At 39.3% G+C, this 72,089-nt stretch overlaps 1 protein-coding gene across 3 annotated transcripts; it reads right to left on the reverse strand.

The window, feature by feature from the left end:
* Positions 1-1,570: 1,570 nt before the first annotated feature.
* On the reverse strand, positions 1,571-25,980 carry PTGFR (prostaglandin F receptor). Of its 3 annotated transcripts, XM_069862855.1 has the most exons (4): positions 25,495-25,980; positions 21,490-22,337; positions 3,520-3,774; positions 1,571-1,986 (listed from the first exon to the last, which is right to left on the reverse strand). In XM_069862855.1, the coding sequence occupies exons 2-4, from the start codon at positions 22,276-22,278 to the stop codon at positions 1,975-1,977; spliced, it is 1,056 nt and encodes a 351-aa protein (XP_069718956.1). In that variant the 5' UTR covers positions 22,279-22,337; positions 25,495-25,980; the 3' UTR covers positions 1,571-1,974. The 3 variants fall into 3 exon arrangements, with proteins under 3 accessions (XP_069718956.1, XP_069718954.1, XP_069718955.1); XM_069862853.1 differs by having other exon boundaries at positions 1,571-3,774; XM_069862854.1 differs by lacking the exon at positions 25,495-25,980 and adding an exon at positions 22,749-22,888 and having other exon boundaries at positions 1,571-3,774.
* Positions 25,981-72,089: the final 46,109 nt, after the last annotated feature.

The following is a 72,089-nucleotide window of genomic DNA, read 5'->3' on the forward strand; positions in this document are numbered from 1 at the left end:
GTATTAAAATAATCTCACATTCAGCAGGGAAACATTGTCTGTTCAAGAAGTAAATACTTTCCTCAATACGATGCAGCAAGACTGAATTGAAAGTCATTGTTTGCCAAAATCAAAGAACAGTTTTGCCATTTTCGATGTTGGCAGATCATAGAAGTTTAAAGGGAGAAGCGTCAGGGTTCTTTTAGGAAGCAATATAAGTCATGATAGGTGTTGTACATTCCCTGGGGATTCAAGCAGTTTTGCAAGAACCCAGCTGTTGAGAATTAAACCTCACACCAATCTATGCAGATCAGGCATGTGCTGCGTAACCAGTAAAATCCTGGAGGAGCATATTGGCAGGGGAGGCACATCTACAAGGTCCAAACACTTTGCCCTAAAGGATCACCACAGCTACAGAACTGGTATGTATTCCCATTCCTGAAATAATTCCCAATGCATCAGACTAAAGTAATACTTACACACAAATATCTTATATATAGAATAATAATAATACACAAACACACAACGTGGACACTTTACCTCAAGAATCAGATCAAAAGGATCTTGAACTTTGATCTCCGTCTTTGTATCTAGGTAATAAACTAGGGAAATTTGCCTAATTCCAACATAAGCAACTTGTTACTGATGCTTTCTTTGCTTCAGCAGGTTGATTCAGCCCAGGCTAGGACCTTGGTTCCTTTATATAGCCTACCATTGCTTAAGATCCCAATTAGATTAAAATATTCTCCCACCCTGAGGATTTCCTCAGTCATTAGTCAGAAATTAGATTCACTTTCTTCCCACCACAGCACTTACTGTCCCTGCCTGCTCTGGAGACACTAATTACTGCCTAGGAGTAAACAGGCAGCTCGTGACTGCTCACATCTTTAGCCAACCTCTAACGAGATCATCAGCACATGGCTAAGCAGACTGCCCTTTCCCTCCTGCATGGGCAATACTCAGATCCTAATGTGAAGCTGTCCTTTGGGGTTTTTTTCTGTTTTTAATCTCATATTCCATCAAACATCTGATCATACAACACGGCACGTTGCTGACTCTCCTATGAGATTAAACGCAATGATCATCAAATCACTTTCCATGGTAACAGGTCCCTGGGTGGCTGTATCCTGAGCTGCCCCTGCAGGCTACCACATCACCGGACAAGACAAAGTATTAGCAAAACTCACATTTTTTCAGGATTCGTAGCATATATGAAACTAATGAGAGTCTGTGTAACACGTTGGCAGATATTTGGATAAATACATTTTAATTCCCAACACCAAACTCCTTCAGCTTCACATTTACATGCATTTTCTAGGCATGGATCATCAGAACTCAATCTTGTCTGCATTAAACACCGACTGCACGGGGCTGCTCAAATGATAATTCCGTGCATGAACACTGGTGGCTCCTGCTGAATTCTTGCAGTCCTCCTCCACCACTGACATTCACACCTGTGTGGTAGTCATGTGAATGGCATGTGAATATCAGTGGCTGGCTTGAATCCAGACTCAGATTTTTTTTTTCAAAATGATTATTTTTAGCAACTTCAGACCTCTTTTTTACGCAAAAAATATCAGAACTCTTAAGATACAGCTTGATAACTTTAATGAGGCTCTGCAATTTACACTCAGTATGTATTAGTACACAAAATAGAAGAAATCACATATACATATAAACTTTTGTCTGTTTTACAAGTCAACCAATATGAACTACACAAGTTTCATCTATTCACATAACAAAATGGAACACTGATGAGCTTCATTCACCGACCAAATATCTCAACAATTTATAGACCAACATTGTTGCAAAACAACGGCTAAAACAACTATCTTCCATAAAGAACAAATAATTTATGTCAACAGATACACTGGCATCACATTCTACGAAATGAAGAAGCCAAACAGCACTGACTGAACGCTTCCAGATTTCAGCAGAACCCACGTGAAGCAACACTGCGGAGCTTATACCAGCATCAAATCTGTCCACGGTTTATCAGCTCTGTGACTGAGGAAATAAATCACATAAAGAAATTCTTTAGGGCAAACAAAGCCATTTCATTTCATTACAGGGTTATTTAACCCATTTACTTTTCAACCTTTTTAAAACAAAAAGGAAATAGCATTTTTTTAAAAAAAATGAAATATTTAAACCTTTTTTTTTTATTTTCTGACTTTATTGTCACATACAATATAAATGTGTAGTTTTTGAATAGTTTTGGTCCCTCAGACTGTCATTGTTGTGCCTCAGTTTCTAACTACTTTGTCCAAATATACCAACAATTCACTAATGTAGTTATTTAAAGTAGGTAAAAATAACATTTGACATTTCTATCTCAGAACAATCCCTCTGCTACAAAGTCTCTGATCCTCTCATCTTTGTTTCTGAACAAAGTACAGTCACAAAAACCAAAGCTTTTTTAAGCAGCATTAAAGGTAAAGGGCCTCCCGTGTAAAGTCCTGGAAACTTTCTAGCACCTTCAATTATACTGAATGGCCTCATCTCTTCAGACACAGATCCTGCAAAAACTGAGCATGCAGTTTGCTTTCTCAACCACACTCCCAGGGCAGCTCCCTGCAGAGGGGCTCATTCAGTCACACACATTTTTCATGTGAGACACATGAGACCTTTTACGAGTGAAGCAGATGTACCTCAGTATAAGCATTAGGGGAACCCTTCAAGAAACTTCCTTTAGAGTTTTTTCTGGGGAGGGGAAAGCCCTACAGTTTTTACAGAGTAACCACAGCTTTATGTCTGTTTATTTCAACAAAATTTGTTGAAAGTATTGAAAACTCATTGACTGATCTAAAATTGTAACTGTATGCAAGCTGAGCTGATCCGCTTCTGTGTTCCAACAGGAAACCTCACGTTTTATCAGGGATTTGAAAGGAACACTAGCGAAGTCTGAAGCTCTCCCAAAAAGCAACGGCACAGAGATTAATTAAAAGGTCAAGTCAACGAACCAAGCAAACTACATAATTTAGTAAGCTGGGCACAAGCAAATGTCTTTTATACATCCAATTGGGAAACTCAATGCCTAGAAGCAAAGTATTCCCTTATGGAAAGGATGGTGGTCTTTCCCCTGGGAAGAGGCAACTCTGCAAAGGATTTGGGGTTATTGCTGGTAGATACAATCTACCCCTTTTAAAACACAGCTTGGAGATCACTTTCACACTTGCATGTGTTCCTGCTAAGGAAAAGGATTAAGGTAGGAGTATTATAAGGACCCCTATTCTCTTTAGTACCTGGAAGGGAGAAATATAGAATGATTCATCATTCTACTACCAGTTTTGGAAGGCATGTACCCTAAAATGAATTAAAACATTTAAGTGCATCTTTTGGAATGGCAACATCAAACTGGTAAGCAACAAGAGCAAACCACTCACAATTAAAAACAAATCCCAAACCACTGAGCCCAGGAATTCATTTTAAGGTATTGCCCGTGCATGAGTGTCACCTCCATCATCTCTTCATACACCATGTTTAATTTTATTACCCCGTAGTGCTGAGTGGCTGTAGTTTTACTTGTTTAGAACTTACTGGTGACTCAGATATTGCTGCAACCTTCAAAGAATTCTTGATGGAGCTGAGTTCCCACATGTGTAAGTTTATGACATGCACACCACAACAGCCCCTTGTGATCTTGTACAGGTTTTTAAGTACAGCTTTCCGGAGAAGAATGTACACCCAGGGATCTAAAATCTGATTCCACGTCGCCATTCGGAGAGCAAAAAGTATTGTTTCACAGGTCTCCTTCGAATGACTCTTGTTTATCCCGATTCTGGCCATTGTCACCTGAAAATGGAACATTTTAAAATTATACATCAGAAAAATACAACAAGACAGCATGCGCATGAGTTAAAGTGTTTCAACATTTTGTCCAATCTTCACAGCATCGATGCATCCCAGTTGCAAAGTAAATACTTCCAGTCATAGAATCATAGAATAACCAGGTTGGAAAAGATCCACCGGATCATCGAGTCCAACCATTCCTATCAAACACTAAACCATGTCCCTCAGCACCTCGTCCACCCGTGCCTTAAACACCTCCAGGGAAGGTGACTCAACCACCTCCCTGGGCAGCCTGTTCCAGTTCCCAATGACCCTTTCTGTGAAGAATTTTTTCCTAATGTCCAGCCTAAACCTCCATTTATCATTCTGGAAAAATCTCTGATGTTTTACACAGGAGGTACATGTGTCTCTGCTGAATTACTTCTGTTGAAACTTGAGCACGGGTTGGTAACCACCCCAAGAAAACCCTCCAAAAACAGGGTTTAATTTGAGTAAGGAATAAAAACTTATCCAGAATTTGAGATGATAAAGCATGCCAAGACTGTTCCAGGGACAAATTTTTTCAAGGACAGAAGCCACTGCTATATCAGAACATTTTTACAAAGGGTATTTACTTTTTCACATTTTCCAAATAAAAGGCTGCATAAGAAATATAACACCTTGATTTCATCAAGAAGATTTATGTATTTTAAGCTGCAACAGAACACAAATTTATTGACACCAGAGGGTTTAGACATTCTTAGGCAAATTTAAGCCATGGTAACAAAGGCCACCAATATCCCCTCCTCTTGCCAAGGAGACGTAGAGGGTTTCATTCAGCTGCAGAGATGCTGCACATGGACAGACTTCCACAAACAACTCTGGATCCAACAGTTTCACACGAGTGGAGGCATTAGTCTGGCAGTCTAACTCTGAATGAGACTCAGAGAATACCCAAGAGCTGCACCAGCCCACTAAGTTGTGGCTGGCTTCGCCACTTTGCAGACCTGCAGCCGAGGCTTTGAAACACCAGCCCCGGTGAAACACACGCCGCTAGGGCTCCTGCCCTGCAGAGCCCTCCTTTACGCCCATTCTGCCACTGAGCTTTTGTAACCTGAGTTCCTGTGTGAGGAAACCCTGACTCTGCAAAGCCAGGAATCTGCCAGAGGATGGTAAATTATCTCATTCTATTATTAATGTTGAAAGCACATGAAGACTTTTTTGGTAGAAAGATGAAACACTGTAAAGCTTTCAGTCCCAAAGCCTTTAAAGTGCTACAGCTATTTAACTAGGAAACAGGATATTTTACAATTGATGCTGTGAGTACACTGATTTACTGGGTGATGAGAGGTAAGGTCAGTCCATCCAAGTGCAGAGAGTCCTCTTTTCACAAAGATACATTGAAAAAAAAAAAACAAAAACCCACACTAAAAAATAATAATGAATGAAGAGAGAAAACTACCGTTCCAGATTCCAGCAAACTTATTCTACTCCTTTTTAAATGCTTCTCTGTATTCCTAGGCCCTACCTATAGCTTGCAGGTTACCACATGTGAGTATAAACTTGAGTGGAACAGACTGGACGCACAAAAGGAGACTGTACTTGCTTGGTTAAGCATTTGATCAAGTATTTCTGTATGGACATCTATGGGAGCTGCAAAGAGAGCCCATAGGAACATTCCTAAGGAGGCTGGTAAGATGGGCAGAAGCACAGCTGGGAACCGGCGTTAGGAGGAGGAGAAATGTCTGAGCACTGAGCCAACACAAACACAAGTCAGTTCCCTGAATCTGCTTTTCACCCCACAACTGCTGGGTGCATTCCTCTCTGACATCAGCAGCCCACCCAAACTTGGACAACTCCTTTGGCTTCTGCCTGGGATATTTTCTCAAGACAGTCCTATATTTTTTTATTAGAGGTCCAAGACCACAAGCCAAAGTCCAAGACTCACTCATGCGAGTAGCACTGGTCAGCAAATGAGAGCACAACAGAGCTCACAGACTAATGTCCTTCTCTGATATGGCCTATGCTTGACTTAATACAGACATACAGCTTCCTGATATGCTTCTTGATGTAACTCAGAATTTTGTTTATTGTTCTTCTCTTGCATTCTGCGAAGTTAATAAATGCCAAATCAAATTTCATGCCCAGAAGAGGGAGCAGCATATGTTGCCATCCAGGAAAAGTAACTCCATCCGGACATTGTAAAATGCTATTATTTGCACACATGTTATCTAGCAAAATGGTGAGATTCCTTTCCATTTCATAGTAATCACCTCTAAGTGAATCCATTTGTTTGCTGTTCAGCTTGCTGGCTCAACATAAAGTACCTCTGGTTTGATTATGGATTTACATAAAGTAAATCAAGACAACAATGAAATTTGATACATAATTTTATGAAGACCGATTTATACACGACTCTAAATCCCAGCTGAATCGGAGTAGAATGGAGTGAGGTCAATATAAATTATTATTTCTATCACATTTTCATTTTAGTTTTCTTATGTAAATCTAAAATCTTAGAAGTCATTTTGAAATCATAAATAAAGGCCTAACACAGCTGCATTATATTGAAACAAAACATGCATACAGTCTGAATTTGCTCTTTAGGTGTGACAAATTCATGTCACTGAACTGGCACATCACCAGCTCAGGAATGGCAACCACAGCTTGCTGCAGTGCTAAGCTGATTTCTGAGACCAGGACCTCCTATGCAGGCACCAAGAAGACCCTTCTTTTCTTATTATTTGACTACTACAGTTCAATAATTACAGAATCACAGAATCACAGAATAACCAGGTTGGAAGAGACCCACCGGATCATCGAGTCCAACCGTTCAAAGTCAAAGAAACCTATTACTTCAAAGTCAAGAAACCTATTCAAAGACTGATATTGTTTCCTCCTTCCCTGTAGGTCCATCAGGTTAGGATGATGAAGGAATTCTGTCCTCTGTGGCCAGTGGTTCACAAGTGGGGAAGCAAGAAGAGGTAACCTTATTGCATCATATCTAGTTGCCTTTGATCTCTACAACTGAATTTAACATTAGTGCAGATTCAGCAGTACGACTCAAAAAATTAATCCCCAGCTGGGAAATAAGAAACGTAATTCATGACATTTCATAATATATTTAGAAATGTAAAATCCAAGTAGCATTTTGCTGAGTTATACAGTGTTTATATGGACACAGCTGTCGTGTGTCTCCCTGGTTTGCAAAAAAATGGAAGTGTCATATGATGTAATCAATACAATTCAAACTGTCTTTAGGAAAATAACTGTAAAAGCATAACTGTAAAAGCGACTATAAAAGAAGGATGACTGCTTGTAAGACATAAAGTTACTCTGATTGACATCAGTCCTTGTTGGCTTAAGAAAAGATCTGAGAATTCCCTGTCCCTTAACAATAAATGCAGAGAAATCAAAACTTGACACAAAACATTAGACTTCTCCATCCTTTTTGTCCAATTTCAGACTTGACCAAAGCCAACGTTCATTTTGCAAGATCCAGGAAGTTTGATAGGAAAGTTTTAAAAACGTTTTGGAATTACTGACTCCTACAATTTTGCATCTTGCAGATATCGTCAGAGAATCGTCTTTTCCCTTAGGGATAAGGCTCAGTGCACCAAACTGAAAAAAAACAAATTACTCCAAAGCTTCATGCCACTCTCCAAATATAAACAGCGTGTCTTTGATTTCCCTTCCAGTTGGATCTCAATTATATGAGAACAATGAATACGCTAAATGGCAGTGCTGCCTAGTCACATTCCTGTTAGTACTCAAGGACAGCCAGTCAAAACAAGCAGACTTTACAGCTAATTAGGAAATAAGGCAAACTGCAATATGACTTTGATGCATTTCAGCACATAGGCTCTAAACCCAAGTTCTATTCTTGACTTCAGGAAACTGGATAAAAATCAGTCACCAGGAGATTGACATGCAAAGCAGAACCGTCAGGCTAGTTTTGTTACGTGCAAACAAATAACAGAAATTCTCTTCCTCTGTAGCTTAGCCTTCAGGCTCCATTTCCCTGTGGGAACATTGTAGACCCTCCCAAGCCTCTTCCTTTTCCTTTGGATTTCATTACAGGCAGTTCTGAGAATTTCCATTAATGGAGGAAAGTCCATGTTTTTTTTCACAGTTTGCAGATCACTTACATGGTTGGACTTGATGATCCGGTGGGTCTTTTCCAACCTGGTGATTCTATGATTCTATGACTCTATATTTTGTCACTGATGCCTATGTCGAACCCAGAGGTTGGGTTCGACAGTACCAACCCAGAGGTTGGTACTTTGTCCTAAGAAACACAGGACTCAAGGCAGTATTCTACTGACTATGTCCCACTCCATGGAAACAAAAAAAGACATCATTAGTTTGAATTTCCATAAGTTTTTTTGTGCTTATGTGCTACAAAGAAGTTGCAGCCTGCTTTAGGCAAGAACTGATTAGAAGATAATGCTTTGCAGTGTTCTATAAACACAGATTTTAAGAAAAAAATATGCAAAATAGGAGATAAGAGAAATCAAACTGTATCTATCTTAGCATTTTATGCACCATTCAGTATCTTCTAAGAACAGTTGTTAGAAAAGAAATACTGACAGCAAATTGCCTATATTGTTCCTATATAGATATTGCAGTACATAAACCAGGCATATTTTTCAAACAAAGCTGAGTATGCCTCATTTTATTTTTTATTTGACTCAATATAAATCAGTGCAAAAGTGAGGACTTCCAAGAAAAATATGTAGCAAACCACTTTTCCCATCAGAATTTTAGTACACATACTGGACTACTCATGCTACATAATGCTTCTTATATTATAGATCTGCAACATGTTTTCCCCCTCACATTTTCTTTTCCCTTTTCAAAGGAAAAAACATGAACCACCTCTTCAATTTCTACGTACCAGGTGATCACTTGGTCTAGCAAGTAAATTATAACCAAGCATAGTGATTTTACAAAAAACATGTATTTAAAAAGGAACTGGAGAAGACAAAATGTACTAGCAAGTCTTCCTCCACATCAAGGTCCAGAGGGTACTTTTAAGGGGATACGTAATACTTCCACGTTTAGTTTCGTGGGATCAGCTCTCAACAAGTAGCAGCACTGTGAAAAAAAAAAATACTGCCTTAAAAATTAACAGCAGATCCACTGACACGCTATTCAGTTGGGGAAAAATCTGTGTCTGCCTCAAGTTCTCATCCAAAACAGGTAATCAAGTATGGTAACTACTACCTGCCATGAAATGCATCCTTAAACATGCAAGTTTACCTATTACCCTGTCAAAGGCAGCAAGTTTGAGAAAGATCTTCCTTTATCAAGGTCACAGTTCTCTCCAGAAACACAGAACTCAAACGAGAAACAGACAGAAAACATTCAGATGACCAAAGGTAGCTGAGGTTGCAAAAGAAGTCTGTAGAAGTTTATTTACCCTGCATGTGCTATTCACACCCCTTAAAAAAGAGCTGCATAAACCTGCTGGAGGCATGGTAAAGCTACCAGCACTCTAAGCTCACAAGTGTTCCCAAAACACTACTGCTGTGATAAAAGCCAAAAAAGTATAGAGAAAACAGGAGAACACAACGGTTTCCACAAAGCAAATGAAAGTCTATTCTAATATTTCTTTCTCAGATACGGCTGATTCTGTAACCAGGCAATTTCTTCCTGGCCAAAGAAGCGTGGCCAGCAGGTCGAGGGAGGGGATTCTGACCCTCTATTCCTCACTTGTGAGGCCCCATCTGGAGTCCTGTGTCTGGTTCTGGAATCCTCAATGTAAGAAGGAGATGGAACTGTTGGAAGGGTCCAGAGGAGGCCATGAAGTTGATCAGAGGGCTGGAGCACCTCCCATACGAGCACAGGCTGAGAGAGTTGGGATTGTTCAGCCTGGAGAAGAGAAGGCTCCGAGGAGACCTTATAGTGACCTTCCAGTACCTCAAGGAGGCTACAGGAAAGGTGGGGAGGGACAGTTCACAAAGGCTTGTAGCGATAGAACTAGGAGCAACGGGAATAAACTGAAGAGGGGCAGATTTAGACTAGACATAAGGAAGAATTTCTTCACTATGAGAGTGGTGATGCCCTGGAACGGGTTGTCCAGTGAAGCTGTGGCTGCCCCATCCCTGGAGGTGTTCAAGGCCAGGCTGGATGGGGCCTTGCGCAGCCTGATCCAGTGGGAGGTGTCCCTGCCCATGGCAGGGGTGGAACTGGATGATCGTTAAGATCCCTTCTAACCCAAACTATTCTATGACTCTGAGTGTAACGATTCTGCTTAATGAACTTGATACCACTCAGGATATAGAATCCTAGAATCACCAGGTTGGAAGAGACCCACCGGATCATCAAGTCCAACCATTCCCATCAATCACTAAACCACGTCCCTCAGCACCTCGTCCACCCGTCCCTTAAACCCCTCCAGGGAAGGTGACTCAACCACCTCCGTACTGTTCTCATGTTGGCAAGATCAAAGCCTTGAAACGGTCCAAGCACCCCCCTGAATTGACAGGGCACGTTCCATATCAGCTCAGCTCTGACCTCGCTGTATGGTGCCTCCTTGCTGAGGATGTTGAGTTCTTCTGAGCTTTCTGCTCTCCTCACACAGGCTCAGGGCTGCAGAGGACCTGCCATCGATTGCACTCCATTACTGCGCCATCAGAGGCAAATGTGACATTTTCACCATCTGTGGTTTTACAGCTTTATGCAAAATATTTACGGATGGCAATACGCTTTCTGAATGAACATTTGCAAAGATCTTTTGAAATGAGATTTTTATATATGCAAGAATTTGTCAAAATTACTGGAAAAATAAATGTGTAGTGCCACAACGTTATACTCACTATTTATATTTTATTAACTGCCTACAGCATTACCGCACTTTTTATAATATAATTATGAAGTAAGCTCCAGAACAATTTTTCGTGTGTATAAACTTGAAAACACTAACTGAACGTGAAACTTTTATTTTCTGCCACTTTTCCCCGTAGACACTAGCTATTTGCAGTAAAATAAATTCAGGAGTGGGGCTTGAATTAAACCGCTGTTTCTCCAAAAGAATCCAGATATTTCTGTCTCAAAAAGATATTTCTATCTTTCTCCTTCTTTCCTTTCTTGCATCTCAAAATTAGAAATACTTTGGTTCCACTAGCTGGCAATGCAATTACTCTCACAGTTTAACTGATTAACTCATTGAAAAGTAAAGGAGAATGGATATGGATAGAGAAGATTTTAGCACTGAAAACAGTAGATGACTCACTTTACAATGAAAAGACACAGTGTTCGTACCAAAGTCAAACAAACAACCTGTTTCCTGAGCTACGTGTTCTAAAGTTATAAGAAAGCCTGCTTCCGTAGAGCAAGGAATGTACTGCTGCCTAACAAGGCCTATAACAAAAATCTCTCGTACAAGAAAATTAATTTTACAGATAAAATTAAAACTTTCTTTACCCAACAATGCTGAGAGAAACCTTACAGGACAACTGCTAAACCTCTTGAGTCCAGAAAGTAATAGAAGTATTTCTAATACTGCGTAAAGACCATCCTGAAAAACACGAATCAATCAAATAAATAAGGACTATACATATTCAAGGTCCATTTATTCTTCCATTAGAGTCAGTTGCGTAAAGCTTCAAACCCTGGAAATGGTCTATTACTTCTCTTTTATTGCTTTGTTTTTTCCGATTGTCACATTCATTTGGAAAACAACCACATTTTTATTGGTTAAATAAATACCCTCATTGATTTAGGAGCAATAGAACTTCTCTCACTACTACTCTATAAATATCCAAAATGAATCACAAATAATACATGATACTGGGGAGGAAGAGAATACAGGGCAAAAAAAAAAAGAGACAAGGCGGAGGAAAAAAAGAGCTGCAAAGGTCCACAGTTACAGAATGAATTCAGCATTTCATTACTCCTATGCACCGTGTCAAATCAATAGCTTAGAAGTGAAGTGACTTTCAAACGTCACCTGTATGTCTGTGGAGAGGCACAATACAGATTCAGCAACCAGAGGCAAGTCTTCCACTCAAGTCTTTGAGAGCAAGAAAATTTCCTTCTATAAGGAGTCTGCCAGTTCTCACCTAGCCATTTTTTTAATTCTCTCAGATTTGCTACTTTTGTCTAAGACTCCAGGAATTAAGCTGAATTCCCTAAGGGTTCCTTGGACAGGTCCTGATTTCAGAGCAATGGCACATACCTGAAGGACCTCAGGGCAAGTACAATCAAATGCAGAGATATCCATCCATATTAGAAGTGTTAAAAGAAGGCAGAAGAATTTCACAGTGCGTCAGTCGTGATATATAGTGGCCTTTTCACCTCTCCTAGAACCCAGGAATGCAGATGGCTTTGATGTGTGACCAAGCCTGCGAGACTTCAAGTAATAACAGGTCTAAAAAAGTAAAGAACCTACTCTATTGTCTACCAATGGAGTCAGTCCTTCAGTTTAATTATCTGAGAAATTATGATGCTTATTACATGGGTGTAGGGGGAAAATAAGAAGGGTGAGGGATGATACATTAAATTGTATTTACATTTTATGTATATTTATGTTTCCCTTGTATGCAATCTACACAGTGGAGGAAAATGAAATCTTTTTAAAGATGGACTAGAGTAAAGACTTGGTGCTCTGATTTGCAGTATTTGCAAATCTGGCTGGAGGCAAAGGAAGATGCAATATCTTCCTTTCGTGCTATTTTTTTTAAAAATCACCTTTATTAAAGTGACTTATTCTATATAACCTTGTGGAGAAGTACACTAAGATGCTATGAACGGAAATATCAATGACTTAGCAATATACTTACCAAGTTAGAATATATAATTTGCAATTATTTTTTTCTTTAATGTTGGCAAATAAATTAAAAGGGACTGCTGTGCAGCTGGATCACGTTTTAAGTGGAGGAGGGAAGAGATAAATAAAATCTCCATTTAAGAGTGATTTATTTCTCACTACTTCTGCAAATGTGTGTTCCTGGTAAAAAGTGGATTCAATTTTATTTCCAACTCACTAATGAACTGTAGATTCCAGAACAAATTGCTACTATTTGCATGAATCCTCACTTCCTTCCTGCTTCACCTTCTGTTTTAACACCTTTCCATGCAGTGCAGCTGATGGGAACATAGCTGGCCACATCCCTGATAGCAGAGGAGTCTTCCTCCCCACGTCCTAACGCTGGTTGTAGCATGGATGGTGAAGTTGCTCATGGGCAGACTCACTACACCCTTTACACCCTCCCTCACTCCCATAACACTGGCGTAGCCGTGCAGCCCATGCACAGCCAGTTCACACAGGGTTCAAGCCACTTGAAGATGCTGGGAGCACACAGGTCTGGGACAGCAAGGAGGGGACCAGCTGGAGACCAGTCATTAACTTCCATTTCTCCAGTGACAAAGTAACCTAAGTTTGGTATTGAGTCTTTAAAACCTCAGCTCGGGATGTCCCTGACACAAAGGCTCAGCTTTCTTCTGCAAACCCTGCAGAAACACAGCTCCAATGCCATTCAAACCCACCCTTTGGCACACATCTCTGAACGAGGTCTTCACACAGCTCATTAAAAAGAGGAGCTAAAAGAAAGCTTCTGAGCTGTTCTCCACTCCCTGCTCTATCTGGGATGGATAAGAGCAACCCTTCAGCAAGAGACAGTACATCACCTACAACACAGCGCAGGTTCATTCAGCCACTCAGCTATTTCACCTCATCCAATATAAGAATGAAACCAAAAGAATGAGTCACAAGTACTACAACTTTACTGTAACTAACTCCAAGTGTAAACTCTTTCTGCAATATTCCTGCCACCAGACCATTACTATTCCTAAAAGCACATACCAAGAACTCAGAATAAGATTGTGCTCCTGTTCTGCAGGTGCCTTCCTTCCTCAGGGAGCTTGTGATCCAAATTGCAATCCAGCAATTTCTGAAAATTTTCATTTAAAATTTAAGTCTTAAAAACACATGAAATAAAAACTATTGCTCTGGTTTAAATCTGAACAGTGTATTTCCCAGAAGAGGATCTAAATAACACAGTCTCCAAGTACATTGACATGAACTGGTTCTATACTACTGAGACAACTAATTTCTGCTAGAAAAACTTAAGACCATGAATTAACACCATAATAAATAACTCGGAGACTATACAAATGTATATCACACCATGTTGTTTGTCAGGTTAAACTTGGTAAGGAAGAAGGACTTTCTGGAGTTGTTTCATGTGAATGCATTTGTCCCAGAGACTTTTCAGCACCAAATTTACCATTTAAAGTCTTTAGATAGTCAGCAAAGAGCACTTTCCTAAAATAAACATACAAAAATGGTTATGCTGTGTGTGACATTTTCCAAAAATGGTTATGCAGTGTATGATATTTTCAAGGAAGAAAGGCCTGAATAAGTGTAATGTCTAGGAAATAGGAAGAATTCTCTTACAACAAACAAAATTGGAATATATGTCAAATTGGCTTAGTTTTTAATATCAAGCACAGAATCCAAAAGCTTCAGCAACTGAATAAATACTGGGAGGTTATGAATGGCAAATTTATTTGGTTGAAGTTTCAGAATATGATTTTTTGAGATGGCAATTTCAAAATTAAAAAAAAAAAAAACCAAAATTTTATGTCAAAGTTGCTGACATCTATTTGGAACAAAATATTGTGTTTCAATATATGTATCTTTATGGCTTAATCCTGTATATATAATGTAAAATTAAAACTCAAGCAGCAAGCGATTTTGAAGGAAAAACAGGACCACATTGTTTTAAAAATGCAAAGTTCTCACATGGCTGTAAACCTGCCTTCTCTACTTTTTCTCTCCAAAGCAAACCAATCTCATTGCATTCTGGTGGCACTATATTTTTGGAAACAGGCTTTACGTAAGTTTTTCCAAACAGCAGAAGTAAACATAGATAACAAAAACTATAATTATGCTTCCCCAAAAGCCTTTGATAAAGGACAATCTGTTAGTCTCAGCTCCTCTTGCTTCCCTGGCTCACATCATTACTGCAGAACAAGATGCTGACGCATCCATTCCTTCTCCAAAACTTCTTTCACGTTGAGAGAGTATCTCAGCTGCTCAACTCCCTCCCTGACTTCTGTGACAGGGAGCTAAACACTTGAATTACAAATACAGCCACAATTAATATAGTGTTTCTAAGCACTCGATGATAAACTTTGCCCTGGCCCACACTTTAAGACATTTTTTTAAATGATTCATGTTTCTCAGAAGGGCTAAGACCCATAAGATCTCTGCAAACTGCAAAAGATGAAAATAGGAACAAACCAGTTCTGAATGCTGAAACAGTACTTTTGAAATTCAGTATCGTTTTGGGGGATTATACTCCAAAATGATACTCATTTCATTTCTCATCTAACCCTGTGGAAATATGCCAGCTGTGCCCCTTAAGAATCCAAAAGAAAAGAAAAATCTCTACAACTGATACTAAAAAAAGGCATGAATGTCTTATTCAAGGGCTTCTAGTATCATACAAACACATCTGAACAGATGGATTAAATTCTAAATGCATCGTATTAAGCTTTGTTATCCTCTCTCTGCAAACACCTACTATTTCTTTCCATGGATTATTTTCATGGTGACATATAAAAGTATGTCTGAATTGTCCAAGTTGCTACTTAAACCTTATTCCACAGGAAATTAAAAGACACTTGTGTCTTGAGACTAACAAAAATGTTAATCAAAATGGGTATTCCCTTTCGCCTTAACCTCTAAAACCAGTGATTTATTCCAAAATATCTTTTGGGCCATAATATTAGCAATGACGCTAACACTGCAGTGATTTAACTGAATCTGGAATACCAGAAGCTCATTCAGAGGAACTCAAGCAAGACTAGTAATTGAATTTGCACAGTGTTAAAGGATGGATTATGAAACCTGTCAAGCAATTAATGATACGAGGGAAAGCAAAGAGCCTTTTTTGAGTGTAGCTTGAAAGACAAATAAACTCGTATGAGAATTTTTTTTTTTCCTTTCCAGAGGAACTCAGGGAGCGGTTCATTCAAACAGCCGCTCCTGATCTGACTTCTTCTGACACAGCAAGGTCTGGAAGAGAAATAACAATCTCTAGTCAACAATAACCATTACTGTATTGATGCTTCAGACCAGGAATAAAGAGGTCTATCTAGCAGACCTTCTGCTGGCAAAAAGACTGTTTTCCTTTCCCCGTGAAGCTGGTTCATTAATTACAACTGTTGTGGCAGAAGTGGGGTCCTGAGATGGGCTTGCACGTGGCCCAAGAGATGCAATGACAATGTCCAGCAGACACCCCTGTGGAGGTCTACAGCAGGCCACGTCTCTCTGCCCATCAGCCTTTCACATGCAGGGTGTTAAGCGTGACCCAGACCCGACTCGAACCACATCTGCTTTACTCTAACAACACATCCCACATTTGTATGGTGTCAACAGACAACCCTTCTAGCAAAACATGACAAGAATTCAAAAAAGCCAGCACAAACATAGTAATTATCATTGATTATCTTCTTCAAAATCTTGAAAAAGACAGACAAAGCGTCCTTTTCCTTTGTGAACATAACTTTTACAACAGCATTAAAGCTGGAAGGTCAGCTAAACGTATTTAAGAGTATCTCCTTCAGTCTTCAGAAAAGGATGACTGGAAATTGAAAGCCTCACTTATTCTTTTTTCAAAAGAAAAGATCACTCTCCTTGTTGACAGTGCCTACGCAGGCACGAGTTGACGGAGGCTGCAGCTTTGACTGCCCACGTGTTTTGCCAGTCTAAGAGAACAAGCTTCCACAGAGCAGCCACCCACGAGATCCAAGGTGGCTCCACCATACACTGGGACAAGGGCGTGTTGTATATGCCAGCATAAGAGAGTACAGCATAAATTTAACCTGCCATTAAAGGTTATTAAAGAATACAGAAAGCAGGAATGGTGGGAAACGCTTCAAGGGTAACACAGGTATGAACTTCTAGCAAAGTGTCACTGTGCGTGTATATACGTGACTACACATCCAGAAACGCTAAAATGAGATGCACAGAGGACTTCCTTGCACAACAAAGTAGCTGATACTGAATGCAACTACGTGGCCTAGAATTTAGTTAGTGCAAAACCTGCGACCCACTGACCTCATTCAGCACATACCAACCCTCAGCCTGTCTCAGCACTCGTAATACTTGGTGGAACAACCAGGGGGAGGTGGGCTGGGATAAGGGCACTCCACCAAGAGCATCCCCATTACAGCAGCTCCAGCAGCGTATTCACTGAAGGACCACTCAGGCCAGCTCCAGCAGCTTCAAGTTTGGAGGGATTCGACAAACTTTAAGCTAAACGCAGCCCTAGGTGCACAAAACCCAAGCATCGAGCCTCCTCACATGAGAAAATCTGAGGATAAAAAGTCAGAGTAAGTTCAGAGAGATGCAATTAGCATAACAAATTGGAAAAGGAAGAGGTGGCACGTTAAGAGACTACTACAAAATAATGTAGGTAGTAAAAAAAGCAACTGAATGAGAGTTGATTTAATCATATGAAATAAGTAGTTGAGATATTTAAAAAAAAATAAAACAGAAGGAGTGGCTATTTTCTGCAGTACAGGGGAGGCAAAACCAGAATGAAAGTAATCAGATAACTGCATGGAAAAAGATCTTAACAAAACTAATTTGAATGTAGAAAAATTTTCCTCTAGCTAAGACTGTTACACACATTAAAAAGATTAGACAATTTTCCACATCATAATTTGTTCCCATAGATTAATTCAGTCCAAAATAACCTCCTCCTGTCCATAACTACAAGAAGTTCACTTTGCTACTCCAAAACCAGAATTTAAAATATGTTTATCCCTTAAGCCCCACCAAATCTGATGTCCTGAAGTCAGAATTTGCTCATACAAACACAGCTCCAAAACCAAACTGTTTCATGACAGGCCAGACATCAAGTCACGGCCAAAACCCAACTTTATATAACAATCTACTTCATGAGCAATGCTTGTCACAAAACGCTCCAGCCCAACTATTTGCTTTGGAAATCTAACCGATAGGCACCAAATTTATGCACCAAAATTCACGTGTCAATAGCAAAGGCTGAAAAAAGTACTTTCTGCACAGGAGAAGAGGGCGTTACTGACTTTGGAATGTATGTTTCTAGAATTACCCATCACGAAGGAAAATCATTTGGCCTGTAAGAACCAATGTGCCTCTACCAATCACTGACTACACAGATTATCAGCAAGCTCATGAATTTCACTTGTTGCTTTTTTTATGAATTCCCTCCTGTTCTCAACTCCTTGGGAGGTAAATGTTCCCCCATAGGGGAAGAAGCAGGGAGTTCCCCTCATTCCAGCACTCCATTACGGAAAGATTCCCACACTGTGGCATAACACTTGAAAATGCTGCTTGTTTTTGAGGAATAAATGAGATAGAGCTTCAGGAAAGAAATCAGAAGGAAGAAGAGAAATCAGAAGGAAGTCCCTGTCCAACAGCCCCAGGCAGAGCTCAACATGAGCCAACAGAGATGTTGATTCATTAGAATATTATATATTATTTTATATAATATTAAATGCTATGTATATATACATATACACAGATATTTAAAGGCACCAAAACAAACTCACTACCGCTGAGCTGGTGCAGAAGTCAAGTTCAGTTCCATACCAGGCACTATAAGGTATGATCCAGGGTCTGGCGTCTCCTGTGTCATCTAAAGGTGATTTTACCACAGGACAGTGACTGAATATATAGCTCCATTTAGGAAAAAAATAAAATAAAATCTAATAGTGAAGTAAACCTGCAGCTGGATTATAGTATTGGATAGACTTGATTTTGGGAGCCATGCGCATACGACAATTGACGCAACACCAGACTAGATTGAAAACAGAAGAAAAATAAACAAAGCAAATCCCCCAGCTGATGGAATATCACACCAAAGAAATCCAGACTCTCGCATCTGCAAACCACATGTGGCGTAAACTGCATCGCCTTCCTCCGCTTTCTCATCCAAAGGTTTGTTTAGTTTCTAATCGTTTCGGTTTCTGTCGAGGCAATTGGCGCTCACATAGCATTTTGCTTTGTATACTCCTTGGGACAGAGAGCATCGGTAAAATTCACAGTTCAAAGACTGACACTGACTTCTAGATTTTGCTTTGAAAAGCAATTAAAAAAGCAAATTAATGCAAAACAGGCATGCGTTTACCTACTTTGCCAAATAATTTCACCTATGAACACCTGCTCATATTTATTTCAGGAAATACTTATTTTGGCGTATGCTGATTAAATTATAGAATCTAAACAATTCATTTCATGAATGAATAGCCCTGAGAGTTTTCAGATAAACCAGACAAGTAGAGTTGTACCAGCAATTCTGCGACCTGATAAACCCTGGATGTCTTCATTGTAGCACTTTAGCAGAACGTTCCTGGCAAAGCTTTATTCCACTGAACTTGTAAGCTCCACCACTGTCCAATAAAGCTTTCAAAATTAACGCTGCACTTATAATTCTGTTTGGATTCAGTGAACAGAACGCTCTCAAAACAAACCATCGGTAATTCAGACAATTCGCTTTGATGACTTCTCCTACAAGCCTAACAGCTAAGAAAGGTAACAACTACCAAGGACCCCGTCTCCTTGCACTTGCCAGACTATGAACTCTGGCTAAAACACTAACTGCTCACTCCCTTGAAATCTTGTTTCAAGAACTAAATCCTACTTTATTAACTTTTTTTTTTTTTAGTTTCTTGTTTCCAACATAACTTTGTCCCTATAGCAGAACTGTTTTCCATACCGCCAGGCTAATTTCAGTGATAGTTTTGCTCATCTCATTTCAAAAGAGACCCAGAAACAAAGCGCCTCGAGCCTGGAATGCGCACAGAGCACTGGCAGATTTTTCCCAATGAACCAGAATTGCTTTTCTATCACCTCCCTCTGCAACACGTTCCTTAACACTACCCAGACCAAAGTTAAGCCAGAAGTCATTCGCTGCTCTGCATCACCATCAATGCCAAACACTGAAAAGGCTCTAAAACAAAATTTGCTGCTGGAATAATAATTCATTGTCAACTATAACTTAGATGGAGTTAAATACTTTAACAAAAGTAGTGCTGTGAGTTCATTAAAGATTGTCGAGATTTAAAAAATATGGTTTTATAATTAATAAAAATTGAAAGGCATAAGAAAAATACCAACACTGAAAAATCAACCACCATATTTGCAATTTAGGGCTCCTTCATATGCTGAATAAATGAAGTATCTCTTTTGCATCAGAGAAATCTATAGCTCTTTTGACATCCAAGGGCTTTTTAAAAATAAAATTAATTCCAGCCTTAAAGGACAGTTATTTTATCTGAAAATAAATGTCAACAGAGAATAATACACTGGGTTGTTTTTTTTCCATGAAAAGTAAAGCCATCATTTCAGTTGCTTTTCTTGAAAACCATTCCATGACTTGCCCCAGAAAAACTTCAGGTGTCTGGAAGCACCTGGAAGGAAATTCACTACCAAAACTTGTTCTGATGACTTTGTGCTCTATATACTATAGCCCTGACACTGACAAAAGGCAACATGAATTTGCACTAAGCTGCAGGGCAAGGCTAGAAAAAATCTCCGTGTTGAACAGAAGTGAGAGGGTTTTTTGCATTTCAGTGATGCAAAAATTTATATCCAGACTCTCTCCTTGATGGCTGCAATACTGGGTTAATTAAATGCTACCTGCCAGATACAACCAACTGCTGCAGCTTGGCTAATATCGGTACCTAACTTAGAACCAGCTCTGGTAATTCCACACCATACTGTAGGGAAGGAGTAAATTAGATATACCTGGTTCAGATCTCAGACTTAAGTTCCTATCCTTGTGAACTCAAACCAAAATTTCTCCTCATTCATATCAGTGTGAAACTATGGGACCTTGTTTCTAGGAAATAAATTATGATTTCATATGATTTGTGACTTAACTTCTCTCGCCCTAGTACAAACAGAAATGTTCTTCAGTCAGGTTTACACAGTAAAAAGTTAATATTAGCTTTATAATGCCAGCATATAGCAGGAGGTACCAAATTCTTTCCAAATCATAATCCCAATTCCTTTGACTTTACTCACTGACAGAGCACACATGAACGTGAGCAACACTTACCGCTTCGGAAGAGTCACTGCAGTTACCAGCAAGCAGCCCCAAGTTTCAGCCGGGCCAGCACTGACTGCACAGATCAGCTTTACTAGCCATCTGTTCACATTACACACCCGGTCTTGCTAGGTCTAAACTGAATTTTCATTTTAACCCACTGCCAACCACTGTCTTTTAACACGACTCTAAAACAAAGCCCTTAATACCCTGCCAAAGGAGTGGAGGATTTTTACGTTCTTAACTGTTATCTTCTGTAACACAGTTTGCAAGTAGCAGTAAACTGAAATAATAACAACGAACAGGCTACCATAAATAAAAAATCATATAAACCACAGTACAGACTAAACAGACTTGCCACTCCAAGACTGCACTGGATTTTTGGACAAGCTCAACACTGGCTCTGATTTATTCTACTCGCTATTCTGCTACCGTCTACTTCACAGCATGGGAAATAGTGTCCTCACAGCTCCTACATATTTAGCTTACTCAATGTATTTTGCTTACGATCAGAAGAGGAGAATAATTACCATTTTTCTTATAGATGCATAGGTACACACATTATGGTTAATTAATACATTGGAGAGTGAATGGAGCTGTTATCGCTGCTTTAGAACCTGGAGATAAAAAAGTATAACTTTTATACAGTGATGTGCATTAAAAATTGTCAAACACGTTAGGGTCTTACCAGGAATGGACTCCAGCAAATGCAAGAAACACACATTATAGCCAAGAGCTGAATGATCATTTCAAAATGATGAGATCTGCCTTGTCTTTGTTGACTTTTAAGTTTGACTCTTAAGAGAGTAATTCCCGTGACAGCATTGCACAAGAACGAAATAGCAAGGGCCAGTAACCCAAGGCAAGAAAAAAGTAAGAGATAAAATCTGTCTTCCCAGTCCTCAACATGTTCTGTTTTATAGAAGCACCAGGTCCTCGATGCTTGAATTTGATAGGCTCTAAACCTAAGAATAGGCAGCAAAGCTATAAGAACAGCAAACAGACATACCATAGTCAACATCATTTTCACATGTTTAGAAGTCATTTTTGTAGAGTGAAATATTGGCTTAGTGACTCCAATGCACCGTTCAACAGCCATCACGCTGCCCAGGAAGAGCGGGCACAAACCAAAGAAAACCATGCAGATGCCAAAAACACTGCAGAGAATGTTGGATTGGTTAAATCGAATCCAGTCTTTATCCGACGCATACACAAACACTGCGATGGTTCCGTTGATGAGGTGGCCAAAGAGATCTGTGACAACCAAGCCGCTGGCAAGAAGCAAAAAGGAGGCTTTGGATTTCTGTCTGAACCTCTGATACGCCTTCATGAGAATTGCTATTGCGAGGCTGTTGGACAAAATTCCCACTGTCATGAAGATTATTGAAAAGAAAACTGAAATCTTCTTCTCCGTGTGGCAGGTTGTGTTTCTCAAGATTCCCAATCCAGCCAGCCCTGGCGATTTTGAACTGTTCATGGTTAGGAAAGGAGAGGCAGCCCTCAAAACATTTCAGCAGTCTTGCAATCCAAAGGCATCTGCAATATTAAATAGAAAAATACACACACTGTAAGAGGTATCCCACTGTTCAAATGGCTTGTGAAGCAGAAATTCCATAATATGTCTGTGGTACAAATCTAATTTTCCATTTTTTTGAGTGATATGATATTTTAAGCATATAAAGCAATTATCTGAATTCATTGTACAATGCAGATATAGTATCCAGTGCCTTTAGAGTCTCTGCACTTATAAGAGACACAAAATAACGTAGAAAACGTATAATGCTCATGTATATCTAATCAGAGAGACCATACAAAACACTCCGGTGATTAAACTACATATATAAACAATTTTTTTGCAACACACTCCCTAGAATGCAAGTATTTCCCAGCCCAACCACAGTCAAAAGTTGTAACACTCAAACTGGAATGTTTTGAGATGATACTCACACTCCATTTTTCTTCTCACTGCTCAGCATTTACTTTCAAAACAATATCCTAACTTCTTCCAAGTAATTCTCCTCTCACAATGTTTCAAAGCACCGAAGTCTCTCCAGCTCCGCTGTTCCCTCTCTGAAGTACAACTCGTGCTTCAGAAGCGAATTCAAGTTGTTCAGAAGTGAATTCAAGTTACTTTTACACTTTATCTCCTATCTCTGCTCTCAGGCAAAAACTTCCCATGCAGAATAAAGAGCTTTAATAACGCCGAATGCAAAGAGGAAGCGAAATCTCTCCAAAGTGGGGGGGGTGGGGGGTGGGGGTGGAAAGGGTAAGCTGAGGTATTCCTGGCATTTAGGAATGCGACGCGGGTGGGCAGACGGAGAACTCGGAAAGGCACCGCATCCCCTGAAAGGCACCGCATCCCCTCGCATCCTATCCTATCCCATCGCATCCTATCCTATCCCATCGCATCCCATCCTATCCCATCACATCCTATCCTATCCCATCGCATCCCATCCTACCACACCGCATCCCACGGCACTGCACTTTTGCTTCCTATCCCATCCCACTGCATCCCATCCCATCCCACCGCATCCCACCGCTTCCCATCCCACTGCATCCCATCCCATCCCATCCCATTGCTTCCCATCCCACTGCATCCCACCGCTCCCCATGCCACTGCATCCCATCCCATCCCATCCCACCACTTCCCATCCCATCCCATCCCATCCTACCGCTTCCCATCCCACTGCATCCCATCCCATCCCACCCCACCTCATCCCATCCTACTGCATCCCATCACTTCCCATCTCACTGCATCCCATCCCATCTTATCCCACCACTTCCCATCCCATCCCATCCCATCCCATCCCATCCCATCCCATCCCATCCCATCCCATCCCATCCCACTGCATCCCATCGCTTCCCATCCCACTGCATCCCATCTCACCGCATCCCACCCCGCCGCACCGCACTTTTCCTCCCTCTCCGGCCCCGTCCCACCTCCCCGCGGCACCGGGAGCACCCACCTCGGCGGCTCGGGGCGGAGGGAGCGCGCCCCGCTCCCCCCGGCGCCCCCGCTTTAAGCTGTCGCCTTCGCCGCCGCCGCCGCCGCCGCCGTGGGCGGAGCGACCCCCGGCCCGGGCTGCAGCCGCCCCGCCGGCCACCGCTCGCCCCGCGCCGCCTTCTCCCTCCCCTCCGCCGCCGGGGCCGCCCCCCCGCCCTCCTCCCTCCGCCTCCGCTCCCTCCCCTACGCCTGCAGCCCGCGAGCCTGCCCGGCCGCCCCGGGACGCGCTCCCACCGGCGGGTCCGGAGCCGTCGTGCCTTGTCCCGGCTGGAGGAGCCTCCCTGGGGCAAGTCCTGCAGCCCCCGAGGCAATTTCTGTACCCTCAGGGCAGCTCGCGCAGCCCCAAGGACAAATCTTGCGGCCCCCAGGGCAATTCCTTCACTCCTGGGGCAATTCCTGCAGCCCCGAGGACAAATCCTGCACCCCCAGGGGAAAGTCCTGCAGCCCTCAAGGCAATTCTTGCAACCAACGGGTTAATTTCTGTGCCCTCACGGCAATTCACGCAGCCCCAGGGACAAATCCTGTGCACCCCAGGGCAATTACTTCACTCCTGGGGCAAATCCTGCAGCCCCAGGGAAAAATCCTGCAGCCCTCAAGGCAATTCTTGCAACCACCGGGGCAATTTCTGTGACCCCAGGACAATTTGCACAGCCCTAAGGACAAATCTTGCGGCCCCCAGGGCAATTCCTTCACTCCTGGGGTAATTCCTGCAGCCTCGAGGACAAATCTTGCACCCCCAGGGGAAAATCCTGCAGCCTCGAGGCAATTCTTGCAACCCCTCAAGGCATTTTCTGTGCCCTAAGGGCAATTCACACAGCCCCAGGGACAAATCCTGCACCCCCAGGGGAAAATCCTGCAGCCCCAGAGGTAATTCCTTCACTCCTGGGGCAATTCCTGCAGCCCCCGGGGCAATTCCTGTGCCCTCAGGGCAACTCACACAGCCCCAGGGACAAATCCTGCACCCCCAGGGGAAAATCCTGCAGCCCTCGAGGCAATTCTTGCAACCACTGGGGCAATTTCTGTCACCCCAGGACAATTCGTGCAGCCCCCAGGGCAATTCCTGCAGCCCCCGGGGCAAATATTTCACTCCTGGGGCAATTCCTGCAGCCCCGAGGACAAATCTTGCACCCCCAGGGGAAAATCCTGCAGCCTCGAGGCAATTCTTGCAACCCCTCAAGGCATTTTCTGTGCCCTAAGGGCAATTCACACAGCCCCAGGGACAAATCCTGCAGCCCCAGAGGTAATTCTTGCCACCTCTGGGGCAAGTTTTGCAGCCCCCAAGGACAATTCTTGCACCCTCAGGACACTTTCTGCAGCCCCCAGAGTAGTTCCTGCAGCCCCAAGGACAGTTTCTGCAGCCCCCAGGGCACCTGGCTCTGTCCCAAGAAGGTGGAAATACTGAGGTCAGTCCTTCCCCACCATAGGAGTCGGGAGAGGTGTGGGGAGCGTGGACTGAATTATCTTAAAGTTGTTTTCCAGCCTAAATAAGTCTGTGATCCCAGCTCCAGGAGACGAGGCCGTTCCAGACAGGCAGGATGAGATGTATCCGTGAGGCAACCAAGTGCTCACATCTGTTTTCAGCCACAGACTCATCCCTTCGCTTCCCATGTGCTTCTTCCCAACCTCTCCCTCCACCAGCTACCATGGGATATGCTTATGTACGTCACTAGAGATGCCCCTCACACCTACCAGATCAGGTAGAGCTAACGGTGCTCCTTGGATAATTGCTCCACTGCAGAAATATGGTGAGAATACAACCAGGCAAGGAGTTAACCACACTACGAGTAAGTCTGGAGATCCAACAGTTCTTCTTTTCCCATCACGTATTCAGGTTGTAACAACTTGAAGTCATAGATAACTTTTAAGTTCTCTCATCCATCAATATCCAGGGCTACTAAACAGGCCTGAAAGGGAAATTTTATTAAAAACTTTTACTACAGAAATAAGTCAAATTATAAAATCAAGGTCAAAATATAAAGCCAAGCTGTAAAACATTACAGAAGTTAGTAAGTAATAATGGAGAACTTGTATTTTTTTCCTCTGAGACACAGCCTTGAGTCGTACTGCTCCGGCTCCACAAGGCAAGTAATTAAAAATTAAAATTCTCAAGCATGCTACAGTTTTTGCTTACCTTTATGTCTTGAATACTATGGATACACTTGGCCTCTTCTGAATCCACCAGTGAGGTAATACAGGCTGCAAACGTCCAGCCTTTCAAACAGGATCTCAAATCACGCACATAAACAATTAAAAGCACCACCCGTTGGCCTTCTTCCTCAAAACGCTTGTCAGATTTTGGCATTTTATATAACGAGCAAAAATAGTCAGTTTGGTCTGATTAGGACCTATGAATTCCCAGAAAATCCTTTCTTTAATACAATAATAAAATATTAAAATATCACAAAATACATTATTGTCCATTAAAGTTCAGAGGAAAAGAGTTTAGTTTATTTTATGTTTCTCTGCCCAGAAATAAATGGAGATCTCAAACTACAAATACCTTGCACCGTGCCCTTCTTTCCTAGCCAGATTTCTTCACCCGTCTCTCCTGGAAAGGGAACCAAGGCTGTTTGAAAAGAAGCAGTGAAGTTGATACATCAAGACCTTGCAGTCTGGGAGGCAGAAGTTAAAACGCCGTTATCAGGTAGATCAAGCCAAAGAGAAGAACAGAAAATCCTCAAGGCAGATGTTTCAGTTTGCTTGTAAAAAAATGTGGTTAGAATAAGGAAGGAAAACGCAGGCTTGTAGAGTGCATCCCAAGAAAATCACCAAAAAAGGGAGAGTGACATATCAGTTGCTGCAGAGATCGGGATAGGAGAACAAGAAATACTAATAGGAAAGGAAATATATAACCTTTCATCACTCTTTTTAGACAACAAGCATAGAAGGCTGCCCCTGCACCTGCGCAAAGCGCCACATCGCTGTTTTGTACATGTTAAACGTCAACATAAGCAGAGCTGATATGCCAGCAACTCAGCCCTGCACACATTTGTGTGCTCCTGATACGAGAACAATTGAAATAATGGTGTCTGTGGGGTGAGGTGGTTTTGCAGGCTTATGGCTAAGTAGGCTGGTGCCTTCAGAAGGTGCTGGAGGAGTGAAAACGGGCAATGGCAGCAGCAGAACTGAGCTTTTCACACCGAGTGATGATCAGCTTTCTTCATTTCATGTGAGCCAGAGAGCAGGAAGAGAGAGGAAGGATTCGCGACACCTTCATCGGAACGGTGGCTCTTCCTCTCATCGACAGTTTGCCAATCAACTGATACGGAGCTGAGCTTGACAGAATCCCTTGTATGACCAGAACCAAAAGCTGTAGGTGCAAGCATCAAGTGGGAGTGTTGCTTAGGGGTTCTGTGCTGCTCTGGCTGTTCAAAGGCTGCAAAAGATTGAAGACCCCCAAGTATTGCCGTTGGCTTTGCTCACTGACTTAAGCACTCCTCAATGTGTTTTGGAGCCTGTGTTTGTTGTAAAACCCTGGACTCCTGAATAACCCCAGAATAAAGAAGGTAAATACTCCTTTTGCCCCAAGTTTCAACGTGAATGAAGGAATCGGCATCCCCCGCTCATGTTCAACCGGTTTAAATTCAGAAGTGTTGGCATAGCATACATGCAGAGATAAAGAGACAGCCTGTGTCTCCATGTGCTGTGATAACTGTGACCTACACTTTGTTTATCAAACTCCGAACAGTGGGAGAAAAATGTAAAAAAACTCCTTGGGGGGGATGTTGCTGGTTGGCAAAGGAAAAATCAAATCAGTAATCAAATCCTCCTGTCACAAATCCAGAAACACACACAAGTGTTGCACTAATTTTCCACTGAAGACCAACTCCAGACAACCTTGCTGTAAATAAACAGGTGGACATTTCAGTAGCAGCATCAAACATGGTAGAATGCAAATAACAATATTTATTCCTCTTTTTTCATCTTCTCTTAAATTTCTTGTGCAGCCTTTAGTGACGGTTACTATGTACTTTTATTACAGTTTTCACAGTTCCTGCTGCAAAACATTAGGAACCTTTTTTTTATTTCTATGTACGTGACAGCAGTAAATGTCATCTTCCCAGCGAATCACAGTTAGTGAAATATCAGTGATATAGAAGCCTTTATATTCAGGAGACAAAAGTAGTAAATCAAAATAACTATAGATGGAAATGAATAAAATAGGATCAGATTTGCGGCACCTCAGACAAATAAAACTGCCAATGAAAAGCCTTCGGTTAAATGCCACATTGTTCAGCCTGTAATTGTTTAAGACAAAAAAGACTTCTCAAGTCACAGACATTGACAGTGAGTCCTACAGCACCCATTGCCATGAAGGGTTAGTATTACTGGTTTCCACTTCTCTTAAATTAGCAGTCCTTCAGGATTTTCCTCTCCTCTGGATTGAGCGTTATCCCTGCCCCACCCTCATGGACCGACTTCTCTCAAAGATCCAACTGTACAAGATGGGTGAGGTTTTCAAATGAAAATTCAGGTGAAGGTAGGAAAGGAGGTTTAGAGAAGATGGAATTCACATCAGGCGATATCATACTTTCTTTGATGCATACACACCATTTTAAATATTGTGTTGCTGAGGAAAAAAAAAATTAAATTAGTGCAAATGATGAGTTTCAAGAGGCCAATAAACAACACTGAGAGGTGAGCTGGGCAGAGGCTTGTGCTGTTCTGAAGTTAGCAACAGCCAGACAGCAGAAACATGGAGATGAAAAATTAGTTTTGAAAGTCTGACTCACTCCTTATGAACAACAGCCTTACTAATTCTTGTAGTTTTAGTGGCATTATTTAGTATTCTCATTAGTAGAAAAGGAGGAATAAATTACATGTCTGTTTGGAGGTTGTTAACTTGGTTTTACAGCAGATTTTCAAAGAGATTGTGATTCTAAATTGCATGTAAGTGAAGGATAGTTTGTAATATCATTTCAAAAAACCCAGACTGATCAAGGCTGATTTTGCTTTAGAAATTGATTACACCTCATGTCGGGAAAATGTAGACAGAAAATGAGGTCAGTAATACAGAAGATGATGGTGCATGTAGTCAAATGACAGTAAGTGCACCATAAAGGATGTCACCTGTTCCCTGCATTTGAAGGCTCGTATAAATTTAACAAATAAAGCTTTATTAAAAGCATTACATGACTGTTGTGTCCCTTTTCAGAATCAGGCATAGTTTTTGATTTAGGTCCTTGCTTGAAAGTGTTAAGACAAAACTGTAAGTTTCTGACTAAGCTAGAAAATAAGTGTTTTATAAGAACAAGTGCATGGTCATATTGGTGTGGAATTAAACTGTGTAGGTGCCAGAAATAAGTAATGGAAGTTACAATATACCTTCTCAAAGATCTGGTCCCAGGATCCTGGATTTGCTTGATTCTTGAGGAGAGTGGATAAACTACATACTGCCAGTATCCTGACATATCCAAAATACTCATCTTAAAATATGTTAAAAAAAAATTCCAGTTAAAAAAAAAAAAATAAGTCTGATTCAGCAGAATGTGCTGAACAGCTCATCCATGGCTTTGTCATTCAGATAACTGCTACTCTGACCTTCATGCCTCACCATGAAGTACTTCATAAAGCAGTCACAGATTCTGGCACAAGTACTGCCTGAAGTGAGACACTGGCCGGTGCAGTTAAAGGAGGAAATTCCTAGGTAGTTAAATATAAATTAACGCTGTTTTGTAACAAGCCCCAAATCACTTCAGGAGGTTAAAAAACACCAACACAACAGTCGGCATTCACTATCAGAGTGGAATAAAAACAAGAAAGGTCATCAGGAATCATAACAACAAACATGCATCATTCTGCTGAGATTTCCACCTGCTGATATCTAAAACAGGGATTGTTTGCTCTTACTGGAAGTACAGCTGTGGATAATGGTGTTTTATTTTCTAAACAATCCTATCAGCAAGGAAGTTCAACTCTTTGCTTCTTGATAATGAGACATACCTCCTGGCAAATGAGGTGAGAGCTGTTGTAGACAGAACAAAGGGGAAATATTCATAGTTTCCCTGATTAAGCTGGGAGGGCAGGGTGGATGTGTGGCGCAGAGGTGTGCTATAATTAGTGATGTTTCTGTTTGTACTGTAGCTCTTTCCACTAGGAAGAGCAAAGACAGATTTTCTGATGTAGGTCTTGATCCTGTCACAAGAAGAGTCCAAGAACTCCCTTCAGAGGCATCCCTTTAGCCAACGAATTTGGCTGTCGTGTGGCTGATGGGCCAATTGGTACCAAATAAACCGATTGTTTCTGAGATACCAGCACACCTGCAAAGCAATTCCTAGATGAGCAGACCACAACCATCAGCTAAATTTCTGAAACAGATGAATTTGTCCCAGTCATTGTGGTCAAAGTGTGTTAGCAGAGGAGCAGAGAGTTAAAGCATCCACCATCCAGCTATCAAGCACACAGACAGAAGTTCAAGGGGAAAAAAATGACTAAACCCCAAAGTTTCCAGTCTAAGCCAGAGTATTAGCAATATGTCAGGATATGCAATACAACAGCAACCAAAAAAAATATATTCTTTTCTGTCTTACTCACATTTGTTCTGAGCAATGTTTACATAAACATTAAGATGCTGCTTACTGATCAAATGAGTCACTAACACATCATACCAATCAATGCTAAATATTAGAAGGGACTACTGAAACCTTTCATTACATCAGTTAATTGATCTGTATTTGTTCCTGCCTAGAGATACACTTTCAGGTTAATCACATACTGTCACTCTAGAATGATTTGATTACTACAAACATTGCCTAACTTGATTATAACAGAAAGAAATGCAAGACAATAATTCCCTTTGTTTCTTCTTCCTTTGCAAATCTTGCGTATCTGGTACTTTCTTAATACCTTTTTTCCTCTATTATATCACTACAAGGCATGCACGGGAGATGGCTAAGATCCTCCTGTGAGTAGTTTGCTTTTTTCTTATATATAGTTTTACGAATTACTTTGTACAAATATTCTCCTTATAAATGAGGAAGGAGGAACAGAATAGCATCAAGGTGATTATATAGCAAGCGTGTCACCAAAACACCTTTTAACTACATTTTAAATATCAACTACAAGATAATCTGAGGATGTTCTTCCTCTAAATCCACAAACTTGCAAGTATTCCCTTCAGGAATTTCTAGGAAGCTTCCTGTTGTAACTCTGTACCCATTTGGCTGGCTTGAATCAATAGTAGCTTTGACAGACACAAATATATTTTTTAAAGTTCAATGTGACTTTCCAAAATCAAGGGTTGTCTCCTTTATGGTTATATAAAGTATATATTTTTTGTTCTACCATAGACCCCCAGAGGAGACACATAACACCACTAGTACATGAATCTTGCCTGTTCGGGCTGGGATAATTTTGAGTGAGTGGGCACAATCAAGGCTGGAAGTACTGTTCTACCCATAACAATAACAGTATAATTTTCTTTTGTTCATTTTAAATATGCGGGACAAAATGTTCTCTCTTGTGACTCACTTCTTTGATATTCTGACACATAAGAACAGACTACAGAGTGATGCAAAATGCTGAGCCATATTAACTCCTCTTCTCCTCTTGCATTGACCAGAATGGAGACACTGCAAAACCAAGTCAGAAGAAATCTTTCATCAGGTATTCTTTTCAATCATTCTGCTCAGGTCAAATTAGATAAAGAAATCATTTCCTTCAAATTGTCCTAACCTATTATATTTATGCCACGTGACATAATGGCCAAAATAAGTCTGTCATGGGAAGAAATCTCATTAAGGGTGTGCCTGCTGGATGCCTTCAAGTTAGGTGGTATTCTTTATTTGGTTTCTTGGCTTGTATGTGTTTAGGATTTAATGTATAAAGTTTTGGATAGATTAAACACTTCTAAGGGATATTTTTAAACTAAAGAGTCATATTGTTCTCTTGGTTGCAAGCAGAATTTCCACGGTGACTGCAAAGAAATAATTAGACACATAGTTCACCAAGTTCATTATGAGTTCTAATAATCATGCTATGTTACCTCACCACTTAGTTTCAGGTCTCGCCAACAGGTTGAGAACTATTTCCTCACATGTTCAGTTTCACAAACAAAAAAAATCGTATTTTCTCAACATTTCAATAAATCATTGCGGAATTAAAACACAAAAAGGAACAAACGCACTAGCTATGATCACTAGTTCTAAAGAGCCTTTCTTCATTTCTCTTTTTAATCATGTGATTTCGAATGTCTTTCTTTGTGTTGTGTGGTCTGTGCGTTGCTTTTAACTGAGTCTCAAAAGAAGGGTGAAAATCTCTTCTGTGGAACAACTTTTCATGTAAGGAATATGGTAAAAGGCAATATTATTGATAAACATAATTCATCAAATCACTAATCCAGAAGGCTTCTAATTCATAAAGAAGAGAGGCTAATCATATTTAAAATAAGATTTTTTTATTTTACTTATTTTTCCTCAGTAGGGGTAATTCTAACCCATTTTTGTAGCCTGTTAATTTTGACAGAAGTGTGGAAGGAGAACCAAACAATCTACTGCTGGGCAGATTCAGTGGCCTGCAGCCATTTCACAGAGGTTTTAGGAGCCTCAGCCCCACAGAAGTCATGGCCAAAGATCGTAAAAGGCCTGTGCAACTTCTGAAGAGCTACAAACAAGCCCCACACCTATTTGCGTGTGAGTATTTTACATATTGCAGCCTCTGCAAGAATCCATCTAAAGTTTAATACTGACCGCTGCTGGAGAAAAGCTGAAGGGTTTAGGGGAGGAGGTAGGGGAGGGATGCAAGTAACACAAGAAAGCTTGTTAGTATCAAAATGATCTTACTTCACAGCCAGGACATAGTCAGGATGGTGTGAATAGTCACGGGGCTGACTCTGCTCCTGAAGGGTTTACAATCTGCACAAATAAAGAGAGGCTGAAGCAATCTTCTCCCCAGAAATATAAAAGCAATCCTTGCACTTGACCCACTGTTGGGAGTCATCTTCCAGCATGCCCTGACAAGCATTTCTTTCAGGCAATGGATTAAATATGATGCTTTCAGTTTCAGACGCATCTATTTCAATTCATAAAATAATAAAAAGACATTTGAAACTGATAACTCACCAAAGACATGAAAATGTGATCTGTCGTTTCTTGCGAGGAGATAGCAATAGGAAAATCAAAGCTGTGACTAAGTGAAATTCTTCCTTTCTGCTTAATAACCTGTAATTAATGCTGCAGTTTGAAAAACATGCATGCTTTTCCAGTCTCCGGTTCTGCTACAAAATCACAACCAGTTGCTTGGCTTAGTTGCTTGATTATCAAAAGTATCAGGAAACAGAACACAGTTGCATTTAAGAACAAAAAAAAAAAAGTATGCTTTTAACGTAGAAACCTTTTCTATCTGCAGATGTGAAAGGGCACAAACTAATGGATTTCTGTGAGTCAATAATTTCATCACTTAGCACAGTAGTTTTCTAATCATACAGTTTGTAGTCTATGAAGATTTTCCAACTGCTGTCCTGGTATCCTGTGTCTTGAATTTATGCTGTAGAAATATGTTATCATTTCTTCCACATGAAACCTGAGCTTTTGACAGAAATTCCATTTAATCCGTCAAATGTGGGAGAGAATTAAAGAATATTTGTAATTGTGAAACCATGAATTAATAGGTTTTTATTTCTGAGACATAATGGAAAGCTGCCACTTGCAAATCTAACATTGCCAATTAAATATGCTTTTCTTTTGAAATTGTTTGGGTGTATTATAATGGGTTAAAATAAATAAGTATAAAACTAGCATTTATGAAAATGATCATACACTTCTAAAGTCTCTTTCCAGATAGAGAAAATAAAACTCTGGTCATAACTGGAGAATTCCTATAAAAGTCAGTTAAAATCATGGAAGAGATTAATTTGGAGTCAATCAGTATTGTAACCTTTACATTTTTATACAGTTAGCTAAATTATTTCATCCTCTTTCTTCCAAAATTCAAATTTAACAAATACTTGGAATGGCAGTAGAGTTATTTATATTTTAAGAATGGGAAAAAATGGTACTATCAAAGTAATTATTACCCATCTGTTTTAAAGTGCAAAACACTGAGCTTTCTGGCAGCGCAGGCTTGGCACTAGTGTAGTTTCTGCAAGCTTTAGTCAAGAGACTTTGACAACTTTCCTTTCCTTGAGAAACCAGAAAGATCTTAACAACCCAAAACTATGACTTCTTAACTGATGTAAGTTCTCACCAAAACCATTTTCATTACACTCTACAGTAGTATTTTTCTGGATTTTTATCAAAGATGTTAACATAATGCTTTTGATTATAAAATAAACAGGATGTTGTGATTTAATATTAGCCATGTAGTGGCATAGTCAGAACCCTTTCTGCTCTGTTGTAGCAATGAAGAATGCATTTCACTACAAATGACAAACGTGCTTCTGGTTCTCAATGAAGTTTCCCCATAGAAGGATATATACTAGCAACTAAGCAGGTTCATTTTTCATTTTCTGTGGTTTTGTTCCCCTGATTCTCCTCTTACCATTTTCCATATTTTGAAGTAAAAATATTTATTTTTAAGTATATCATAAAATACAAATCCAAAGTCTGTTAAAAAGCAATAGGAAGATTTCAATAAACATCAAGGAACTTTGGGTCACAAACAGCATAAATGCCAGCTCACTGGCAGAAAAAGCAGCTCTAGAATAGCCAACTATTGCATTTCATTAATGCAGTTCCCTCCTTGAGTTATACGACCATAGACAGAGACCAATAGAGATGCAGAAATACGTGATTGCTGCAGATAAATGATAAAAGGTTATCCCTACACCTCATCATCTGAAAGTCAGGAGAAATAAATTTTGTTTACTATATACCAAGGTAAACTAAATGAAATTAGAATAAAGCAATAGCTTAGGCAAGCAAGTTTAATTTTAGAATAAGCTTCATGTTTTCACAACACTTTTTTTCCTGGAATTGCTATTATCTTAAAGCAAAGTGTGATCTTTAAACTTCAGACTCAACAATAAACCACAGCCAGAAGCAAGAACCCTGCCTCAAGGTTTCCAACTAAATGAAAGTGGTTGGATTTCCTGGAAGAAGATAATTTTTGATGGAGAAATAAATCCATCTCAATTAAAAGAAAAAGCACTCATTTATGACATGAAGAGCTCTGTCTGTGGAGATATTTAATTAAGAATGATCTAATTTTAGTAATTCTGATAGCGTTGGCTTACCTCAAGTAATATCTGTGCTAAACAAAGGTGGTAAACAAGTTTACATCCTTAATTAGAAGATAATTCATTTTCAGTGTGATAGGCAGCCATGTAACCATTCAGCTCTTACTAAATTAATACAATTTGTAGAGATATAGCCTTAAGCCAACTAGACAATTTCCCTCTTGAAGTCTCAATAAACCAGTTGCACTGATAAACAGTAGAATTTGAGAAACAGTAGGCTAATGAAAGATAATGATATTTCCTGTAATTTCATTAGTGAAGTTTCACTGGAGAGAGGAACAAGAAGGTGTTCGGAAAGGAACTAGATGATCAAAGCCTGAGAGCGAATGATGAAGGGCGAGAGCAAAGACAAATTCATATCTAGTACGTGTCAATACACTGATTTTCCTGGCTTTGTTTTCTAAAGAGCTGAGTTTTTGAGGCAAAGGAAATCTTCAGGTTTGTTAACAGACCTCTGCATGACCACATTGACCAAACATATCTCAGACACAAGGGTTTACTAATCAGATGGGCCCACGGGTTCTAAAGATGCAGCAGCGGAGACAAAATATCTGTGAATTATAGTTTTGTAACCACACTCTCCAAGTACCAATGCTTGCTGTGGAAGTTTAGCCTTACACATTCAAAACAGGAGCATGTCCAGAAATGTCATAAAGGTTCTTAGAAGCCAGCCACACACATTTGTATATAGATATTAAATACAACGGGTCATATAAATAAGTGAGTCCAAGCATAGAAAGAGTGAGTCTGACTTCTGATGTTTAAAGACTTAAAAACTCTGGCAGCTTGTGACTCCATTAGTAATGGTACAGGTTGTAAAACAGAACTTCAGCCTCACCTCGTTACTGCAAGGGATTTAATTTTACTAGGTTTTGCCTCAGGCTAGAGTAATCCTGAAAAGAATTTCTATGTATAAGGAATGGCAGTTGACTTTAAAATGGGCTTGTCTGGATTCACCATAGCGCATAAATAAGAAAATATCTGGCATACTAGCTAGAGAAAGAAAAGTTGAATCTGCTCAGAAATGTGAAATGTACACATATTAAAGCATCATAAAGATTTTTTTCTTTTATGTCTTTACATTAATTAGTAACGAAACAATTAGTAGCGTTTTGACATTCTGGTTGCCTGAGGTCATAGCTAGTTAATAGCAAACCCAGAAATGATGTAAGAGACTTCTACTTTCTAACTTGGGAAACTGGGGTAGGCACAAGAACTCTTTACTTACTAGAAGTAAAACAGATAAGAAACTGAGGAAATGGGAAAGAAAGGGACAAAATTAATCCACAGTTGTTTATGGCAAGAACATGGGCCAGTGGGGCTCTTTTTGAAAAAAAAACTAACAGACTTTGGAAGACAAAACAAGAAATTTCCATGCTTGAAAAAAAGAAAAGGTGACTTAGATTTTTAACGTGACATTTTCCACTTTCTAGTAATAAACACCATCTATTTTTTTAAAGATCTACGCATCAATCAGGTCAATGGTATTGTTCAGTGAAGAGGAGAGAAGGCTGAACCTTTCAGCTTTCCAGTACTTAAAGGGGACCTAATGGAAAGCTGGGGAGGGGTCCTTACCAGGGAGTGCAAGTATAGGACAAGGGGGAACAATTTTAGGCTGAAAGAGGGGAGATTTAAATTAAATACTAGAAAGACATTTTTTACTGTGAGGGATGAGGCACTAGAACAAATTCTCCAGAGGCAACCTGTTTTAAAATTCCATACCTGAATGAAAAACCAACTAAAAATGAGAAAACTGTGGCTGCATGAAATCCCTGTCTGTTTCATGATACCTCCAGAGTCAGAAGGCCAGGAAAAGTTACCACTTTCAAGTCTCGTGTTTTCGTGTTTCACTTCGAAAATACTTTTTTCATTATGTGAATGTGAGAAGAGCAGATCCCAGTAACCCCAGTAACGGCAGTAAATGTCAAAGGCAAAGGAGTACATATCATTAGCAATATAAAGTATTAAAAAATAGGTCAAAATGACTCAGAGTATCGTAAGAGTACAGAGCACTGTAGCCTTTCTTTGCCAGAACCTACTCTTTGATGAAATTCGCTGTGATCTGATATTTGTCATCAGTTGTATACAACAGGTAGTATTTAATGTCTTGCTTAAGTTGTATTCCTTAGATTTCCTGAGGCATATTGACAACAGAACAATAAACTGGAGCTAAATCACCAAGGACCTATTTAGCTATAGAGCAATTTGGCAGTATTCAGGGTTACCGGTGGGTGGAATGCATTAATATCAATGAGCTGTTAATATCTGTGTAAGAGTTATGTTATCATAGAATTATAGAATCTCAAAATGGTTTGGGTTGGAAAGGACCTTAAAGCCAGTTCTCCAGACATCTCCTGCTGGATCAGGTTGCTCAAAAGCCCCATCCAGCCTGGCTTTGAACACCTCCAGGAGTGGGGCAGACACCACTTCTCTGGAAGTTTGGAAGTTATCTTTTGGGGGAATATACAAACTGTAACTGAATCCAGAGACAAAACTGGTCTGCACTCACTGTGAACAGTCCCACTGCTGACTCAGATTTTCAAGGTTAACCACAACAGGTTTAAACTCGTAAACAGGAGAAAAAAAAGGAGAAATATTTAAAATATAAATATCTGTTAAAGAATCCATTTCCTTGGAATTAGTGGCTTTCTGATTCAGGGGAAAAATAACTTACAGCTCAGAATGTGGAATATAACCATGAAAGACCATCACTGTCAAGATAGGTTTCGCTAAATGAGCAATTAAGTTATTTACCATTGCACAATTCATCCCTCACTGAAATAGAAGAAAATCATGGCACATTTCCCCAAAGTGCTTATGGGAACAAACTGCACCCAAGTGTCTTGTTGATCTAGAATGTAAAAGAGAGTAACTGTAATTAAAATTTGCTCCACTGAAACACTAGCAAGGAAGTAAGTCATGCCTCTAAATTTCAGGTGTGCATGCAGACAATAGAATGAGGCCTGCAGAGATAATTTGGTTTAACAATACAGGATATCAACAGCAGCTCTATAACACCAGATAATTAAGATTAAGCGGCAAAGCAGTGAAGGGGAAAAAAAAAAAGGAAAACAAAACCTTAAAAGTGCTTGTGAGTTGTATACAATTCATCTACCTGCCCACAATTTTTCATTAAAAACTTCCATTCCAATTTATTCTTGAAGAAAATAAATGCTCGGTATATCTCAGTGCAGGGTTTAAGAATTTAATCAGCTATACTCTAGAAAGATCCTACTCCAAGCTAAGGGGTTTTAGCTAATGAGAATTATTCTGCAGCAGAGGAAATAGTTTGACACCGTTTTTCACAATCTCATGCATAACTAGAATAAGGTGGCAATGTCGCAGTGCCCTGATAAACTACAGGATGCTGAGGTTCTCCTGGTGTTGAGGTTCTCCTGGTGATCCAAGTGGAAAGCCAGGCTACCAAGTCTGGGGACAATTATAACACTGAGAAACAATTTGTTCTTAGTTTTGAAAGAGAGTTCAGGCTTGAAGATTAACAGAAAATAAAAAAAATCACTGAAAACAAGCAAAATGCCCCAAATATAAAATATAGTGATTAAAAAAATAGTGAGAGAAATTTTAGAATTTTCTTACTTACTTTAGCAAAGTCTAAATAGCAGATTTTCATGAAATATTACACCTAATACTATTTGCAATTATGCTGAAATGTAGTTAACTCAAGCTCAAAATCATGCTACTACCAATTTGTCCCACGTGTACTATGTTGACAGGAGCATATCTGCATCAGAAATTGAATTTCTGCCTCTTTTTTTTTTTCCAGTGGGCCCGAATTTGCCAGAATAATTCAGTCAGGAAGGAAGGAATTAAAATTCTAACACAGTATTCATTTTACTGCAACCAGCCACTGTTACAGCTGTTTATACTTCATGCTCATTGTTTCCTTTATGAAAGGTTTACTCATACTTGCACTAAGCCTAATCCATAGTCTGCTAAGAACCTAAACGTCACATTAAATATTCTGTGAATCAGGCACTTGGCAGAGAGCCGTTCATGCATTTGGAAAAAAGTGATTCCAACGGGTTCGAGGAGCAATAGTCTACATCACATCCTTTTGCACTACATTTTGGTTGTGAACTTTTAGGGGGGTTCACAACTTGGCAGGCTGCAGGTTTTGGTGCCATAAACACTTCATCATAATATGCAAAACCAGCCACAATTATGATTTTTTTAAATCTGAAGGGCTGCTTACTAGATTCCTTTACTCTGGTTATTTCTTTGTTCCAGTCTAGTACCAGCACAGTATCCATCTCTACACACATCTCTACATTTTCTCCTCTGAATAGTAGTAACAGTCAAACGTGGAGGCATGAAAGGATTCCTGGTTTCACCTCAATGATTATTTCAATTTATATTAAATGGTTCTCATCATCACCTGCCTACTGATCACTCTCATCGCTGGATCTGGAATGGTTGGTTGAATCTTATGGAAATTAAATTATTGCTCTAAAATAATGGATGCCTCTTATTAATTGACCCTCAAAATCTAAATTGTTCTTTTTAGTGAAACCTATATAATTCCTTGGATGATCAGAGGAATGGAACTGTGTAAGAGCTACTAGAGCATTTCTCAGAATTTAGTTCATTCTGCCCTTAACTTTTCTGTCTCCATAAGTGGTAAGTTAATTCTGCTAAAAGTTAATTAAAAGTTTATCTTCTGTGAAATTATTTCTGATAGGGAGAAGTTCCTTAAAAAAAGGGGGAGGGACAATAAAATCTTTAATAACAGCCTCAGTGGAGCCACTTTTCCTGTGAAGGTTCTTTAAAGCCTGAAAAAAAACCCACAACTACTGTGACATTGCCTTCAAACTGCCTTTCTTTTCATGTGGATTTCTTGTGAGTTTCTTTGGCAATCATTTTCAATCATTCTTTGGCACTGGCTCAGGTTGCCCAGAGAAGTCGTGGATGTCCCATCCCTGGAGGTGTTCAAGGCCAGGCTGGGTGAGGCTTTAAGAAACCTGATCCAGTGGGAGGTGTCCCTGCCCATGGCAGAGGTTGGAACTGGATGATCTTTAAGGTCCATTCTGAACCAAACCTTTTTATGATTCTCACATGATTCTATGGTTCCTAGACTCCTAACGTATTAACCTGGTTCTTCCAGGAAGAGACAATCCGAACTCACAATACACTATCTACCTGATAGCTGTGCACCAGAACTTTCTGAAAGATGAACCACAAGCTTTACCTGATTTATCTCATACCTGAGCAGAATCTCCATTGCTCCATCAGCATCACAGCATCGACAAGAAGACACAAAATCTCCCAGTCAGTCCTATCAGAAGGATCAAAAGCAGGCTCATTTTCAAAAGTGGTCAGGTAGACCAAGGACCTGACTTTCATCATAACTGAGAGCAATAAAGCAGCAGTATCATTCAAACACTTGAAATCTAGCTTCTATTTTACCAGCCCCATTCTAGGGAGGTCAATCATATATCTGCATTGAAACAGAGTTTGCAGTGTGTACCCACATTCACCCTATTTCCAGTCCTGAGAAGTCAAATTGCAATACGTTGTGTTGGAACACACTGAGCTAAAGAGCACAAAGTAGATTACTGGTGGGAAGGCACTTTGGTATCCAACAAAAAATTGCAGGTTTCCAATTCCAGCTGAACCTGTTTGCATCTAGTGTTGCTTTACAGATTTTCCTGCGATACTGTAGAACTCTTGTATGGGCTGAGGTTTAATTCCCTAACTGCAAATGGGCATTACAACATCAGCACCTTGGTTGATAATTAATCTTTGCAATGAGGACCAGTTTTGCCCTTATGAAAAATACAGAGAAAGATCTGATACAGGAAAAAGGTTTGAGAACAGACTTAGTTTTGGTTTTGTTTTTTTTCCACTGGCAAAGGCTCACTATTTCCACTCAGATATTCGAATTATCACATTTAAACACAGCAGAAGACTCATCCTGACAGATGGAACAGCACTGTAAATTATTTGAAAGATTGATCTAAAACAAGATTATAGATAAAATTAAGAAATAACGTTCTGGTGTTGGAGCCTATTCTGCTCTCGGAGATTGATGATGCACGTCTAAAATCCTTATTCTTTGTGAAAGGGCTGAGAGAGAGAAATTGTGCAAGTAACAGAGCTGTAGATAAGGAAACAGGGAAAATAACTGGCCTGGAATAATCACCACTTACCCTCCAGAAGACAAAGCAGTGTATTCCTTGGCCCAATACATCATCCTGCTTTCCCCAGAGGATTTGTGAGAAGAGCTTTAGGATGCTGCTCCCCTGTGATGTGCTCCGCTGAAACAAACAAAAAAAACCCTAAAGATGGTTATGGAGCCACAAGCCTGGCAAGGAAAAGAAAACTGCTGCCAGACAATATAAAGAGGGAGTTAAGAGAAGAACAAGTGGATGCACTAGTAGGTTAGGGGAGAAGCGTGTGTGGTATTTAATTGAAGAGTAACAGAGACCAGGAAGCACAGAGAAATATTTTGGTGAGAGGAATGTACAGGCAGTAACCAAACAGCACAGTCCGTATGCCATGTGTTGTGAGGGGCAAATTTAAGGAAACAGGTACAAGTCCTTAAGATGTTTGCAAACACTCTATCTCCCTTTCCCCATATGGACTTAACGGTGGCAAGATGAGTTTTCATTGTTGGGTAGAAAGGAATGTGTGCATGCGTAAAAGAAGTTTTAAATTCATATTTTTCTGGAGGACATTAAACAATTAATATTCTTTTGGGCAGCAAGAGACTCTCGGACATTTATTTTTAAAAATACGTACGTTTTCATGATGATGAGAGAGCAGAAAAGGGTAAGTACTTTCACCCATTCCTCTATACCCAGATTTTGGCTGCTTGACATTGTTCCTAAATACAAAAAAAAAGATAAAAAAATACACAACTACTATTGGACATTCACAAGACATTCACCTGTCCTATCACACATGCATAGCTGACTTTATTACCAGCCATGACAGCTTTGCAGACACGTTTAGTCAAATCCGTAAGCTTTAGTTGCTGTCACTGGGAACTTTCTGACACTCAGTTGAGGCACAGGCTGAAAGTCAAGCCTCGTGGAAGTCAGACAGTTCCCCAGCTGCTTCAGCAGGACCAAGACTGCCCTCAGCCAAAGAAACAAATGGAAATCCATGACTTGCAGTCAAAATACAGAATCACAGAATCACAGAATCACCAGGTTGGAAGAGACCCACCAGTTCATTGAGTCCAACCATTCCTATCAAACACTAAACCATGTCCCTCAGCACCTCGTCCACCCATCCCTTAAACACCTCCAGGGAAGGTGACTCACCCCCCTCCCTGGGCAGCCTGTTCCAGTGCCCAGTGACCCTTTCTGTGAAGAATTTTTTCCTAATGTCCAGCCTATACAGACCAGATTGTGTGGCTGTTAGTAGAACAAAAGCCTTGGAAGGAATAACACCAGCAATATGGAGACCTAAGTTTAGTGCAGCTAGAAAAATCTCCATTAAAACATGAGAAAAAAGACATAAAATATTTTGAAAGGGGTATGTTGATCACTGGGGTATATAAGTACCAAGGAAAAAAACCAAGATAAAGGACAGGTTGGGTATTTATGTACCGTTACCGTATCTAAGCCATAACCTGACTTATGTCCAGGAACAGTAATAGATACATAAACAGAGAGCTCTTTGTCCTAGAGCTGTGATGCAGAATGTGCTGCCTCCCTAGAAATGGAGAACATCATTAGAGTGTATTCAAGGTGCTAAGTAATACTTATGCTTTACTAAGGATCCGTAAATTTTCCTTTGTTTTTAAAGCACAGTCTTTTTCCATTAATGACTTGAGCAATGTCCTTTGTGGAGGATAGCAGCTAGGCTTTTTCCTTTTTTTCTTCTTTCTATTTTTCTTAAGAAAGAACTGGGAAATGAGGGAAGTGAGTAGATTTTTTAACATTGGCAGATTGTTTTCCTTTATGTAAACAGCCTCAGGGGGTTTGTTGAGACACAGTATTCTAACACGCAGATATTATTTCATAATAAATGAGCTTTTAAATTATTCTGGCATATTCAATCACATAAACAAGTTTTTCTGAGTTCAGAAAAACTTCTCGGAGTCCTTTCAATTCTTTTTTTCTTGCATCAGAAAATAACCTTACTTGTCTCCTCAAATAACTTACTTGCTTTTCTCCTGAATCTTGTGATAGATCACCAGCCAATCCTATCATTTACAGATTTATTAAACACTTCATGCTAATCTTGATAATGTATTTGTGATGCATTGAAACCAGTCCTAATGCAGGTTTGTTTTAAAGAAATGTAAACAAGAGGGACTTGTCCTCCTCTAATGCAATTTGGCAGGAGAAACTCCCAATAGAGAGGAAATGAGCTGTCCCATAGTTAGCGTACTGGTCTGGAATTCAGAAATTCCTGGTTTAGTTCCCTGTTCTGCTGTAGACTTCCTGGATGACCTGAAATAAATCTCTCTCTGCTTCTGATCCCCCTGTGTAAAATGAAATAATACCTGTTTCCTGCTTAAAAGATGAAGGAAAACGAAACACAGCTGAAAGGAGCTCAATGTCCATCAGTCCAGTTAAGCTGTTCTTATTCAGATTGTGGATTTGCTCCTGCTGCCACCTCATCTCTCTCTGCAAGTTTTTTTGTACGAACTGAAGTTTAACAATTTAGTAAATGCCTTTCCCGTTGTTTTTCCCACCCCAGTGATATTTTCTTGTTTTTCCTCTATTCTCTAGACATCCCTGACTGCATTATACCCACCTGTTTGCATCTCCTTTCATGCCTCCACCAGCACCCATCGTTGACACCTGTTTTCACCTACAAAACCAGGCAATTTTTTAGTCTAATCAAGGCAGACAATTCACATTGTTGTTCTTCATGAGCTTCTGGAAACTATATACTTATATAAGACAAACTTAAACACTTTAAACCACTCTTATGAATTCTGCCTAACTTAGCTTAACTGGATTCTAGGACCAGGGTGTTCTTAGACAGCCCAGGACAAAGTGTTTAGAAATCTGCAGCTTGCAACGTGCCATGATAAAATATAACCCACTGAACTTCTGCGCTGTAGAGCAACTCCTTTTAAGCACTATTAACTATACAGATTGTATTAATAGATATAGGACATTTTATAATACAACATAAAAAGAATATATATAATACAACATAAGTTATATATATATATATGTTGTGTATATATATATATATATACACAACATATGTGTATATATATATAACAATATGTTATAATACAACATAAAGTAGCAACACCAAGGGAAGATGGAAGAAATATCCAGCGTAATTAGCACCTCAAAAGTATTCTTTGAGAGAAATCAAAGGAGTTTTGATAATTCAAACTACTAGAAACCAGACTGTTGCTTTTAAATAAATATTTATAATATTTACATTGCAACCAAATGTTAGGCTATACTTTATAAACCCAGCTACTTTCATTCTGAGGTTACTAGGGAAATAAAACACAGATTCTCAAACACCTATTTTGTAAGAAACAAATGGAAATCCAGGCTCAAGAGGTATGAATTCCATTCTGTTCTAGACCTTGATCTGTGTCCATGTATGACAGGGGTTTGGGGTGTTTTTTACATTCCTAATCCCAGCTTCAAAGGCATTTTATCTGTTAGAACTATTAGCTAAGTACGTACCAAAGGCTGTATGTGTGGCTACTGCCAACGGAGCTCAGAATTATGGTAGAAAGTGATGACTCAGACCAACAGTTAATATTTCTAACACTCCTATCATATTAGATAAATATCTTCCAATTCCTTGTCTCAGGATGATAACATTATTTTTTACAATACATTTTTGATGAGAAAAATCCAGGAAGAGCTTAAGGATAATGCCTCCCAGAGTTTTACTGGTTATATTTAGAGGTGTGAGTATAAACAAACATAGCTTACCAAGAGTCTGATGCAGTATTACTGTTCTCATTTGCCTGCGTTCTGTGTAAGGGCACGTTACATTTTCCATAAGAGTTGCATAACTATTCTGTATTTCCATTTTTAAGTCTTAGGTACTAATCTATTGGGCATCATCAGTTAGCCGTTCGCCTTTCTTGGTAAATGTGATAAAGCACGCAATGCCATCCAGAAAAAAACCCAAGGATCCTAGATCAAGATGTTTCATTGAATCAATATGAAAAAGTACAATTTCAGTTGCCTTATCTAGAGCAATTAAGCACACAAAGAAACTCTCTGATTATTCCTTTTGCAAAGAGACAACAATTCTATTCTTAAACTCTCAATTTCCTGACCGAAAACCCACTGTGCATATTTTGCAAAGCTCACTACAGGAGGCTTATATTTGGTTCCACTTTATTCTACTCAAAGTAATATTTATACTCAATTTCTACTTCAGTATAGGATTAAAAATTTGTACAAGGAGGCAAAGTTTTTAAAGGAAACAATCCTTATTTATACTGCTTGCGCTTTGAGATATTACCTGGTTTAGGAAATGGGCAATTAGACAAACTACAAAGCTAGAAACATATTCTGTTTTCTATTCTATGCACGAAGTTTAAATTACTCTCACAAGATGGAAAAGCTATGATAGAAAAGTTAAATTACTCTCTTGACTTTTCGTGAAAAATAAGATTGGAGCATTTAAAGAAAAGATATTGCGAGCGTACTGAAAAAATAATCCTGTATATTTACTCCCAGTACATCATGTTTGCCCCCTTGTTTTTATGAAAGGTTTCCCAGAAAGATTTGCTACTGACTTGCTAGCTCTTTTCCACAGAATTTGTGCATCAGGTTTTGTTTTCTTTCCATTACATTCCAAGACCTCCTTGATGTTAAGAAGACACAAATGTGATCTGACACTCTGGATTTGGTGATGGACGTAAGCAGGTCTGATGGGAAGTCTATATTATATCTTCCAGTGCTTCAACAGTATAATTTGGACTGTTAAATTTTTCAGTGCAGCCTTTTCAAAGATACACAGCCTCCAGTTGTGACTTCTGGCTGTAACTCCTATATGCTAAAAAAAAAAAGAGGTTAAAAATAATAATATTAATGATTAATAATGTGATTAATTAAATTGATTAATAAAATGATTAATAATATTAATGGTAATAAATTACCACTGGACTGACAGTAATGACATATCGCTTTCTTACTTTACTTCATATTCTTTATTGCATTCTTCATATGAACTAGATGCACCTGATCTGAAAACCCCAGTTGAAGACACTGAATCTCACACTAGCTGGAAGTTGTAAGTCTGATGGTTCCTTAAAATATGAAACCCAGGTCCAAAAAAAACTCTTGACAAGTTTAAAACGTGCCATAATGTTCTGATATAAACTTCACGTTATTTAGTGGCAAGTGCGTGCTATCCTGAACCGAACTGCGTGCATCACCTAAAAACAGATTGGGTTTCATATTCAGAAGTGAACTTCTAGCTCTTTTTCTATATACAGTCAAAGGAAACCCTGAATCTCTAATGACAGGAACTTTTAAGAGGCTCCAATATGAATTCAGATAAAATTCAAGTGCACCAGAAAGAAATACATTTAAAGCAGCAAACTAGCTTCTCTTTTTCTGGTTGTTTCTCAGAACTTGCTTTGATTTTGACCCATAGCTTCACACTTCACACTGATTTTCAGGTTCAAACAAAGGCATGATCCTACCAAGTCCCACTGTAGCTGATGTTAAAACAGAAATCATGTAACTAATTGATTTTTTTTTTTTTGGTTCAGTAGCCAACAGGAAAAAAAAAAAGAAGATAGTGGTTATTGTTTTGGACCTATCCCAAACCAAAATGTTTCCACACACTCAGCCAATTAAGACAGATCATCTGAGATTAAATGAAACATTTCATTCAAGCAGAAACAAATCAGCTATACTTAATAATGCCAGCAAGCCCGAGTCAGAAAGCAATTGGGAAAAGAAAACCGCTGCGTGTCCCTGACCCTTTGTACCAAAGGTGGTGATCCCGTTGCTCTTGGATCACAGATGGCTTGCAGGTGGTCCAAGGGTCACTCCTGTGCCGGGCCTGGGAACGTGACGGAGCAGGGCTGGCTTTTGTGGGAACGTGTTGGCTGCCTTCTCTCAACCCTTCTCTAGGGTTAGCTCTGGCCAGCCCTGTTTCCTGGATCAGTGGCTATTGACACGTTCTACCTCAGGGAACTTTTGTCAGCTCCTGCCTGTGAACTTCTCTCAGTGTTTCCTCTCCTCAGCTTTTGAGTTACAGCATTTGGGTTCTTGATTATGTGAAATAAGGAACATAGCTTGCAAGTTTCATCTTTTTCTGTTGAAAAATTGTCCAAAATATAGGTTACCTGTACTTTATTACGGTCGTGTTCACTCCAAGCAGAAATTTCACCCTAGTTCTTCATCCCACAAGACCTGTAGACCAGGAAATCACAAGACCAAACCCGTTCAGCAGACTTTAGTTTTATAAGTCTCTTAAATTTATAAAATATCATCCAAATAAATCATCCAAATCATGATAAATATAAATTTTATAAATCCCTTTGTTAATAAAATTAATATATGACATGGTTTTTGAAATATTGCAATAGTTTCCTGGGATGTACATTCCTTCATCTCGTATTGTCTGAAATAGTACATTTGGAGAAGTAGTTCACTAAAAACTAAAGTCACCAAAATTCACTAAAAATAAAATCAGTCAAAGCTATTTTGAACTCAGTGTTCCTTGTGGGTCCCTTCCAAATCAGGACATTCAATGATGCTATTATAAAAAAAAAATAAATTATGTACATCTTAAATTGTGCTGGAGCTTAATGTAAACTAATGTGATAGTCCCGATTTCTCAAATGTTTTTCAGAAGGTATGTAAATTTCTAAATAATTCATACATTTTGCTTTTTTTGAAAAAAAAATGGTTGATCATGTTGAATCTCCTCATGAAAAAATGAAATAAAGTAATCTTGAAATTTAAGCATTACTACAGGACTGATATTTTTTCTTCTTCCTCTACAACTTTTTCTTGATAAGAAGAACCTTGAATTTCAACATATCAATTAATAACCACATAGGCAAAACATAAACACAGTTAGTCAGACCGGTAATGGAATGACTATCCACACAAAGTGTACATGTGTAAACGTTAGTACATCTGGTTTTTTCAATACAATAAAAGGCACCACTCTTTTATTGGTTGCTCCTTTTAGAAATACTTCTGACAGCCAAGTTTTGTCAAACTGTTGAATTTAATAATAACAGAGGAAATTGCATTTTTCAAAGTTCGCTTAATGCTCAAAGTAAAATGCAGATGTTTAACTCACCACAAACATCAACATTTTGTTTATTTAACAGAGAGCTTGAGGAGTTCATGCACCTCCTCTAGAGTCACATTGCACAGTCCTTTCTGAGACAACTTCTGCTGATGTCAAACTCCCCTGGCTTGTAAATTTGGCTCCCCACCAACAGCGCTGCATTAATTGAAAGGAGGACTGTGAGGGTGCAGGCTTGTGAATAAAACAATCACATCCAAAGAAAACAGCTGCCTAAAAAATAACAGCAGGCAGCTGAAGGAAAGAACTAGAATTTCTGCAGGAGGTTAAACCTTCTGTTTCTGGTGCAAAGAAAAAATTCATTTTTCTCCCTCTGAAATAAAATTCCATAGCAATTCAGAGTTGTATAATCAGAATTATCCTATGTCAGGGTAAGTCAAAAAGCACAGCGCAAGGTGGCAGTTGTGAAAAAGGCAGGCAAATTTTCCATCGTGTCATCTGTGAGAGTTTTTGTGACACTTTTCTCCTGTAGCTTTTCTCTTAAAATCTTATGTAGGAAAAAGCAAGTTCAAGTCACCCTACCTCTTTTGGGCAAACTGCTTCTGCTCTGATGCCAAAAGCGTATGAATCACGCACTGTACTTGTTTCTTTTATTTATTCCCCGTGTCTGTCTTCAGCCTGGAATCTTATAGATTCATTAAGGTTGGAAAAGACCTCTAAGATCACCCAGTCCAATGGTCAGCCCAACACCACCATCTCGAGCTACCAAAAATAAACACGTCAAAGTCAAAGGAAAATGCTAGTGGGATTTTCGTGATTTAAAATAAATTAATAAATGGTCCCTGACCAAGGAAGCCTTCAACTACCCAGAATGTTTCTGCAGTGCTGTATCCTGCTGGTTGAATATCAGTCCTTAGTCCTGCTGGAATATATGAAAAACATTAACAAAGTGATAATGCCACTTCATGACTGCGAAGATCAATTACCAGGATTATTCTCTTAGTTCATATTCACCTTACAAAGGAGCTGAGAGTAAACCAGACTAAGAACAGACTCTTAGTTGCCACAGAAGTGAATGCGTGCTGGAACGCTACAGGCTTTTGGTTTTGCTTTGCATATAATGGAAATGTTGCTTAAGAGTAGTTGAGCAATCTCCTGTAAGGAAATTTGTGATTATGAGAAACCTTTTCCTAAGGGATTTTTTTCTGTGCTTTGGAAGATGTTATGTGCTTTGATTTGTGAGGTGTTTGAGCTTGCTAATTCTTGGCGGGGTGGAGGTAAAGGTTTTTGGTTGAGTGCTTGGTTATTTTGGTTTTGTTGTTTGGGAAATTTTCTGCACTGTAAGCCAAATGAACAGTTCTTTCCCTATTTTTCCCTCCAAAGAAAGGTAGATAATGGCCTCCTTGACTGCAATGATGATGCCAAACCCAGCTTAAGGTGCATATTTGTTCATTGCACAATTTCAGGCATTTTTGGGATGCCACCAGACTGCAGCTGAACTGAAAACAAAATAAGTCACTTGGGAAGCTTTTCCCTGACTTCACAGGGATTAGGGAGGGCCTGTGAAGGTCATTTCACTAATCCAGTAATTTCTCCTGTGAACATCACCAGGGAAGTTGAAGCACACAGGTGTTAAGATCACACACTAGAAATAATGAGAGATTCACTCTTAAACGTGCTTCAGTCAGTCTTTTGGGTCCCTTCCCCAGTTCCTCATCTTTTAGGAAGCTAATTTTTGGGGGAGGGGCAACATTTGGTCTTTTTGCCACTGTAGGATGAATTCCCATCTGAAAATTGTCCAGTATGAAAGTGTTTAAACAAACATATTTCTACTTGGTCTGGCAAGTGCCTCATCTCAATGTGGTTAATTCTTTGCTTGCTGCATCCTAGTGGCAGTTTGCGATTAACAGCAATTTAATAAAAGTAAGTTTGCTTTTATGTTTACACAAAATCTGCAAAGCAAATTGTTTGAATGACTTCCTTTCCAATAGGAAATAGCACCCATAGCATTATTCCTTTCCAATAATGCAGTAGAGCTCAGAAAATACTAAATAAATTCAGTCTCTTGCCTACTTTGTAGAAAAAAAATATTGGACTGCTGCCATCTTTTGGTTACACTCTAGGATAATTGCCACCAATTAGAGGTTGGTTTATAAACCAAATACAGGAATAAAGTATTCTCAAGACATTTATGAGTTTGTTGTAATAAAGGGAAATCTCTAAATAAATAGAAACCCCTATAATTGCTGAAGTTTCAGGAGCAAATTTAGTGTATTTGTACAAGGATCGATAGGAAAGTCTGCTTTAGGCAACAGAATTTCCAGACACTTGAAAACAAAGAGTAGATTTTAGATAATTTTTTTCTAATTGCGGACTCATCAGTAGATAAATGCAAAACCAAGGATGAGAAGTCAATTCCTTGCTTTATAAAACTACTTTATATCTCACCACTTCCATGAAAATATCGCTGTATTTTCTGAAGTGTTTACCAAACTGTCCTTAGGATGTTTGGGACTTAATTCGCCCTCAGAGACCTGAATTATCAGAAGCCTTGAATGCTGACTCCCCTGATCCATCCGAGTTAAACAGCAACACACGAGCAGAGTTAGAGACTAGAGAGAGCAAGCACATGCTCCCCATTGGTTTTGCCTTTACGTGAGCTGATGAGCAATGACTAGAACTGCAAGCTTCTATCTCTGATCCAGCTTTCTGAGACTGTAAATACATCCACAGCAGTTTCATGTAGAAGAAAAGAACACAGTCAGAGCAAAGCGTACAGTTTACAAACAATTTAGCAGCCGAATGAGTACGGCTCACAAATTCTCACACCAGCTGGAGTGTTTCAGAAAGTGTTCAGGAAGACGTACATAAAAATACTTCTCAATTTCAGTGAGGAATCAAGATGAACAGCTCCTACTTCTTGGCAGTCCTTTAGTAAACAGCAGAAGAGATTAAAAAAAAAGAAATTATTACAACAAAGCTTGGGTTTCTTGAGAGTCTATGATAGTTTCTCTAGTCCACACTGTCTGTAAGCTGGAACTTCACATTATAGGGATAGAACATGTCTTTTTGTGCTCAAGGGGCAGAATATTTTCCACTTCGCCTTTAGCAATGTATAATCAACCATGTACCCAGAGGACAGCTCTGATTCACCCAGGAAGGTGTGCATAGGTGATATGTATATCCTAGCTAGCTAGTTAAAGTAGTATTGACCCCAGTTAAACGTTGGAACACATGATGCATCTTTTGCACCCCCAATCAGCATGAGAACAAGCAGGTTAACATCATTTGGTGCATAAAACCATTTATATCATTAGGGGTCAGTTCAGAAAAACTGATCATTACCAAAAGCATTTTAAAGTTACCTTTTTAGTGTGCCTGGAATACGACCAAATAAGTTTAATTACTATTATCAAATATATGTGTTAAATTAGTGCCTAAAGATACTAATCTAATCGGTAGAGAAGATGCTTGTGTTAGGCAGTGCATAAATACAGGTGACATATATCCTGCCAGGCTTACAGTCCATTTCATCAGGACATTTTTATGAAGTTTATGAGCTGGCATCGCTGCAGAGGAGAAGCCGCCCAGGTGCAGAGCTGCAGGAAACACCAAACAGCTTAGGATAAAATGGAGAAAACAAAAGAGCCATTTGCAGCTCTCAAATCTTTAATTCTGTCTACAACTTGATTTGGAGCACTGGCCACAATCCTCTCCCTTACCCACAGGTCCCAGACTAAGATGGGGAAAAACATGGTTTAGGGCAAATTTCTTTGGTTACTCTTGTGTTAACTACCCATTGCCCCAGCTGAGAGGATCTGTCAACTTTCTCTAGACTTCACTGGTACAAAAGGACTGACTAGGGCTCTCAAGTAGCTCTCAGGACTTTATTAAAAAAAAAAAAAAAAAGCAAAGAAAAACCTACAAATACACAACATGATCCTTCTCAAGATCTCCTGTAGTCGTATCAGCTTAACCAAAAATAAAGACCTAGACTTAAATGTACTGTTGCAAGCAGACAGTCATTTTTGATCTACTACTCCTCGTGGTTTTCCTGCGGGTGACTGATCTAATCTAATCTGCTTAGGTGGCACATAGGCACTATTTCAACTCATTCTCCACCTACTTTCCCCCCTTTACAACTATAACTTACAGATTTGGGCTCATTTGCTTGCATTTATACCAGAGCTAGAGTGCACCGTTTATGTCTTTCCGATGAGTAGCGCTCTCGCATAGAGCATTTGAACCTGTAAAGTTTGGGTTCCTGGTGGAAACTCTCTTAGATAAAGAAAGTTCAAAGTAAGAGCAAGGTTTGACTCTTTGTAGATTGAGATACTGGACGTGGTTTCTTTCAGTTTTGCTCTTTCCTAAGAATAAGCTTCAGAATCTATCCCAACCTGCAACACTCTACAGCTGCAGAGCAAAACTGCTCATTTGGTTGGTGGTCAAAAATAAAAATGAAAATGAAAATTAATCCACCTATGGCCTTCAGAGTCCTTAGTTCTTGTGGAAACCTTTTCCTATATGAGACACTTTCTTCTGCTGATTTACTGAGAGTAATGATTTACTGAGAGTAAAGTGCAAGCATTAGCAAAGTGTTTTGTGCCACGCTGCGAAATCACAGTGATATATAATGTTCTAGGAACAAAAAAATAGTCTAGGAACAAAAAGCATTACACAGACTTCAGAACCACAAGTGAAAAACCATGTTTCTTCCTGGTGAACACAGTTATGCATCTATACTTACAGAATTGTGTAAGAAACAGTTGTCAAATTTGGCTGACGTTGAAGCAAACATCTCTAAATATTGGGGGTGGGAGGGAAGGGAGGGAAGCAACATTGAAACATCTTTAACTGTTGAAAGTACTAAAAAATCTCAGTTGTACATCCTCCTGAAATATACTGGTCTTAGTCCATAGAAAAATAATAGGGAATGGATCTTGGAAGGACCACAAGCAGTCATTTAGACCTTCATTCTATGCACCAACTTCATGGTGACTTAGAGCGGTGTCAAATATTTTCCTAGCACAGCCAGGAACAGGTAGCTGCTTCCCAAAGATATTTTGGTCATGCCCTAATTATTTCAGACCTCACTAATTCTGATATTTTTGACTAAATCACTGTGCAGAATTTCAAAGATGAGCTGAATTACACCTATCTCCACTGAGCAATTGTCCTTTTATTTTCACCTCCATCTTTTGAAAGATGAGGGCTAAACCTTCATCTAACTGAGACCAAAGGCTGCTGCAGCCTCTGAAGCAGAATTCAGAGAGACAGAAACACCATGCTTCTGTCGTTATAGCAAAGGATTATCCTACATCTTCCAAAAGCACATTTGGGACTACTGCTCCCTCGTGTGCACTCTCTCTCTCTCTCAGCGCTGTGTAGCAGCCCTTACGGGTAACGCACCGTGAAAGAAACTGCTCCGAAGACATTGCGCAACAACATTCCATTTATATGGTACTGATCAGGTGCCAATTATGTATCATTAAGTATTGTGTTTGGATATTAAATCGGGCAGACTCAGCTAAAACAACACAGCTTGTTTCACTGAGTCTTTATATAAATAAAGCTATTGTACTGTTCCTTTTCCATACTTCTTGCTTCTCCCTATGGGCCAGATTCTTCCTTTCCTCTACTCAGTGGAAACCCATCTCATAAGTTTTTCATTAGTTTCACAATGTACATTTCACAACATACAATAGTCACAAATTTGACCTTTCTCTAGCCATTTTCTGCAAAACTTCTTTCATTCCCTGTGAGATACAAACATTTCTTCATCACTTTCCCTGAAGGCAGAATAAAAAAGACACAGATCGTGTGTCATTTACTCTGGATATATGTAATGTTTCACCATCTCCTAAATGCAATGCCATGACACATCAAGGATCCAGAAGGACCAGTGATGCTGTTGTGGGCTATCGAAGCACAGATGGAGTTCAAAGTCAGTGCAAGCTGTAGACACGCAATATGTCAACCAACTTTGTAAGTGAACAATTAGACATCAATGGAAATTTAAATCCAAGTAAATTTAAATTAGTAAGTCACTCGCTGTTAACTATTAACAAACCAAGAAGTTTCGCATACATTCCCAAAAAATCAGCAGGCGTGGATATCTAGTGTCTATGCAAACCACTTTCTCCAAATTTTTACTGAAAAATGAGCATAGCTGGCTTGTTGGAGGGGCTGCCTTTATTTACACTAGTCAGTAGTTTGGATCAGCCAACCAGCACAGAACAGATCTTTTGACTAGGAGACTTGCCTGTGCAGATTTCAGCAATTACTGCCAACAGCCAGCTAAGAAAGTGTGAGCTGCAGAATTATGAAAGCCTTCAAGGAGCACAGTGTAAAGAAATCTGATATGGACTGACTACAAATAACATAACTCAAATCACATTGTTTGCACACCCAATAATTGTGAAGAACTTGCAAGTACAATTATTTCAAACAATAAGAAATAAATAAACATGGGAAAAACTGTTTTCATTTGTCAGATGACACACACAGCATTACTGAACACGTGCCTACCTAGTGACTTTGGTAACTGTTCATTTGTGTACCCCATTATAGCAACAGATAATTAGCTTCTCACTGCATGGGTACTGCTCTCCAAAGTGAAATTTTGCTTTAAGGAATTCAGTGATGGAAATGCAGGAGATCGATTACAAAACATATAGCAAAACCCTTCAGCACAAGCATAAACTCAAAATTACAAACTCAGTAATGACTCTAGGAAATGACTGGGACTTCACAAGAGTGATATTTATGGCTGTGATGTAAAATTAGGCCTCAGGCAGACTCTGCTTTATATAAAAAAATTATTTGTCCACTGATAAAAATTGAAACATAAGCATTGCTTTAGGCTCACTCAGTCTACTCTTCAATCTTGCGATACATGCAAAACTGAAATAATCAATCACAGTTAGTCAAAATATTTGTCATGTGAAGCAGAAACATGGGTATACACCCTGTACAAATATAATTAGTGATCAGTGGTGAAAGAAAAATGTCCATACGCTTTAACATACCCATTTCCCGATCACTGTGCATCGTCTTGTGAAGACACGTTGGCTGATGGTGACAAAGCAGTAGAAAGGGAGGGCAGTCAAGAAGTACAGGGCACTAATGCATTGCTCAGCTCCAGAGAGATTTATCGAACTTCTGCAGTAGTCAAAAACTCTTATGGTAGACCTAGGCAAAGAACTCCATTAGTGTTTGGAAAGAATATCTGTCCTTTAAATATGTTTTGATTTTGTTTGACAAACGTAATCCTCCTGCACTGTTTTGGTTTAATGCACAAATGAAACAGATGAAGCAGAAAGACACTCTTCTCATTAGGAAATATGAACAAAAATTTCAGCTGAACAAAACATAGAAACAGAAGAGGTTAAAATGGAGTTAAAAATTAGCAGGAAAATTCAGCATCTTTACCTTTAGGACAAAACAGATGTCAAATAGGTATTAAATAGATATGACATGCAAAAGCATTTTTTCAATGGCTTGTACTAATTAACTGTATGTGGGGACTTTTTCTTTTTTAGAGTGGAAGCATTTGTGGACAAAATCCCAGACTCAGCAAAAAACATCCATCTGGATCCCACGCTGCACAAAGCTGGAGCTGGGTGTTCAAGGCTGCGTAGGGCTGGGCAGAACAGAAGACAGTGCTAGACAGCAATTGTATTCCTTAATTGGCTTTCTCAAATTAAACATTTGTTCCTAATCACAATTGTCAAGCTGTAACACAAGGATCAAAATAAGAGCTTTTAAACAATACAATATAGCCACGTAACTTTCTTTTATGTGTAGAACCTTGCCCTCAAATCCTCCCAGGTAAGGAGGAGGAATCAGGACACTTGGAGCTTCTAGATGCTTCTCAGAATAACCAGTCTTGTAATTTTTCTACCATGTAAGTCATTTTTTAGTTCGTGCCTCTGTTCCCCAAGCTGTAACAGTCTCACATAACGTTTGTGACAGATCTGATGGGTTCCTTTAGCTTTGTGTTCTTATGTGCTGAGAATTTTATTGAGTTGGACTTGATGAACAGAGAAAAGGCACAAGAACAACAAGTTCTATCCATGCCCAGCAAGAACAGGACGCAACAGTAAACCGAGCTCTTCTTATGATCTACTCAAAATACATGGCCATGAAGAAGTACAGGCTGATTAGAAGGAAATTATAACTTCTAACTGAGCTACACTTTCTCTTTGTGCATCTCTCGCAATGAGAAGAATGAGCGTAGCCTGGGATCTTGCCAAGGAATTAAAAAAGGACAAAAATCAAGGCACAAAATCATGTAAAGGTAATTCAAATATCAGGTGCAGGACTGAGAAAGAGCGTGGTGATACTTCTTCAGAAAGGCACTAGTAGCAGAGGAGAAACCAGACTGTAGTACATTTACTTTGCCTTGCGCTGCTCGCTTCCATGGCTTGTAACAGTAGAAGAATTCATTCCAGCAGGCACATGTCCTAGTACATGCAGCCACCTGAGGAATAAGTAACAACTTACTTGAACGCAGAACAATTGTAAATTAACCTATAGTAGCCAAGCACAGCAGTAACACTAATAACTATCTGTTTCCCTGTCCTGGTTACTGAATTCCTGAGGGCAAGCAAAATAGCTTACAGCTGATGGAGGTCTGAAGGCTGTGTATGAATCACTCCCTGTCTCTTGAGCATCCTGAGTCATCTTCATTGTGAACAAAACAATGTTATTTATTTATTGCCCATCAGTGTAGCATCTGGATGCCATGCAGAGTTTAAAACCCTGCTAGGAGGCAGAGCAGTACGGCACAGGCTCTAGACTATGTCAGATGGTTGTTGGGTGTCATTGTTGTTAGCACCAGCTTTTTTTCCTCTTTGCTTTGTCTTTTCCTTCTGCTGCTGTCACTCTGGCAGTTGCAGTAAGTTGCTGAATTTGCCCTTGTTTTCCCCATTGTTTGAGATTCTGGCTGAAGTCAGTGACTATGCAAAGCTGAGAGCTCAGCCTTTACACGTAAGCAGAAAGCAAGAGCTGTGGAAAATGGTATGGGATTTGTTGGTAATGTAGCTCCAAATGTTGTCATATTATCAGCTATCAGTTTCTAATTTTTTTTTGTTTCTGTATGTATCATTCATGTGTATTTTAATGGGAACTGAGTTTTCAGACTGTTATTTCCAATGCATTTACCTTTCACAAGTTAATCCTGTTATGCATTTAGTCATTCACATGATTATGTGAGTAGTTAGAGAGCTGCTTTTTCTCTAAACAAATCCTTCTGCATTTCCTTTGGCAATGCTTCTCTTCTATATAAACAAAGAAAACCACGTAGAGAACATTTTACTTACTTAAAGAAAAAAAGGCACCATAACAAACCAAGAATGGATTTCAGGACTTTTTCCCAATTTCACATCTTATTAATTTTTATTTGTTGGATTTAAGTTTCTCGGTCGTCTGTTTTCAAGTCAGTTGAGATTTATACTTCAAGATAGAGATGTCTTGAAAAACATACTAAGTATCTGCAAAAATACCAGACAGCAAAGAACAAAAGGACAGTAACCTTTATGACATTTCTGATGGTTCTTGCTTCTAGCATGTCTGAAACTTAATAATCTCAGCAACTTTCAGTAGCTCACATGGTTGGGGTATCTGAATTTTGGAGTGCTCTGCATGAATATGATTTGTTTCCAGAACTGCTTAATCCTGCAGAGTTTAATGGAAATCTGTAAGTATTACATTCAAACATGTCAACAGATAATCCAGTTAATCATATACACACATTAGAAAACTCGAGACACTCCAGACTGGAGAGACATAAAGTCATCCCGTCCTCAGAAGAGACGCTGACAACCCGCAAATATGAAGTCATTGGAAATGCTGTATATACAAGTAATGATTCCCCACACAGAAAATGCAAAAAATCTTACTGGCTATTCTCTGTGACTTTGAAGCCTGGAAATCAAGCAACTATTTAAAAATGTTGAGTAAAACCAAAATTTCAACAACAAAATAAAGAATCCTATGAGATGCACAATTAAACTTTTTTGTGTTTTTTTCTTTTAATTGTCTTTTCTCCTTACTTCCTTGCTTTAAACAGCACAGCCCCTATTCTCATATGATTTATTACAAAACCCTAAGAAACAAAGGGTTATTCTGGCTATCTTAGTGAAGAGCTTTAAAATAAAAATCACCACTGGAGGAACCCCAAAATTCCTGTGGAGAAATGGTAGTAATTTGGAAAGGGACTGTTGGCAGATAGCTCCGTTACATCTCTAATTTCTGTTCCCCCATGAATACATCATTGTTTAACTTCTCCCACAGAGGGGAGCACAGGGCCCTACTTGTAGGTTTTATTTGTTTCAGAGATGGCTTCTGTCTGCATTTAATTATGAAAACACACAAAATGTACCATTACCTGAAGCAACTATCACCCTCTCTCTTGGTCCCAAAGGCAATACTGAGGTAACTAGTTTGAAATATTTTTTTCTGTAACTTGCTATTAGGTGAGGACATAAGAAATTTTTCAAGAATTAACTTAGATTACACAGTCTCTTCTGTCCTTTCATCAATGTGTCTCACACGAAGGTGGAACAAAACATGGAGAGCACATGAATTTGATTTCAGAAGAGCCTTCTGACTTACAACCAGCTCTTTCACGCAGCGAGTTCTCACTTGCTGTCAGGCGTCAATGCAAGGGCCCCTGTGCCAGATGAGTAATGTCAGCAAGAAAAGCTTTACCAGTATGTCAAAAAATTAAGCCATTCAAATGTCCATCAAGGGATACAGGGGGGGAAATTTCTCTGATCTCTTTGATTAAGATGCAACCACTCCACATTCCTGAACTCCAAAGATTGTCTAAGGATTTGGGGGAAATGGAATAACTTACAAAGCGTGGCAGCAGAATATGTAAGTAAAGAAAGAATAAGCTACATTTTCCTTAATGATTTCCACTCCTAACAGCACTCCCTTTCTACATGCAGCAAGGAATTGTTCCTCTGCGCATCTCCATCCACCACCTCTCACCTTCCTATCTGGGTGCCTGAAGATTGGACCAGCAGTGACCAGCACAGTTCAAGTGCTTCTCTGCAGCTGGGGATCTGGTTCACGAGGGGCTGCATGGATCGGTGCTACCACATCAACCAGTTTTCAAGTTCATCAAGGAGATGTGCAGATCCAAAATCTCTAGAGTGTTCTCATTTCTGCTGCTCTCTCATCCATTATCTCTCAGGCTGAAGTGGTCCCATACCCTCCTCCCTCAGTCAAAAACAAAAAAAAAAGGAATCAAACATGCCTAAGGTCTTTCAGCAGAATCACTCAAAGTGACTACTTCATCATTAGTGATTGATGGGAATGGTTGGACTCGATGATCCAGTGGGTCTTTTCCAACCTGGTGATTCTATGATTCTATGATTATCTCCTTCAGTCTCTGTAGTGCTCCAGGGGAACATCATACTTGAAGTTCAAGTACACTAGATGATCCCACCAGAGGACTGTGCAGCTCACCGTAGCTAATCCTCTGCCACAAGCCATTCGCGTGGTAACCCATACAGCACAACCATACTGAGCTTTCAAGTCACGGTCCCCGAGACCTACTATGGAGATAAAAACCAAAAAGAGCCATCCATCCATCCTGAGCAAACTTCAGCTTCTCATGAGCAGTGGATGGATCAACAGAGACAGAGGAAGCTCAGGGTGAACACCTAAAATCTCAGCTGCAGTAAAGAATTGCTTCCTGCATGATCTCTCATCCAGACCTCTCTCTGCAAGGGCTGCCCTCTGTGCTCATACAAAGTCAACCATCATCCACAGTGCAAGCTAGAGGCAAGAATTTACACTGCCAATTTCTTTGCAGCCTTTCAGCTATGTTTCAGTGCTTCCTAACTGAGATGTACCCCCAGTATATGCCTGATACTTTGGACCAAACAACTGGCCAGGAAGAGATCACCAAAAAAAAATCTGAAAGTTCTATTTCAGAAATGTTAAAAATGTGGCAAACAGCTACTTCTCAAACTAAATGTCACTAGGTTTTTAATTGCATGTAAATAAATGCAAAAAGACCTCATTATCTGCAGCTCTGAATCGAGCGTGCAGTTTCTGGGATTGCATAGGTATGGAGATTGCACGTGGAGATGAACAAAGAGCTGAACAGCTCTGTGTAGAGTGCTTAATTACTCACTGAAAAAGTGTGATGTAATTTGGGCTGTGTGAGCTACACGTACCAAGAGCTTGGCTCAGACTACATCTCCTGTTCAGGCACTGTTCGTACTGAAACGTAATTAGTTTGTTATATTGTTCATCTTCTAAACACTGTGTGTCCATTACAGAGTTATGCCATCTACACTCAGCGTTCTCTTATTTGTCGTGCTCTTGTTCTTTATTAATGAGTTCTGAGCACTCTATTCCATCTGTCAACACCAAATATAATTTCTTTTCTGTAAACCATAAAAGCAAGTTCGGTCTTTTCTGCATTCACTGTCTGTATTCACCTCGCGATCTATGGTTCCACTCAGAAGTGAATTACTACTGAACAGGTTAGAGGTTTGTGCTATGGCACCTATGCTACCTTTCAAGGTATCTGGATGGGTACATCAGTATGTGATTTGCAAACATACATTATGATAAATTACATAAGGCAAATGCTTTTTTGAAAAAGGAATTAAAGGAAGGACACTCAAAAAAAAAAAACAAACCAATCTATTTCTGCTTTAGCCGTTAGTGGACAAATAAAAAATATAAGCATGTTGTGTTGGTAGTGTTTTATATGTAGAATTTTAGTATTTCACATAAAAGATTGTGTTATTATAGGATGTCATTTTAAATTGCTTAGAAAGTTTAAATCTTTTTAAAGAAAAATAAATGAGTAATTTCAAAATTATTTTCCTTTGTTATTGTATGAAAAAGACAAGTTTGACATAGTAACTCTTTAAAAACTTGATGAATAGCTTAGCAATGTGAAGGAAAGCATGTTTAGGACTTTGCTATTCTTCTTTATCTGTAATGCTATAGCTCTGAAGATGCCAGATCACCTAAAACAAAACCTCAGCCAATAAAATAGAGTAGCAGGTAGAGGGAAAAAAGTAATACAAGGTCACATTTCCACTTGATTTGTTCAGAACATCTTTAAAGTCTCTTGACTTGCAGTTAATGGGAGTAGGCAGTGTATGGTCACTTAGTTGCACAGGAACTAAGCAGATTAGCATGGGCAGCATTTGATTGTGAAATCAATTCATGAAATAGCGTTAGCCCTTGTGAAATCAATTCATGAAATAGCGTTAGCCCTTGCTATGAGTTCTTGAAGAGGTAAAATGGGAAACCAGGTACTTCAGCAACAAGGCAAATGCTGTCAGACAGAACCCAAACAAAACTTTCAATAGTGCACTGTCAACCTTTATAATGCAAGGACTCTACTGTCTGGGAAGAGCAACTAGTGACAGAAAGAAACAGCAAGGTATATATTCCTGTACGTGTGTATTGCAGCATCTGTGTAGACATCTGCAAATAAAAGCCAAATAATCATGAAAAGTTGCTGCGAGGGTATTTATGAAGTCTGCCTGGACCTGGTTCCTCAACAACTGAGGTGACAAAGGCAACTAAGAAAGCAAAGAAAAAGGCAATGAACATATTTAGAAAGAATATGAAAATGGTTAAATAAAAACCTGAAGCTTCTCTCTCAGTTAGAAAAATTGATAATAAAGGGCAATCTTCTATATTACCATCCCCTGGCACAGTTAAAGGTTGCTAATAACACTGTGATGCTGTTGTCTATCCTCTGCTTCGTTTTTCATTATTATTTCAGTTTAAATACACAAGTCGTTATTACGTGCAGTAATAATAAAATATGTGTCTAAATTGTAAGAGAAGTTTCCCTTTAACAGAAAAATTCCATCTTCAACTCTAGCAAACCACACTATGAAGTCCAGCTCAAACCAGTCAGCACATTTTGCTCTTAATCATGCTTGGTGGTTACTGATTAAGCTTTGTTTTTTTAATCCAATGAAAAGACTGCCCCAGCACTCATCAGGCATCCTCTCAAACATGCTTCCCTTAGAAGAAAAGGACTGAGATTTGGTTTTTGAGCTAATCTTCTTCCATCACTATAAGAGTGGAGAGGTACTGGTCCAAGTTGCCCAGGGAAGCTGTGGCTGCCCCATCCGTGGGGGTGTTCAGGGACAGGTTGGATGGGGCTTGGAGCCCCTGATCCAGTGGGAGGTGTCCCTGCCTGTGGCAGGGGTGTTGGAACTGGGTGATCTTTAAGGTTCTTTCCAACCCAAACTATTCTATGATTCTATGATTCTATGATTCACAGGATCCTGTGACCTCCAGCTGCCAGTATTATTAGGACCAGTACAGTCTACCTGACAGGATGCCTACACCTTATACTGTGCTACCAGCCGCTCCCAATCTATGAGGACTTCTTTCTTATGAGTGCCAACTCACAGCCAAACATTTCAATTTGGACAGAGCTTAGAAAGGAATTAAATCCAGAGGCTATGCAGGATGAACAATTACAGATTCCTTGGCCATTCACACTATTCTGCATCCAGGAATTCTCTGCAGGAATAGATGATTTAAAACAGTGGTTTCATGAATAATACTGAACGCAACAAGGAAAGCAAAGCAAAACAAAACCACAAGATGGATTGAAATCCTTTGCTAGCTTAAAAATTCATGTGTCCTAGATTAGTTGGTTAAAGGCTCTTTTTCTTGGGTTCTAGTGTATTTTCAAATGGCAAAGCATCAGTCTTTTTGTGTTACAAGCAGGACTGTCACTGGGAAAATCAGCCTCAGATTTACTCTTTTAGTCAGTTTTTGAGTAGAGTACATTTCTGCAGTGTGTTCTAATCACTTTGAGGACCGCTAGGTAAATGCCAGGATGCTCACTAATGAAAATAAATATCATGCTGACTCTGCTGACAGCATCATTTCACATGGAGAAAATATTCTCAGTGAAGATATCAACTGAATCTTTTTGAACAGAGTTTCAGTAATTGCATTTCAGTGTTCTGTTATGGGGTTGACTTTTCCTTTCTTGACTTGAGGAGATATGATCTCTCCTAGCGTTCAGTGCTGGACTATGTGACCTGCAATATTTCTCCACGTGCCCAGACCATTTTTTCCGGAAAGTCATACCTTCAATCCAAAAAGCTGTAGCAAATTTTGGACCTAAATTTCTTGACTTGCACCAACTCACAGAGCGCCTCCTCCTGATCATTCCAGAGGAGAAAAGCAATACAAATGCACAGAGTTGAGCATCTGCACCAAACGATTGTAGAATCAGCCTAGTGAAGAAGCTAAAAGTGGGCTTCTACTGTATTTCAGATCCAGATGGGCCAGCATGAGAGATAACTACCCCATCTGCCTGTTTGGGTTCCACAGTGGAAGAGAAGCTTGCCACTAGGTGCTTCACAATTAGTGTTGAGTAAAATCAGCAGTGGTTAGAGTTATCTGGGCATGTTTACTTTAATAAGATAAGAAAGCAGTTACATTACCTGTTTGATGGGCAGAGAAGTCAAATAAAGAATGAAGAGTGAGGGGCCCAAGAGTTCTTTAGTTGGCACAGCTGGTCCAAGAAAAGAAGATTGTCTAATGCAGGAATAGAACTGCCCTTGATCATTTCAGCATTTGTTCCTGTGGAGTTAGACAGATCATAAATCTCATTTATAATTAACATTTACAACTTTCTCACTATCCAAATTGAAGTGTGAAATCCACTGCCTGAAGTCAGGTTGTAGACTGCACGTGCATCACAAGGGAACTAGGATTCAATAAGTACGTGATGTTGTTGGCCCTGGAAATTCCACTTGTTCTGCCTGTGGCAAATATGGAATTAGTGAACTAGCAGTGGATATCCCAACAAATGCATTTATAACATATACAGATATATTAGAAGTATTTACATGTGTGGAGTTAATTTGATAACATATTTCTTGATCTTAAAGACCCTTTTTTAAAAGACCTTTCTGGCCAACTTTCAAATACTGTTGCATGGTAAATAACTCATCATTTCATTTAATCAACCATATTAATTTTAATTTATCTCTATAAATGTCTCTCTAACATATTATAAACCTACTCCTTAGCAGGTTATAAGAGAACACTGTGTTCTGTAGTCCTGTCCCACAGACTAAAGTGAACTTTAAATACGAAAAATTTGTTTAAAATACTGAATGTCAGCCAAGAAAAGTATTGCTGCTATGGAGAGAAATAGACATCATTTTGCTTTTTAAAATCTTTTTTCTCAAACCTAAAATATATTGCAAAAGGGAATATGCCAAAGTAATAAAGAATTCGCATCAAAAGACCATATGAAAGAAGCAGTTCTTTCTGTTCCCAAAAGGGACTGGGTACGATACAAAACTGGACGTAGAAAGAAATTTAGGCAGAACATAGAGCAGGATAAATTACATGCATTTAAAACAAAATTTGAGGGAACATTGTATTTTCAAAAAAAGGAAGAAAATACCATCTTCTCATTTATTCTTTGCTAAGCATTAGGTAATTAGAGTAATAACTACACATTTTTTTGTACAAGCAGATAACAGGTGTTGTGTGCAAAAGAGACATGAAATGAGTGACAGTACTGAAGAAAAATTACCCAAGCCTGTGGTTGCAAATCAAACTTTCAAGGTGTGGACCTGAAAAATGATTCAGGACTATCATATCAGCCTCAGCAGAGAAACTGCTTCTTTCTGACCAAGTAAAACATACATAAAGGGAGAGGTACAAGCCCTTTTCTGTTTGTCTGTCCTGCCTGCTGTGGCTAAAATCCCACAGTGGTGCCAAGAGTAGACAGAGCTCAGTTTGTCTGGAGCGGGAGAGTACAGTTTGTTTTCTTATTTCAAATCTGGTACATGATCAGAGAAGTAGAAAATTGCATTGTTTCCACCTGTCATGTGTTTAGAGTGAGTTTAGGTCTAGGGATCAGGTGGAGTTTGGCGTAATAAATCACAAAAGCATAAAAGTTTCAATTCAGTTAGTGACTGATACCTTTTATCACAGCAAATGAGTGTTTTTACTTTAAATGTTAAGTAATTAACATAGTTTTAAGCATGTTTAAAAATGGCAGAAGTAAGATAGCTACAATTCTGTAATTATTATGGGAAAAAAAAGCCACCTACTGGATCTCTAATCACACATTATGGCAAAAAAACAGACATCAATCATACCAAAATATTAGCATAAGCCCCCCCAGCAATGAGATATAATTCAAGCCATGTGAAATCACAGGAACAAACCACGACAGATCGTACACCATATGAAAAAATTCAAATCATTCTATTGGCTTCATCATTACTCAGAAAAACATAGCTGACTCTTAGAATTGCTTAATCTAAAAGTCACATCCCTGAAGATGTCGCCACAGACATCAACAAGTGCTGGCAACTCTTAGACAATATAAGCTCTCCAAAAGCATTGAATGCACAGTCTTGGTACTGCCATGTGGCAAAACAAGTGTTACCGCATCTCTGTGCTTATTTTGTAAGCCATGCTAATTGGATGGAACTACTTTGTGTACACAAAGCCTTTTTACCTCACGCCATTGTTTTCCTGGGTAAACAGCTCCTCAGACTGATTATCTGTGGTTACACCGCCTGAAACAGTCACACCATTGGCCATTCCTTCCTTTCTGCCTGCAGCAGATGCCAGGTATGCTCCTGGTGTTATTAATAATGTCCTACTAACAACCACGAGGAGGAGGAGAGCATTTGCAGGATGAGTAAGGAGAGCAGAAAATGGCCAAGTTGTTTACTGTTGGGTATAAACAATGACTTGTTGGCACTACTTCAGCTGGAAAGAAAAATAATAATAAAGAGAACTGGATGATCCAAACATGAGATGTCACTATTTTGTTTTATCCACAGCTGTGGATGCCAGCAAATCAAGGAAGTTTGCAGACACCAACCAGAAATACCATCTGATCAGAGCAGCTTAGTCCTTCTGGGCAACTTACTTCACAACACTTGGCTCGAAGACAGAAAAAGTGAAGGATTTTACATGCCACGTTTTGGTCATATGAACAAGTATTTTATGTAACAGATTCAGCTTCCACCTGCAAATAATATTCTGGAAATGGAACAGGTGTAGTTTTACCACTTCGTAATGTCTCTGGGAGAAGGATGGTAATAGAGACATTTGCTTTGAACAAATGTCACCTCCTGTAACAGAAGGGCAGTGATGGGATTGTAATCTCTAGGCTGATGTATGTTCCGTGGTGTCCACTAACAGCTAAGCAACAACCAGTGCAGGCATCTTGAGGAGACACTGCACTGTTTTCTGGAATGGGCACCTCCACGTTCCCGACACGTTAGTATAAATTATGTTGCGAAGTCTTTGTGATGAAAATGTATTGAATAATTCTATTCTTTGGCAGTTACCAGCATTTCAGACAAGTATGTGGTTTGTGCCTACTGACACTTCCTCAGTGTTGACTGTGTCCTATAGCCAGGCATCTCCACCTGAAATTCCAGTTAGAAAAAAAAAAATAAAGAAATTACAAAGAGTTTACAGATCTGCTTTCTGACAGACCCAAGAGAGAAACTGTGTGGACCCGATGGAAAATTTGTGACCAGCTGCCTTCTTTCTCAGACCAAGGCATTTCCAAATCTCCATTTTCTGTTGACAGTGGATCATTCCTGTCATTATTTCAATGAACGTGTCCTACATGACTATTGGAAATAGTGTATGCCAGGTTTCGTAAGTAATTCCTGAAGCCTCATTCTCATTTCTTCCTCAGACCTCCTCATTTCTCCACATAGCAAGGGAAGTGCTTAGCCTGGTTTGGGTTATGATACATATTCAAATAATTGCATATTGTGATAACTTTTTTTTTCTTTCTTTTTTCCAGAGTATAATGGCTCCTTTATGCCATAGTCAAAATATACCTCATCAGTGGTCTAAAGCACTCCCCATAAAAGCTAAGTGTGGTCTCATAGTCTCCCTTCTGACCAAAACCATTCTGTTATTCTATGATAAAAATAACAGTGCAGTCATAAAACCTATGGGAGCAGGGAACAAGATTCTTTGAGCGAGTTACAGTAGGTAGCAAGCAACGAATTCCATAGGAACTGCACAAAAGAATGATATTTCAAACCAGTATAATCACTAAAAGTAATGAAATACAGAATTGCAACTATATTCTCCTCTCTAGCAAAATTGCCACTTAAGTCAGTTGAAACTTTCTCTAGGGAAAAACTTGAAGCACTGGAATAAATTGAGTATGTATTTTTGAAAAGCTTATTGGGAAAGGAGGAAGAAATTATTTGGTATTTTCAAAGTACCAACACAATTCTTGCATGGAATTCATCTGAAAGTTTCAAATTACTTTTTTCCCCCTCTTTGCACAGTTTGCATAAAACCTTAGCAAAATGAAGGCCATAATGACTTATTAAGTGATGGTGGAAGAATAAAAACGGTCCTCAAAAACCTTTTATTCCCCAGTCTAAAGAGTATTTTAAAATAAGATCTCACATCTGAATTCAAGGGTTGTTGAGGTAAAGTGAGGGCATTCCTTAGCAGCAGAGTTTTAACATCAACTTGGCCCAGAAAAAAGGTTGTGAAATCAAATTGGGCATTTCTGTGGAATCCAGGCTGCTGGAGCGTGAGTGCAGGGACAGCAGCAGCTGGTGCTGCGACGTCTCCCCAGCTCTACACTCAAGTCAGCCCCAGCTCAGTAGCCCCAGATAACCCATCTCATCCTTGCTAACTGGAGGCAAAGCTACGATTTCAATCCATCTTTGGAGAAAAGTGACTGTTATCAAGCCATGCCAGCAATAGTGAATTAATTATAGACAGTTGCATATTCACACCTACTTTAAACTGCTCCCCTAGCTACACCTGCAGCAGGAGAGCCCATCCTATCTCCAGACTTACCAGCCGTGCTTCTTTCAGTCTCCATGCTGAAAATTTAACGTTTTTAAGCTGTACAGACTATAAAAAGCAAAATGTTTGCCATATATGGCTAAGGAGACCGCAGAAAGGGGCACTCATTTCACTCCTTCCATTTTCTTGTTTCACAGGCAACTCCAGTGATGACTAACACCATTATTTAGATTCTGTCTTAAAGAGTACAGCTATTTACATTGCTCTTGATCCACTCACTCCAACAACAACAACAGCAGAATTCCCACTTTAATGCAAACAGACAATTGCCCTGTGTGCTGTCTCTTTTTTCTTTATGGCTTGACCTTGAAAAGAATCCCTAGTGTCTGAAGACTGCAAAAGGACAGGACAGGACAATAACTTGCTGTTAATAATTTCATTCCAAATTCCTATTCGTGGAATGGTCGGACTCGATGATCTGGTGGGTCTCTTCCAACCTGGTTATTCTATGATTCTATGATACAAAGCAGTGAAATGAAATCTAGGTGCCTGGCACTAATTTTCTATCGAATACCCAGGGAACCTAACAAAGGAAAATGTAATTCTCTGATAACCTATCCATATGTCTTCTCCAAGACAGAATCATTGCCACAACCCTGGGTAAATCCAAAGCTAAATAACTGCAACCAAATAATAAATCTATCCAATGAAAGGGGACCAATCCTTCTTGATTCAAAACACATAGATATGAAAACAGGAGATTTATGTATACGTTAAAGAAAAAGCAAAAGAGACAGTCCTACAGGAGTAAAGCAAGGTGGTTAGGGTGTGTGACACAGAGAATGCACCTCTAACTTATTGCTACTCGTAGCTTAACCTAAAAGAGTTTCAACTTTTATTCTGTGCGTTGCACAGTTATCTTGTGTAACTGTGTAAGGCATCACAAATATAAAGAGACAATGAAGCAAATTAGCTTTTTAGTACAGTACGTGAAGCCAAAGAGAATAAAAAGTTTCAAAGTCATCCATAAGTCTTCAGGGCTTACCTTGAATGAAACGTCCAACTCGCAGCACTTGATGCTTACAGGATGAAACTATGATTCTTCACTTGCTTCAATAAGTTCTTTTTTTATTGAAGTCTTTCCTAGTTTTACAATGAAATCCCCATGGAAAAAAAACTGTAAAAGTGTTTACACACTCCCTTATCTTCAAGCTATTCAACTCAGTTCCTTCTATGCCCAAGGTTAAACACGTACAAAATATTTACAGGATTAGGGATTTAGAGAACCACTGGATAGCTATAAAAATTGTTTTAGCACTTAGTAGAAAATGAGCTTTTGGAACAAGGTGGAAAAGGAACATTCTAGATAATGGCTTGCTTTTTTGAAATAAGAGGCAATAATTCCCAATATCGTTTTACAAGGCAACAATCGGATTTTTGAGAGCATGGGCTTGACATTCTAAATCTGCATCACAAAGCCTCATTGCTACAACTGACAATTTGCTTTTACTTCATTTCCATTCCTGTGTTTTTTAATGAGAAAAGATTCTTACTTTACTGAAATGGCTGCAATATAAAAACTAAAATGTTTAGCTATTAGAGTATGTTACCAGCCAGCCATTTCTTATCTTTTCATTTTTCCATGGAGCTGCAGTTTGATGGATGCAGAATCTTTCTCCTGGGACATTTCAGACATAACGGTGGAAAGAATTACTGATTTTTTTGAGGACTTCATAAGTACTTTGTGAATTCAGTTTTTAAATGGCGACCTACCCAAATCATCTGCTCCAGCTGCGACAAATGGCATCTTCACAGTCTAGTTAGGAACATTCAAAATTACGTGTGAAACCCATTATGATCAACCAACGTTTGAGCTGTAAAATTCATAAACTCATTTTCATTGCTTGCAATGAACAAATCTTCCATCAATCCATTACATTAAATGGATACAGCTCACATGGGAGACATTTTACTCACAAACAGTTGTGAGACAATACACACAGTACATAAGTTCATGAATGACTGAAAGGTATTTGTACCAATTCTAAAAAAATTAAATATCTGATAGCTTTCTGTAGACACAGACATTACACAGTCAGCTACAATTAAAACATACTTCTGTAGTAACGCTTAAAACAGACCCAAAACCCAACAGTCAAGTATCTAAGTCTCCCACCTAGCAACTCCTGGTCTGCAATAACAGATTGGATGAGCATTTCTTATGTGCTTCTCTGCAAAGACACCACAGCTCAAACAGCCTTCAGCTGAACTTCAAAGGCTGCTGAAGGGAAATTTCAGCAAAGCCAACTAAATTTGCACAGTGACAGGTGAGAAGCTTTCACACGATCCCCTTGCCGAGGTCCAGTTAATAAGTGTGGTAATCTCCATCTGGCCATTTTATATCATGGCAGATGCTTCTAAGCAATTGCTTTTTGTAGTTCCCCTTTGCAACCTTACACCAAAATACTGTAACCGCAGCAGTTATAATTTACACATGCTATTTTCCCAAAGAAAGTCTGCAAATAAACATTTAATTCAGATTAACCTTTTCCATTCCTTGTCCAATTTAGTTTAACACATTCAAAAGCTAAATTATAGATTAGTATACACAAACAGCCCAAAATCAGAGAAGGTATGAATAATAACTGAAGACATCTAGTAAAAGTTTTTAAGAAAGACAATTGCAAACTTTTAAGACTGTCAGTAATGATGCTGAGGACAGCAAGTGCTTCAAGATACAACCCTACCCTTCTTCAGCCATTAATCTCCTTCTCTTGGAGTTCATCAACCGTAGAAGATCCATCAGACACGGAGTGCTCAGAGGAAACACCCCGCTTCAATACAGCCAGTGAATAGATAGCTCAACCTGATCATCTCTTCCACTCTCAGTTATCTCTGCAGCAATCCTGCTTCTCCAGGTCACCTGGACAAATTCTAAGCTTGGTATATAATTTACAGAAAGTCATTCTACACTGTAACACTACTAAGCAGTTGTACTGCATACTGACTACATACTGTGTCCATAGCTGGGACTAATTAGATACAAAGATAAGTATTAATAGGTATTAATATGTTCACTGTTCCAGATGAGACACATACTAGGCAAACTGCCTGGTCATCAAATCCTGCTGGGGAAAGAACAGGACAATGACTTTCTTTAGGACAGGCTGGTCCTCTGGGTTGAAGAATCATTATTCTCATTCTCTGCTCTCTTCCTAAAAGGGAAGGGAACAGAGAATTCTTACTTTCTTATTAAAAATAAGTTTTATTTAATTTTCATGACAATTTTTTTCCTCTTGATTCTTGATCTGCTATCTGTGATATCTCTGAAATTACAATTAAAATTTTTCACTTCTCCTACTTCGTGAGGCTTCATCTCAAGTACTTTCTCACTCCTTGACAAGAATTTTCGCACTGTAGCTGACCAAATTTCACACAGCTGAGTGCACTAAAAAGCCTTGAATCTCAGCTGCACCCTAAGACCAAGGGTGGAGGAACTGGGAAGCTGACCTGCAAACCTTTATAAAAGGAAGCCTACAAGCTAGTCCAGATCTCTGAAATGTTTACATCCCTTCCTGGTATCACCTGTGACTTTAGCAGAACTTTCTCAGCATCACTAGCTTCTGTATCACAATGAATCAGAGTAATGAGACTTAAGATCTCAAGCTGGAAGGCACAACTGAAGCCCTGTTACTGACAGACACCACTCTTCACAACACAAAATTCAAAGCTTCCTGGAATAGCTCCATCTCAAAATGTTTGGTTTTATACACATGAGTGAAAAATCAATTATATTACTGTAACTGGAAGCCTCGATGAACAAAGATATCAGTAATCATCTCTAAACTTTTTCAAGATCAAATTAATTTTTATTAAAAGGAAATTCTTTCTCAGAAATCAGAAGTGCAATTATATTCGTAGGAAACAGAGCTATAGAATCATAGAATCATAGAATAACCAGGTTGGAAGAGACCCACTGGATCATCGAGTCCAACCATTCCTATCAAAAAAAAAGTTGTTCCAGCATCATTCTCCTCCTCCTATCTGTTTGCAATACCAGATGGAGATTTATGGGAGATGAAGGAATAGGGAGAGTAAAGAACAAGCTGAGGAGAAAGCAGGTAAAATT

Source organism: Phaenicophaeus curvirostris, chromosome 8, assembly GCF_032191515.1.
Source record: "Phaenicophaeus curvirostris isolate KB17595 chromosome 8, BPBGC_Pcur_1.0, whole genome shotgun sequence".
NCBI lineage: Eukaryota > Metazoa > Chordata > Aves > Cuculiformes > Cuculidae > Phaenicophaeus > Phaenicophaeus curvirostris.

Bases quoted from the DNA above. Each gene is read 5' to 3' on its own strand.
- PTGFR (XM_069862853.1), bottom strand. From the start codon at position 22,278: ATGAACAGTTCAAAATCGCCAGGGCTGGCTGGATTGGGAATCTTGAGA. The intron at 3,775-21,489 runs GTAAGACCCTAA...TTCCATTTTCAG, and splicing joins TTTGCTGGAGTCCATTCCTG to GTGACAATGGCCAGAATCGG.